The 60,948-nt window shown below is 43.3% G+C and overlaps 1 protein-coding gene and 1 pseudogene across 1 annotated transcript; one reads left to right on the top strand and one right to left on the bottom strand.

Annotated features, from left to right (window-relative positions):
- Positions 1-607: 607 nt before the first annotated feature.
- On the top strand, positions 608-26,523 carry CLEC19A (C-type lectin domain containing 19A). Its single transcript, XM_077140263.1, is given in 6 exon segments — positions 608-1,388; positions 12,291-12,456; positions 18,175-18,268; positions 25,574-25,601; positions 25,604-25,705; positions 26,348-26,523. Coding segments are annotated over 6 exon segments (582 nt in total). The 5' UTR covers positions 608-1,300; the 3' UTR covers positions 26,452-26,523.
- Positions 26,524-44,587: 18,064 nt separating this feature from the next.
- On the bottom strand, positions 44,588-46,915 carry LOC143667447 (E3 ubiquitin-protein ligase makorin-1 pseudogene; annotated as a pseudogene).
- Positions 46,916-60,948: the final 14,033 nt, after the last annotated feature.

Raw genomic sequence — 60,948 nt, 5'->3', positions numbered from 1 at the left:
TTTCCTCCTAAGTGTGGCAGTGGGGTGCTCCGGAGAGAAAACGAGTGACTTGGAAGCCATATCAACACGACACGCTCAAGTTCTCCTTGTAAATGCCAGCGACACAAACTGCCAGGAGACCTGGCTGAGTGTTTTTGGAGAGGAGGGGGGCAGTGCACGGTGGGGAGGGTGGGTGATGCTAGGATAAGGCTTGCATTGGATTAATAATGATCAGATAGTGGTAATAATAGCAGCAGAGCTGGCTACTATTTACTGATGCTGAGCATGTAATACATGTTATTTCATTTCATCTCTGTGAGGAAGGTGCTATAGTTAGCCCCCATTTTATGAAGAAGGAAACTGAGGCTTGGAGAGGAAAAGTAACTTGCATAAGGACACAGGAAGTGGGGAAGAGAAAGGACTCTGGTTTTTAAAGATATGAATTCTCCATAATTGTGATGAGATTCCGATAAAAATGTCAAAAAACAGGTTTTTTTTTAACATTTTCTTGAAGTCTGAGCAATCCACGCAAGAAAGCGGAGTACTAATGGCATTTTCTACTTCGTGTCAAGACCTTCTACTTCCTTCGGCCCTCTAAGGGACCCTGGAAGAGAGGGAATGAGTCCCACCGAGGTCTTCTGAGACCTGGGTTGGTGCTTCCTGCAGCCCTGGGGTCTCCAACCCCTGCAGAGGCCGCCCCTTCTCAGCCCTGTGCAATTGCTCCCATGCAGGACTGAGGCCTGGTCTCACCAGATCTTCGAACATCCACAGAAGGCAGACATCTGGATGTGTCCCTAAAACGTCCTGGTTGTATATCCTGGCAACAAAGGCTAAACAACATTTTAAAACACTGCTTGGACCCAGCAAATCACATCCCTAGAGGCCACCAGTTTGCAACTTCCACACCCCAGGCTGAATTTTATTTTCACCTCCTGAGACATATTTGCTCCGAGGGGGTCGAGATGCGTTCTCTCCTGTGGCACCACAACAGGCTGGGCTGTGAGATCCTTCACTGTCCCAATTTACAGAGGAGGAAGCCAAGCCTCAGAGAAGCCAGGGTGCCGGAGGTCCTCAGAAGCAGGATGAACCAGACCTCTGAGAGGGGCTGGCTCAGGGACTGTCACTCTGAGCTGTCTCCGTGGAGGTACAAAGAGGAAGGAGGGGAGAAAGGATCAGAAGAGGAGGGGGAGGAGGGGACTGGGCCCACCCGATCTGTCCCGAGCTCCTGGAAAGCTGAACTTGTCCCCCGGAGAGCAATCCTGGAGTCCAGCTTCCTGCCGAAGGGCTTCTCTCTACTTCTCGGGCTTTCTTGGGGCTCAGCATGCAGAGGTGGGGGCCATGGGCCATGGCCTCCTTTACCCTCCTCTCTGCACAGGCCTTTCCACAAACGGACATCAGCATCAGCCCAGGTGAGTGTGAGAGCCAGGTCCGGGTGCAACTGTACAGGGATCACTGCACAGGGACTTGAAATTCTATCCCTGAGGCCTGCCTTGGCCGAGAGAAGTGGGGTTGCCTAGCTGAGCCCCCTGAAGGCCCCTTCCTGGGCACTCTCCTAGGGCCAGACTAGATTGCTATTGGAATCCTGGATTTAAATCCCAGCTTTGCAGGTTACAAGCTGTGTGACCTGAGACAAGTTTCTTAACCTCTCTGAGCCTTAGCATCCTCGGAAAATGGGGATTCTAATGGCACCTCTCTGGGCTGCCCTGTAAGGGAGATGAGATAACATGGGGAAAGTGCTGGCATGTGGTGACTGGCAGCATGGGGAGCCCTGAAAATGGAATTTTTGTTACGGACTTGGCACCTGAGCACCCGGGTCCCTTGAATTGTGACAGTTGTTCCTAGGGAGTTTTCAAACCCCTCTGCTGTGCCATCAGAGGTTGGGCATGCAGGAGGGGAGCAGTTGTCCCTCTGGTGACCTCCCTGGAGGCCTGGCCCAATGACACCCAGCCCTGAGGGTTTGGGGACCCATCAGCCACTGAGGGGAAACAGGGCATCAAATGAACGTGATTTCTTCTTTGTTGCCTGGGGGACTGTGTGCATGGGGGTCGCTTCCTTGGAAAGAGTCCTGATTCTAATAGTAGTATCATCATGACAGTTAAGACTCCCATCACCCTACTGTGTGACAGGTGCTGTTCTAAGCATTCTTCATATGTAGATTCATTTAATCCTCACAATAATTTTCTCAATAATTCCCACAATAACACTTTGGCAGAGTTACTATTTTTATTCCCATCAAAATAAAACTAATAACGAAATACCTAGGTGGAGATTCTCATAAGGGCAAGTTATTGGACTGTTCTGGTATTGGGGTGGACCGAAATGGTGGGGTGATAGAGTTGTCAGCTCAAATATTGGATGACCAGATAAATTTGAATTTCCTAAAGATTATAAACAATATTGAGTTTGTGCATGGATCAGATTTTGCATGGGAGGTACTAAAAATTACCTGATGGTTATCTGAAATTCTAATTTAACTGTGCATCCTGGTTTTTTTTTTTTTACTTTGCCCCTGAATCGGGCAACTCTTGTGGTAGGTAGGTAGAGGATTATCTTAGTTTATTCAGGCAACTGCCAGGAGCTCCAGGTCTGTCATAAACTCTCGGAGTCTTTAGATCCCTGCTTTTTTTTTGAACGCTTGTTAATCCGTAATGATTTATTAGTGTTACAGAAAATCCTCTTCCCTTCCAACTCCATTGCATATTTTATTACAGGTCTCATGTTGGAGTCCTAAAATAATGGAAAATATCACACAGTATAGCTAAGTGCAAAATGCATCAGCCTAGCCTGATAGCTCTCTTCAAAGCAATATATAGAAAAGACAGAGTTTGAAATCAGCAAGACTAGGGCTCTCTAGAAAACACATTTTAAACATGTGACAGCTCACGTGCAAGAATCGTCTTTTGGCTGGTTTTGCTTCACATCATTATTCTTTTTGATGATCCAAAATTTAAATTACTGATCACATGAAGTTTTCTAGCCCAACTTTTAAGAGTTGCTGTGACCCACTCATTATCGCCCTTCTGCTTTAACTGAGGATATTTATAAAACAACAAACTTTGGCTACCAACATGGCAAAGGAAATGTAGACAGGAAATCATAACAGAACAGTAATTGTGCAAGGTTCAAATGCAGGCTCCAGCATCTTCCACAGGGGCGTCTGTTCCTTGTGGACAGCAGTTTGGGGGCACTTCTGCATGACTGTGGTCCTAGTTCTTTGACAACATTTACACCCTACAGAGTCAGTGCGATGGATGAGCAGGAGAGAAGTTGAACCATCTCCTCTTGTACATTCTGAGCTTGCCTGTGTATCCAGCAGGGAAGGGTTTCTGAAGGTGAACTTGGGAGCAGAAGCCACTGGAACAGTTTTTTCCTCTCTCACTAGCTATGGCCAGGGGACCTCTTTGAGCTTTGAGCTTCCTCTTCTGGAAAGTGGGGATAAATCTGGCATGTACCAAGGCTTTGGGGCACTTCGATGAGATCATGCAGGTGACGTGCTTAGCTAAGTGGGGGGCACATGGTAAGTGCTTAAAAAATGACTCACTGCTCTTGACACTTCTGCGCCTGGGGTTGGTGGTATGATAGAATTAGCCAGGAGACCCTTTTCTGGCATGACCAAAGAACCTCCATTGCAGAAAGAAACTTCCAGACATCTTTCCCCACCCCTCCCCCCCCTCCCCCGCTCCAACAAATGAGGAGACTGAGAGCGTTTCAAATGCAGCGACCTTGGCCAGTGCAGCATTCGGAGTTGGCAGGAAGGGACTTGGGAATCCGCCAGCCCAGCCCTGCCAGGTTTCAACTATGGAAACTGAGTCCCACAGAGGCCAAACTACCGGCCAAGGAAATCATCAGTCCTGGAGCAGACAGAGCCTCGAGAGGAAGATTATTTCAACCCCGAAGAGAACGTGGGAATGTGAGTATGAGAGGAGGTGTTTACGTGGGCGTGTGTATCTGGGGAGCTGAGTGTTGCATATTGTGGGGTGGCTAGGGAAGGCTTCCCAAGGGTCTCAGGGGGTCCTTGCAAACTGTAGAAGTCCTCCCTATTGAGGGTGGGCCTGAGTTTTCTTCCCGTTCCGGATACCCCCAGCCACTGCTCAGGACCCCTCGCTCCCTCCCCAGCATGCAAACAGATGCACACAGCGCCGTTTAGCTGCAGGCCTAGGTTTGCACTGAGGAAAAAAAAAAAAGAAAGAAAAGAAACCTTTAGATACCTCTGAGAGACTTGGGAGGATTTAGCCCTACTAGATAGATCCCCCTCCCCTAACATTTACTCTGAACCTGGTTGTGATCACATTGCTTACATGGATTAACGAATGTAGAGTGCTTAGAACTGTGCCTGGCACCTAGGAATAATCACTCCTGGGTGCTATGATGGTTCTCAAACCATCCCAAAGTCTCCTTTCCCTGGCTCCTGAGCCCAAGAACTCTCTGCAGCGAAGGAAGTTACACCAAAATGTTTTGAAGCTGAAAGCCTGCTCAGCTTTGGGATTTGCGAGATGCAAATGGGGGATCAGTCGAGACTAGAGCCTCTTCTGCTCCCCTCCAAGAAGCTGGCATTGCCCTCTCCGTCCAGCCCGTGGCAAGGTCCCAGAGTTTAGGCCTCTTCTGCTGTGTTAATATCTAACTTCCTAGAACCCCTCCTATGAGCCAGTCACGGGCTTCCCTCTGGATTAGGCACTATCATGGTATCCATTTTACAGATGAGGAAACTGAGGCACAAGAACTGGGGCCATCTGATCCCAGAGTCCAAGCTCCTAAGCCAGAGCACCGTGTGTCGTCACCTCCTAGTGCAGGGCAGGGAGCTCAGACCCTAGAGCACCCCTGGGACACCCTGGTCCATTCCCACCCCTCCTGTGATCTCTGTAGATTCTTCTAGAATATCTCAAAAAACATGCGTTTTTCTCCGTCTAAACCGTAAACAGCTTCAGGGCACAGATCTGAAGCAAAACGAGCCCTCAGGAACCGCTGGATTATTTGCTTAATTAACTAATTGTTAATTTAACAGATTGCTAAATTCATTATAAACAATAAACAATAAAATAATAGATTTATCATTGATAATAATTACATTATAAGTTATAATATATGGTTATATATAATAAATAATAAAGTAATTGTTCTTTAGCGAATGAGAAAAACAAGGCCAGAAAAAAATGTTTTCCGGAGTGTTCGAGTCCATCAGACTGGGTCCCCATAGGGGCAAGTGACTTAGCCACTCTGAGCCTCAGTTTCCTCATCTGTAAAACGGGGGCGATAGTGGCACCCCACCCTTGGTTGGATCCAAGGAGTCACGCAGTGAGCACCCAGCGAACAGCAGTGTCGCTAGCGAAACGAGGACCTGGCCCGAGGTCGCACAGTGCCGCCCTCCCCGTCCAGCTGTCGTCCCTCTGCCGCTTGTGGCCACAGGGACAGCGCAGAGAAGGGAAAGCAGGAGAGGCCAGGCCGGCGTTTCTGTTCCCAGAACTGGGGCTCTCTGGGGAGAGGAGGACCTGGCACTGGGGCCTGTGAATCTGCGGGGCAGCAGGAATTGAGGGTGCCCCCCAGCCACCTTCCTACCACCCTGGGAGCCTGCAGGGACCCAGGCGGGGGTGGGGGTGGGGCACGTGTGGCCAGGGGGCTTCCCGCCACCTCTACTCCTGGCTGGGTCCCAGGGCTGATCTGGCCAGGACCAGGCAGGTGGGGGTGCGTTCGTGGGCACCTGGACTGGGGCCAGGCGAGCCGGCAGCCAGATTGAGTGGGAAGGTGGCAATTTATTCTTTTAAAATGAGAGGGGGGTGGGGGAAAAGAGCCCTGAACTCCAGTCGTGTGTTCTTTTTTCCATAACGAGCTCAGAGCTCCCACAGGCTTTGACTCCCACCCCAGCTGGAAGACCGTGGGGGCTTTGGGTACTGCTAATTGAGGGAAAAGGCCATATTGTCTGGCCTCCTGGTTTCCAGAGCAACAAGCCCCTCTGCACATTCCTTCCCAGCCCACCAACACCCCTAACCCCCTCTGTCCCATTCAGCCTCATCTCTTGCTTCCTCTCCCTCTGGAATTCTCAGCCCAGGCCGAGCCATTTTCAGTCCTCCAAATGCTCCGTTCTCTATCACACCTCCAGGCTTTTGCAAATACCATGCCCTCTGTCTGGAGTCTTTCTCTGACTCTAATTATCCTTCAGGTCTCAGTTGAGACATCACCTCTTCCAAGAAGCCTTCCTCGCTCTCCAACTCTGGACTACATGGCATATGCAGATGCTCCCATAGAAACACCTTGTACTTTCCCCACCTAGGAAGGGGACACATGCCTGGTGATTGCCCGGTTGCAATCACCTGTGAGCTCCTGTTGACACCAGGGAATGGGCAGCAACCAGAGGAACAGAGAGAACAAATAATCAGTTTCCAAGTTAATTTGGGGGCTTCTCTCTCAAGTTTTTGCCTGCATGGCACACTCCATAAATTACCTATTAATTACACCTTTATTTCTGTGCTTATTTTTCTTAATATCAATCTTCAGGGACTGAAAGATCTGTGAGGTCAGTTCTGCATCTGTGTCATTTGCCCCAGGATCTCCAGCACACAGCCAAAACTGCTGATACCTAATGGGTGCAAAACAGTACTTGTTGCGTAAATAAAGGAAGGAGTGAAAGACCGGCCCATAGAGATTGAGGCAAAATGGGCTTATGTGCAGCAGATTCTCTCAATTAGGTCTGGGGCCAGACAATCTGGCTTCAAATCCCAGTTCTGCCACATCGCTGCTGTGTGATCTTAGGCCAAGGGCTCAACCTCTCTGTGCTTTGATTTCTTCAGGCAGTCCCTACCTCGTAGGATGGCTAAGATGAAATGGATTACCAAGTACAGAACACTTAGCACCCAGTGAACACTCAGGAAGGGTTGGTTCTGGCTGTTACATTAATGTCATTATGTGATTGCCAAGCTATAGAATGATAGAAGTTCATTCCTGTGAGAGGTGTGATTTAGAAAAGGCTGATTGGGGTTCAGGTTGTGACCCTTCTGTGCCTAATTTCTAAATTCCCAGAAGTAAAGGAAGGGATGGAGGGAATCTCAGCTAGGTCTGAGTTAACTACTTTCCCAGTGCAAGCCAGCTGCTCCTTTTTGCCTCCAGTCCTCCCAATTAAAGGTGAAAAGGGCAGTGATGAAGCAGGGACCTGTCACAGCCCCCACTTTCTGGTATGTTTCACCCAAGGCATCCAGAACCACCATTTTCTCAGGGGAAAAGATCAAAGGGAACAGAAGAGGGTGGGGAGGAAGGGACCTGAGTAGCTCTGCAGGGTTCAGTTTATTCAAACACCATATTTACATGGAATCTTAAACACGGCATGAGATCTTGTTGATTTATACAGGTCAGTGTGATGCCTCAGAGTAATTTGGGCAAGATAAAAAAGTATTTGCAAAGTCCCCTGGAGGGACTTGGGAGAAAGAAGGAACTATTAAAATTCCCCACCTGGGGAATTCCTGATAATATCACAAGCATTGGAAACAACCAATTTAAGAGGCTGAGCCCTCAATCTTGGGGCTTGCCCCTATGAAGCTTATTCCTGCAAAGGAGAAACTAAATCTACTTATATTTATGCCTAAGAGTCACCCCCAGAGAACCTCTTTTGTTGCTCAGATGAGGCCTCTCTCTCTAAGCCAACTCCACAGGGTGAACTCACTGCCCTCCCCGCTACATGAGACATGACTCCCGGGGTGTAAATTTCCCTGGCAACGTGGGACATGACTCCTAGGGATGAGCTAGGACCTGGCATCATGGGATTGAGAAAGCCTTCTTAACCAAAAGGGGGAAAAAAATGAAACAGAATAAAGTTTTAGAGGCTGAGATATTTCAAACAGGGTCGAGAGGTTATTCTTATGCATTATATAAATAGATACCCCTTTTTAGCTTATGGTGTACTGCAGTGACCAAGGGAAGTATCTGAAACTGTTGTACTATATTTCGGTAGCCTTGATTCTTGAAGGTGATTGTATAACATAGAGCTTTTACAGTGTGACCATGCGATTGTGCAAACCTTGTGTTTGATGCACCTTTTATCCAGAGTATGGATAGATTAGTTAAAAAATAAGGACAAAAAAATACTAATAGTGGGGGGGAAACAAGGGGTAAAAAAACTGGGTAGCTTGCAATACTAGTAGTCAATGAGAGGGAGGAGTAAGAAGTATGGGATAAATGGGTTTGTCTTTTGTCTTTTCATTCCTTTTCTGGAGTGATGTAAATGTTCTAAAAATGATTGTGGTGATGAAGACACAGCTATGTAATGATATTATGAACAATTGTTTATATACTTTGGATGGACTGTATGATATGTGAAGGGATCTCAATAAAAACATTTTTAAAAAATTAGTGAAATACAAGTAGTGTGGACAACCAAAGCTACAGGCTGAGCCCCCAGTCTTGGGATCTGTTCATATGAAACTTAACCCCACAAAGGATAGGTCAAGTCTACTTAAAATTTAGGCCTAAGAGTCACCCCCAAGAGAGCCTCTTTTGTTGCTCAGATGTGGCCTCTTCCTCCAGCCAACATGACTAGCAGTCTCACCACCCTCCCCCTCTCTGCGTGGGACATGACTCCCAGGGGTGTGGACCTTCCTGGCAACGTGGGACAAAGATCCTGGAATGAGCTGAGACTCAGCATCAAGGGACTGAGAAAAACCCTAGAATGAGCTGAGACTTAGCATCAAGCGATTGAGAAAACCTTCTAGACCAAAAGGGGGAAGAGTAAAATGAGACAAAGTGTCAATGGCTGAGAGATTCCAAACAGAGTCGAGAGGTTATCTTGGAGGTTATTCTTACGCATTAAGTAGATATCACCTTGTTGTTCAAGATGTAGTGGAGAGGCTGGAGGGAACTGCCTGAAAATGTGGAGCTGTGTTCCAGTAGCCATGTTTCTTGATGATGATTGAACAATGATACAGCTTTCACAGTGTGACTCTGTGAATGTGAAAACCTTGTGTCTGATGCTCCTTTTATCTACCATATCAACAAAAGAGTAGAATATATGGAATAAAAATAAATAATAGGGGGAACAAATGTTAAAATAAATTTAGTTTGAAATGCTAGTGGTAAATGAAAGCGAGGGGTAAAGGGTATGGTATGTATAACATTTTTTCTCTATTGTTGTTTTATTTCTTTTTCTAAATCGATGCAAATGTTCTAAGAAATGATGAATACGCAACTATGTGATGCTATTAAGAATTACTGATTATATATGTAGAATGGAATGATATCTTATCGTTTTGTTTGTTAATTTTTTTAATTAATAAAAAAAAAAAAAGAAAAAAAATTAGTGAAATAAGGGTGGGCCACAGTGGCTTAGCAGGCTGAGTTCTCGCCTGCCTTGCCAGAGACCTGGGTTCGATTCCCAGTACCTGCCTATGCCAAAAAAAATTAGTGAAATAACCCAAACTCTACTTCTAATCAGTTGTGGGACCTGAGGCTTATATTTTTGTTAAACGAGATATGAATCGGCTGAGGAATGTGGTGATTGGCTGGGATATTTTGTGTTGCCACATTGCGGGGTTGTCTCACATCTTTGAAGTTCTCCCTTCCATCTAGGGCAGGATTTCTCAGCCTTAGTCCTGTTGACATTTGGGACCGGATAATCCTTTGTTGTGGGGTCATCCTGTACTGTGGAATATTCAGCAGTATCTTGGCATCCACCTACTACATGCCAGTAGCATTGTCTTCCCCCAAGAAAGTCTCTAGGCACTGCTGAACATCCCTGGGGCACAGAAGCACCCCCCCTCATTGACAACCCTGCCCAAGGGTGACCAACTGGTCCAGTCTGCCTGGCACTGGAGGGAGTTCCTAGGATGTGGAAGTTTCCGTTTGCAAACTGAGACAGTCTTAGGCAACTGGGATGAGTTGGTCACCCTGCTTTCATCTCTGATACGGGTATATGTGATGCCAAGTAAAGTTAGGATGGGGTAGGAATGGGAAATGTGGTTTAACACCAGCAAATACCACACTCCTGGTATATTCCAGCTCCTGCTGGGCAAACTGGGTCAGGTTCTCATAAATGACAGTCCTTTGGTGACAAGCGATGGGTAGAAAGCAGAGGGGGATGAATTGCTTTTTCTCATCTCTGCTAAAGGGGAAACCACTCCAAAAGGAGGGGGTGATTCAGCTGAGTCTTCCTGTGTAGAGTCAGTGCCAAAAAGTCCCCACAAAGAGGCCAGCAACACCTGTTGTTACAAGGGATCCCCTCAACCCTCTCAACCATTGAAAGGTAATGAAGCAATGTCCTCCTAGACCAGTGCTCTCTAGTGACAGAGGAGAAGACTGAGGCCCAGGAAGTGGCAGGGACGGGACTAGGATACTGGACACTCCCCAAGCACAGCTTTCGTTCTGCCACACAGAGGAGGTTTACATGAGGAGAGTCCAACTCAGCTGGCTCCAGCTCAGATACTGGCATGCACCGCAAGACAGGTGGTAAGCATTGTCTAGGAGGCCGGGATTACCCAGGAGTGCTCAACACAGCTGCCAGGGTCAGGGAGAGGCTGATTCCCATCAAATTGTGAAGCCAAATGGCCCTAACCCGCGATGGGAAGCATGGCCTGGAACATGCCTGCTTAGCATACTTTCTTGATTGCAGACGCTGTCCTTTCCTTTTTTTAAAAAAAATGCATGGATGGGTGGCCATGGTGACTCAGCAGGCAGAGTTCTCACCTTCCATGGAGGAGGCCCGGGTTCGATTCCCAGTGTCTGCCCATGCGAAAAAAAAAAAAAAAAAAAGTACACACATATGCACCCACAGGCTTTGGTGAATTTGCGTTCAATTTCAGGAAATTCCCTGCACCCCTGAACCCCATCACCCCATTTATGAGACCCTGAACTGATCGCAACAATGCTGCTGTTAAAAGAGCCGTCAACATATGCCAAGCGCTGGGTTGATTTAGTTGACCCAGCACCCTATGAGGTAGGTGCTGTAATTTTACTTCCCTATTGATCTCCCATGATGAAGCATTACACGGACTTGTAAGATCAAAGACTTTGGAACCAGGAAACCTGGGCTCTAATACCCACTCTGCCACTTATTAGCAGAATTATTAGTCGAGTTCCTTATGCTAAGCCTCTGTTTCCCTATATGTACTTGACGCTTCATAAATGCTCAATGCCTGTTGGCCACCACTGTAACACTCCATGAGCTCAGCCAGCCATGATAGTGGCTTAGAAGGCAAAGACTTCACATCTCTGGGTGATGGACCACAAAAGGGACCCCAGAGGTCAGCTAGTTTGACAGCTGAGAAGGGAAGGATGGGCCAGAGTCAGATGATGGATCAAGAGTAGAGTGCCACAGGCTTCCTGACCCCAGCCTAGCTCATCTCACTGCAGCCCACCACCTGCCCTCACTGATGAACCAAGCAACCCGGTGTAAGCAAGGTTCTCTGCACACCTGGCACACCTGGTTGTGGCTTACAAAAAAGGCATCTCTTAAAAGGCCTTCGGAGGAACTGAGATTTCGGAGGAATTTTCATTTATTCCTTTTCAGAATTAAGGGCAAATCTTGAACCCCAGGAGCTCTAATCGGCAAAAGATAGAAATAGCGTTGGCCATAGCTAGTTATTAAATGCATGAAAAAAAATGCATGCCCTTGCCAGGTTGCCCAGAGCTGCACAGTGAAACCAGACACCAGTTTTTGCTTGTAGCATTTGCAAAGATTTCCAGTGAAGTGATAACACTCAACCCTGACAAGGGCACATTGAGATATGGACTCTCAGACATTACCGTGGGAGTATAAACTGCTTTCAGGAGGCAATTTAGCAAATTGTATCAAAGCCTCAGAAAATCACTGGAAATGCCGGAAAAGCTTTCTGCACAAATCCATTCATCTCAGCATTATTTGTAGTAGTTAAAATAAAAAGAAACACTCTAATTATCCCAAAATAGGGAAATGATTAAATGAAGTCTAATACGTCCACTCAATGGAGTATTAGAGAGCTATTTAAAACAATGTTTACAAAAACATGTATAATAGCATGGGGGAAATGCTTCCACTCTAACGTTACTTTTTAGAAATCAGAATACTGACAGGTGTAGATAGTACCGTATGATCACATTGGCATTAAAAAATTCACTGCATTCATGCGTGGCATGGGGAAAAATACACCAAAGTATTAACAGTTTCCAAATGTTCTCTAAGGGGCCAATCTTATTACCTTGGCAAGTTCAGGTATGCATGTACTTTTTGCCCCTTGAGTGTAGAATTGTATTAATCACTACGGGACGTATTGGACTTTCATTCTATAACACATATAAGCTGTGAAGGCAATCTCAGCACTGCCAGCCTCCCTCCTGGTTCATTTTCTCTCTGCCCCCAGCCATGCCAGCCTTGCTGCAGACTTCCCTGTGACCCCTGTTCTGGAAGTAGTTCAAAGGCCACTGCTATAGGTTCTTCCCTCTCAATAAGACCTGGGCTGAGGCAGACCTCCATTGTTCCGAGTTCTCCACTGGCAGGAAGTCCACCCAATTGGTCTCCATCCACGGGTGAGTGGGCTCCCATGTTCTCCCTAAAACAACCAAGCAAACCCTTGTGGGAGAAGAGTGGGAGGATGGTGCTCTCCTCTGGTGTTTCTCTTTGATAATTGAATCTAATTTTTACCCAGCCCAATTTCTCGTGGCAGCTGTCCTTGGCAGTAGAAGGAAAAGCATTTAGCAGGGATAGCAAAGATTATGATGGAGGACTCACCTTTATACGTGTCAGTCTTGTGGGGTACTCTGTTCTTTGTATCACAGGAGGTTCATTTTAGATACCAAAGGAATGTAAGGGTAGTAGAAGGAACGATAACTAACTGCCACTGACTTGCTAAGTGTTTCAGGTACATCATCACCTAAACCATCTTAGATAGGTATCCTCATTTTATAAATGAGGAAACTGAGTCTCTGTGAAAGTAAGAAGTTTGCTCAGTTGGTCCCTAAGTGTTGAAGATGGGCTTCGAACCTGAGCTGTCTGATGCCATAGCCCCTCTCCAAGGCCTCCTTCAACATTCCTTGTGTCTCCTAAGCCCCAGCCACAATGACTATCTCACAGATCTCCAATCTTTCCAGCCCTTTCATTCTTCCATGCCTTTGACCATTCTGTTCCATCTGATGGGGATTCCTGTCCATGCCTTCTCCACCAACCATAAAGTCTCTTATCTGACAATACCTCTGCCTCACATCAGGTTGACTTCCTCGTACCCTGATTATACCCATCGCCCACCTCTCCTTGAGCACTTGCCTCATCACAATTCAATTACTCTGTTTTTGCATCTGACTTTCCTACTGATTTGTGAGTTCTTTGAAGCCAGGCGTGATATGTCTCATGACACCCAAATTTCAAATTTATCATCTTGCCTCGCTTCTTCAAGAATCTCAATGACTAGAAAAAGGGTCAGTTCTTTGTGTTTTAGAGTCATCGAATGTTGTTGTTTTTTAGAGACCTTGTGGGTTCACAGAACAATCATGCATAAAATGCAGGATTCCCATATACCACACATTGTCAACACCTTGCAATCATGTGGGACATTTGTTACAACTGATAAAAGCACATTTTTATGATTGTGCTATTATCTATAGCCCATGGTTTAACTTAGGGTTCACTGTTCGTATAGTGCAGTTCCATGGATTTTTTCTTTTAATTTTTTATTCTATTACTATAAAGAGTCACTGAATTTTGTTAAAAATAGAAAAGGGCTCCACTCTCTTAGTTCACAAACAAGTCTTCATCCACCCATCTATTCATCCGATAGCTAATTTGAGTACCTACTCCATTCCCAATGGCACCGAAAAATACACTGATTCAGTTAAGGTCCACCCAGGAAAATAAGAACTACGACACATATTTAAAACAGGGAGCAGCAGGTTCACCTTTGATGGAAGCTGAGACTTTAAAGAGGAGATTGCAAGGCAGACTAGGAATTTGCAATAGCAGGAAGCCAATTCCACCCGTAAACCGGAAGGTAGGCCAGTACTGCAGAACTGGAGCCCCTAAGGAGGGGTGGCCCCTGCCAGAGACTCCCCAGGCACAGAAGGGTTTCTCTCTTTCTCCCATCCTCCAATCACTCATCAATACCTCCCATTGGTAAAAAGTCAGTGGACATGGAAGCCTGGAAAATGTTGCCTTTGGGGACAAACTCTTGGTGATACAGAGTAGAGCATGGAACAAGATTGACACTTATACAGATGAATGAAATAAATTCTCAAAGAACTCCCAACCTAGCCAATGTACCAATGAGGCATGTGTAATGAAGAGTGAATGTAAAAGTGATTCCAAATGAAGATTTTACTTTAGCCAGCCAACAGGGAAGATAGCTTAGCCTGCCTGATGGTGGCTGTGACCTAAACCTTTAACAGAGCATCACAAGGAGTTCCAGACAGAGTCAGGGTCTGGCCAGCAATCAGCTGGCCTGTTCCTCTGCAATCTCTGTTCTTTCCTGCCTCAACTTACCTTCTTCCTCTCTTCGCAACTCCAGTGTCCCTTTTCGTCATACTTCATTTTCTCTTTTAAATGCCCCCCTTCCTTCTCTCATAAGGGTAGTTCCGCACTTTGGCATATGCTACTTTCCTGAAAACATAGAGAAAAGTTGAATTTGAACAAAATATTCACCTGTTATAAATGGGGCTCAGTCTCTGTAAAGCGAAACAGTTTTGTAGAAATCCCTAATTGCATCTTGTCTTGGAGACACGACTCTATGCTTCTAGCATTTTCTTCAGGGTTTTAAATTTTGTTCTTTTCCTTCGTAATTACATATTCAATCAGCCTGTGTCCATGGAGCATCGATTGAGGTTTAAGATTCTCAGACTTTCAGCTTACCTAATAATTTCTGTCTTTTTTTTTCAGTTGACACTTGAATTAAGTTCATTTGATCTCTGCTTCTAATTACTTGCACCTTCATTTTTTTTTATTTTCCAGTAATTTTGATCAGATATGGGGTAAATGTGATTAAATATTCAAATAGTTGCTCAAGCAGGTGCTGTTGAACGAAGATGGTGATTGTACTAAAATGACTGGGCGGCCATTCAAAATGTATGTTCCGTGGTTGATGTTGGAGAGACTGAATTGTGCCTGAGAGAGGCAGTACTTACAATTCTTACCTACTTAGGTAGGACTAAGTTCAAAGACCTCTTGGACTGAACAATGTTTTTGTTCCCCAGGAATCTCACCACTTATTTTATTTTATTTTTATTATTTTTTAATTTTACATGGGCAGGCACCGGGAATCGAACACGGGTCCTCTGGCATGGCAGGCGAGCATTCTTGCCTGCTGAGCCACCGTGGCCCGCCCCTCACCACTTATTTTAGACAGAACACACATTCCTGGAGGGCTAACATGGAATAGAGCCTGGCAAGGGTGAGGAAGATGGCATATAGAAATGAGATTTTGTCTGTCTATAGTCCTTGCTGCCCAGCAAACCTTAGGAAGTAGAGAACAGTATCTACTAGACAACCCCTGGTGGACCGAAACTTTGGGCTATAGGCATTCAAGGATTTGATAGCGTGCTCAGAGACTTCCTGGAAGAACTGAGCTTGGACCAAGTTCTTGAAGGATTGGGAAACTTCAGGAATTGGGGGCAGCAGAAGCTGCAAATGAAGAAACCCATGGGAGATCAGTATGCAATGAGTTAAAAGCAGTAGAGTCAGGCTGTCCTAGACTCTAATTCTAGCTCCATCACTTCCTATCTGAGCACACGTAACCAAGTCACATAATCTCTTCAAGCCAAGGAGTCCTCACTGGGAAATAGCAACAATCACACTGACCTTTTAGAGTTGTGGGCTTAAAGGGTATAATGTATGTAAAGTTCTTAACACAGTGCCTGGCTAACTCAATGCTCATTAAGTGGAAGCTGTTATTATTTTTATTCATTACAATTCTAGGCATCTTAAAGAAGTCAGGTCTAGCTGAGCATTCCTATGTCAAGTCATCTTTCTGAGGGTGAACAAGCCTGGCCTCACCCTTTCCTTCTCCTCACCATTGCCTGCAATAGTGTTTTTTAAGCAACTCCCTGCATGTGACTCTAGGAACCAGAATTCTGAGTGCCGCTAATCTGGAATGGATTAGCAATGCCTTCCCCAAACACAGAGATAAAGAGACTGAGTATGAGTGCCATGTTTTGCTACCAAGGCCTTCACTGAAAGGAAATATTCTAATAGTGGGAATTTTAGACAAAGTGGCAGCCTTCAGAGAGAGGTCATGTGGAAGTGGCTACTGGAAGCCAATATAACTTATTGCGACACGAGGGATACCTCAACAGAGTCGTATTTTGAAATGAGTTATTGTTCGGTGTTAGGTCTGGGGCCGATTACTATTACCTTATAATTACTTTTTCAACATATTAAAATTTACCCTTTACTAGTATATGGTAACCTATGATGAGAGTCTCTCTGCCAGAGTGGAGTGTCTGTGAATTACCTGAGTGAAGTGGAAAGAGAAAATCCGCTTTCTCTCACAACCTTTTCCTGCCCGTCTGACCTCTACAAATGCCATTTTCCAGGCTCACTGATGTCATGAACAGTTATCTTGGCCTTGCTCCAGGGACTGCAAATGCAGCAGCTCCACGTTTATATCTATACATAGCTACAACCGAGGAGGAAGGACAGTAGTGGAAAATGGGCTTTCTACATACATCTCCTTTCTTTATCAGGGTGAAAAATACTTCTCAGAAGCGCCACCCACCTAAAGACTTTCCCTTATATGTAACTGGCCAAACTGGATCATAGGACCAGCGTTTGCTGCAAAGGAGGCTGGAAGAGTGACAATTTGGCTTTCCTAGGTTTCACTGTAGGCGATAGACAAAAGGATTAGGAATGACCATTAGATAAACAACCAGCAGTGTCAGCCCATGTGCCTGTTTGGTGTGAAGATGAAATGAGTTCATGCATGTAAATCGTTCAGGACAGTACTAGCAAGAAACATTTCAATGGCATAAAGAAAAGCTCTGTGTGTCTCTCTGCGGAGCTATGTTTGCATACGTTTTGGTTTTCTAAAGCTGCCAGAAGACAATATACCAGAAATGGGACGAGTTTTAAAAAGGGAATTTATCAAGTTGCAAGTTTACATTTTAACGCCATTGAAATGCCCAAACTAAGGCACCAGAGAAAGATAGCTTAACTCCCAAGAAAGGGTCGATGACATTCAGGCTTTCTCTCTCAGCTGGGAAGGCACATGGTGACATCTGCAAGTTTCTCTCCCAGCTCTTCAAATGGCTTCCCCAGAGACATTTTCTTTCTGCATCTGCAAAGATCTCTGGCTGTGTGGGCTCTGAAGCTTTTTCCAAAATTGTTCCCTCTTAAAGAACTCCAATAAGCACCCCACCCACCTTGAATGGGTGAAGACACATCTGCATGGAAACCACCTTATCAAAAGGTCCCAACGACAATCGGGTGGGTCACATCTCCATGGAAACAACTTAATCAAAAAGATCCCACACAACAATATTGAGTGAGAATTAAAAACTGGCTTTTCTGGGGTACACAGCAGTTTCAAACCAGAACATCATGGCTGCTGTCTGTCTGTCTGTCTATCATCTATTCATCCATTCATCCATCTCTCTTTCTGTTATTGGCAGCAGAAGCTTTCCAGGGCCTTCCATGATTTCTTTCGGTGGGTGAATTATTTGATAAACTCTTTGAAATAGGGGTAAGTCTCCCTCAAGGAGACAAATCTCTCTAGGGAGGGTGGGCTGTTAACTACAGAGCTTTGATTTTGCTGACTGGGGAGTGTTTTGCTGAGTTGGCTATGCAAATCCAAGCCTAGAGCTGCATTTCCCAGGAAAAGAGAAGATTTTGGAGATGGTAGGGGAGAGGATGATATGTAAGGACTGATGGTGTAAGGCGGGCTTTTGAGAGAGAATAAAAATATCTACTGGAGATTTTCATTAAGTGATTTGATGTATGCTATGCAAAGCACCCCTTTTTTGTCTCTTTATGATATCGTCAATAAAATCCACCTTGTTTTCTAGTGTTTTTAAGATGGATTTAAATTTTTAGGATAAAGAACAGTGCTGGGTCCTGCTTGGAACTGGTATGGGTCAAATGCAGAGATGACCATGGGAGTCATCTAAATTAGTGGGCGACCTTCTAATTTAGAAAAAAGAAACAGCAGCAGGATTGCGTCATGTCCTCTACTTTGGTGCAGGAAGGTTAACAAGGATTGATTTCAATTTTCAACTATATCCTCTAAAAGAAGTAATGAGTAATTGCTACTGTGTTTCTTATATTTTCAGCTGGAAGGAGAATATCTTTGTGTATGACATTGTAAACAGCTGTGTTCCTGGGATCCCAGCTGACATCTGGACAGGGCTTCATGATCATAGAGAGGTGAAGAAGCAATGACCATCACCTTCCTTGGAAGCCCCACCCCAGATTCTATTTTAACTTAACCCATTTTCACATAGAACCTAGATGTCAGGTATGGCTATGCACCCAGAAAACAGGGAGAACTCAGACCCTAAGATGCCACAGTTAGAATGTGATAAACATTGTGAAAGAGGATATTATGAGAACCTACAGTATGGAGGTTTCAGGGAAGGCCTCTGTGCAGGTTTAGGTTCTCTAAAAACAAACACCAAGTTGAAATTAGATATGCAAAAGATTGGGGGGGGCAACATGTGTGAAAGACAAAAAATAGGGGCAGAAGTAAGCAGAGAAATCCTTCAGGCCATCATGTGCGGCTGAAACCTATGAAAAGGGAAGGGGCAGGAAGGATTAGGTAGGAAGAGCTTCAGATGATAGCACAGTCCTGGGAAAGTCTTGGCCCGACTAATGGGGACTCTTCAAGCAAAGGATGCTATATTAGTTGGGATTCTCCAGAAAAAATAGAGGGTTACTGTAGGAATTGGTTCACCCAACCACAGGGATTATCATGTTCAAACTCTGTAGGGCAAGCTACAAGCTAGAAACTCTGAAGAAAGTACAGTTTAATTCCCTAGGAGACACTGGATGACTAAAGTAGAGGTAGAAATTCTTCTTTTGGACTTCTGAAATCACTGGTTGTGGTTTTAAGACCTCCAACTGATTGGATGAGGAGATCCCCAACATTGCTGGAAATCGCCTTTGTTGTTTGTAGATGTTAGCTGTAGATGCAGTCAGCTGATATGGATATAAACCCATCTATAAAATATACTCACAGTAACCATCAGGCCAGGGCTTGCTTGGCTAAACAACTGGACCTCATAACCTAGACAAGCTGACACATGAACTTGACCATCACAGATGTCCACTGCAGAAACCCCACATTGGGCAGGAATGGGCCAGCCTTAGTACCCCTGACTTTTTCAATCATTGACTAAGAACAGGCTGGAGGAAGTGGAGTCTCACCATGAACCCAGTAGTGGACCCAAAGGGAAAAAAGCATGTTCCCAGCATAAACAAGGTGATGGAACCAAAGAAGCTGGAGCTGAGGCCGTCAGTCAACTATGCTTCCTGCAGCTGGTCCTCTTGAGTAGTGCACTTCCATGGCTGACACAGCTCCTAAATTCATCCAGTGTCTAATGAATAAATAGGAGGAAACCAGAGTGTAGTTGGTGGAATTATGTATCCCAGAAAAAGCTATTCATAATCTTAACCCATTCCTATGGGTATGAACCCAACATAAATAAGATCTTTTAAAGATGTTATTTTTAGTCAAACTGTGGCCAATGAATGAGAATGGGTCTTAATCCTATTACTGGAAGCCTTATAGAGAAGGCCACAGAGAGAGAGCCCCCAGGGACAAGTAAATGTAAAAGTCAACAGAACCAGGGGGAAAGAAGTGTAACTAATAAAGTGTCAGTGGCTGAGTGAGTTCAAATAGAGTCGAGAGGCTACTCTGGAAGTTGCTCTTACATAAGCTGCAGTTAGATATTGCTGCCTATCATAACCTGCCAAACCCCAACCGGGACCATTACAGCAATCCTAAAGAACACCTAGGGCAATATGTAAGGTTCCACAAGGGTTCCATGCACTAGGGTAACTTTCCAGAAACCTACAACCTCCCTGGATGGGTCCCTGGACCAGACAAGTCCTGAAATGCAGAGGGCCCAGCCTCTCCAGAACATCAGATAGTTCCATCTCCCTACCCCATATTAATGACAGCCCCTTCCAACACAAAAAAAGTTAGAATGGCCATATCCCAAACACCCCTAAAGAGAGGATGGAAAGATTAAAGGTAATGGTGGAGTTATACAGAGAAGATAGGATTTAACAAACGAATGTGATTGCTGAATCATTAAATTGATATCTCTTTTAGTCTCCAGTACCTTAGAGCAGCTAGAAGTAAAAACCTAAAATTGTGGAATTGTAACCCATGTCAAAGTCTGAAATATGTTCTACAACTAATTGTGGTGCTATGCTTTGAAATTTGTAGCTTTTCTGTGTGTATATTATTTTTCACACAAAAAAAGAAAGCAAAAAAGTCAATTGTGATAATAAAAAATATTTAAGCCTTCTAGCTTCCTATATCCTGGAGCAGCTAGAAGGAAAAATCTGAGAGGATTGTATGGTAGCCAATGACAAACTCTGTCCTGTAACCACTTTTTTTTTTTTTTGCTTTGTATATATGTTATATTATAAAATAACAAAAAGTTAAAAAAAAAAATCAACAGAACTCAGAAGAGAAATAAGAAGACACCACCATGTGCACTGCTATGCAATTGAAAAGCCACGGATGCAAGCATTGCCAGCAGCCAGCTCCAGCATGCCACCATCTTTAGGGAGAAAGCATTGCCTTGCTGATGCCTCAATTTTGGACTTCTGTCCTCAAAACCATGCACCAATAAATTCTTGCTGTTTAAGCCAACCCATCATATGCTGTTTGCTGTGGCACATGGGAAACTAAGACACCAAGGAAGAGGCTCCCAGTTAGAAAGAGTAGTATAAGCAAAGGCCCTGAGGTGGGAGAAATCATGACACATTTAAGAAGCTAAAGACCAGAGTGGCTGGGATACATGTGGGGCAGGGGTTGATGAAAAAATGGTTGGGGGATAATGCTGCAGAGGGTGGCTTGGGCCAAAGCTCATACCTAGCAATATCACAGCAAGCTCCACCTGGAGATTTTTCCCCAAATGTTCTCGGGCAAGCTGCATACTGAGTCTCTATTTTGCATGTGTACTGGTTTGAAAGGATGTATCGACCCTAGAAAAACCATGTTTTAATCAAAATCCCATTTCATAAAGGCAGAATAATCCCTATTAAATACTGTATGTTTGAAACTGGAATTAGATCATCTCCCTGGAGATGTGATCTAATCAAGAGTGATTGTTAAGCTGGATTAGGTGACGACATGTTTCCATCCATTGGGGTGGGGCTTAATTGGTTTACTGGAGGAGTCCTATAAAAGAAGAAACATTTTGGAGAATGACAGCAATTCAGAGAGAGCAGAGCACAATGAACCACGAGAAGTAGAGTCCACCAGCCAGTGACCTTTGGAAATGAAGAAGCTCACCTCCCGGGGAGCTTCGTGAAGAGAAGCCAGGAGAGAAAGCTAGCAGACCATGCTGTGTTCACCACATGCCTTTCCAAATGAGAGAGAAACCCTGAAATTCATCGTCCTTCTTGAACCAAGTTATCTTTCCCTGGTTGCTTTAGATTAGACATTAAACTATAAACTAGCAACTGATGAAATTTCTCTTCCTTTTTTTTTTCAACATGGGCAGGCAGCGGGAATCGAACCCGGGTCCTCTGGCATGGCAGGCGAGAACTCTGCCTGCTGAGACATCGTGGCCCGCCCAAAATTCCTCTTTTTAAAAGCCATTCCATTTCTTGTATATTGCATTCTGGCAGCTAGCAAACTAGAGCAGCATGTATGCTTCTAATCCTACTTTAGAGCACTACTATTCTTCCACTTACTGACTGGTGGGTGATTTGAAGCAATTTTTTACCTCTCTAAGCATCAGTCGCTTCATCTGTAAAACGAGGAAAATAATAGTGCCTTGCAAAAATTAAATGGGTTAATGAACGTAAAGGGCTCAGCATGGCCTTTGGCACACTGAAAGAGCCTGTTAAGCATGGTGGAAGTTACTGTTATAGCAGCAGAAGCAACAATACAGCCAAATTCAATATAAATGTCATCAAAAGTCAATAGAATTTATCTGGAAAGAACCCATATGGAAACTGTAATGAAAATTCCCATATATTCCATTCATAATGGCAACTTTAAATGTTGGATTATGAATATATTAATGAGAGTTTATGGAACTTGTATTACAAGACCTAGTAATAAAAATAATAAATGACACAGTAAAAGGGCTTGGTTTTGTTTTACTTTCAGGGCTCACCATGTGCCAGGTACCGTGCCAGGTCTCTTGCATGCTTTAATTCACTCAACCCTCACAACAAGTCTCTGAGGGAGATATTAGTTCCATTGTATAAGTGAGAAACTGAGGTTCAGAGAGGTTAGATAATTTATCCAGGTTGCAGGTGGAGCTGGGATCTCAGGCTCTCATCTCTCAGGACGAACATGCTATTCTTGGTCCATCCATAGTCATTAGTGCTTTGGAAGAGACTTTTCTAAAACTTGAATAGATGGAGAAATAGATCTTTTTCCTGGGCTTTACAAATATGTAGTTCTTCCAACAGTCAATTTGTGCATTTATGGCAGTATCAAATTCCTAACAGGACAATTGAACAAAGTAATTCCACATCAGACAAGAAAAACACAGGCTGTTTGGGTAAAAGAAAAGTGATGAAGGATGGCTCCCATCTGCCAGGAAAGTGTGGTACTCATGGTTTTGGTTACTGAAGTCAGAGACACCTGGGTTCAAACTCCAGTACTAACGCTTAAGGGGCTTTATGATTGAGTAGACCAGTCTAAGCCTCAGTTTTTTCACTTGTAAATGGGGATGATCATGATGCTACTTTGCAGGATGATGAGTATAAAATGACATGACACATATCTCACACCTTATACAAAAATTCATTGAAAATGGATCAAAGACCTAAACATTAGACCTAAGACCGTAAAGCTGTTAGAAGAAAATGTAGGGAAATATCTTACAAATCTAATACTAGGAGGCAGTTTCCTAGACCTTACACCCAAAGCAAGAGCATGGAAGAAAGAAATTTAAAAAATGGGAACTCCTCAAAATTAAACACTTTTGGGCATCAAAGAACTTTGTCAAGAAAGTAAAAGGACAGCCTACACAATGGGAGACAATATTTGGAAACGATATATTGGATAAAGGTCTAATATCCAGAATTTATAAAGAGATTGTTCAACTCGAAAACAAAAAGACAGACAAACCAATTACAAAATGGGCAAAAGACTTGAACAGACACTTCTCAGAAGAGGAAATACAAATGGCCAAAAGGCACATGAAGAGATGCTCAATTTCCCTGGCTATTAGAGAAATGCAAATCAAAACCACAATGAGATACCATCTCACACCCACCAGAATGGCCATTATCAATAAAACAGAAAATGACAAGTGCTGGAGAGGATGTGGAGAAAGAGGCACACCTATCCACTATTGGTGGGAATGTCAAATGGTGCAACCACTGTGGAAGGCAGTTTCTCAAAAAGCTAAATATAGAATCGCCATATGACCCAGCAATACCATTGCTAGGTATCTACTCAATGGACATGAGGGCAAAGACACAAAAGGACATTTGCACACCAATGTTTATAGCAGCATTATTTACAATTGCAAAGAGATGGAAACAGCCAAAATGTCCATCAACACACGAATGATTAAACAAACTATGGTATATATACACAATGGAATATTATGCAGCTGTAAGACAGAATAAAGTTATGAAGTATGTAACAACATGAATGGACCTTAAGGACATTACGCTGAGTGAGATTAGCCAGAAACAAAAGGACAGATACTTTATGGTCTCACTGATATGAACTGACATTAGTGAATAAACTTGGAGAATATCATTGGTAACAGAGACCTTCAGGAGATAGAAATAGGGTAAGATATTGGGTAATTAGAGCTGAAGGGATACAGATTGTGCAACAGGACTGACTGTAAAAACTCAGAAATGGATAGCACAATACTACCTAACTGTAATACAATTATGTTTAAACACTGAGTGAAGCTGAATGTGAGAATGATAGAGGGAGGAGGGCTGGGGGCACAAATGAAATCAGAAAGAAAGATAGATGATAAAGACTGAGATGGTATAACCTAGGAATGCCTAGAGTGTACAATGATAGTGACTAAATGTACAAATTAAAAAAAATATTTTTGCATGAGGAAGAACAAAGGAATGTCATTACCGCAGGGTTGAAAATAAATGGTAATTAATATTTTAAAATTTTAACTTATGTGTGAGACTAAAGCAAAAAATGTTTATTTGGTACAAAATTTATATTTTTGATGAGTGCATTTCCTAATATAACTTATGTAGACAACTTAATTGAACACCATAAGTACATGGAACCTTGAGTAGGGCATGAGGTTTTGTTGGTTTGTCCAGAGCGATGCCCCGATAAATCCCAGAGTGATTTGAACAGTGAATAAAAAAGTATTTGCAAAGTCCCCTTCAGGGAATGGTGAAAAAGGGGGAAAATTCAGCATCCCCAAGTTGAATTCTTGATATTCTCACAGGTAGTGCAGACAACCAAAGCTATAGGCTGAGCCTCCAATCTTGAGGTTTGTTCATATGAAACTTACCCCCACAAAAGATAGGTCAAGCTTACTTAGAATTAGGCCTAAGAGTCACCCCCAAGAGAACCTCTTTTGTTGCTCAGATGTGGTCTCTCTCTCCAGCCAACACAACAAGCAAACTCACCACTCTCCCCCTGTCTATGTGGGATATGACTCCCAGGGATGTGGACCTTCCTGGCAACGTGGGACAGAAATCCTAGGATGAGCTGAAACTCAGCATCAAGAGATTGAGAAAACCCCTAGAATGAGCTGAGACTCAGCATCAAGGGATCAAGAAAACCTTCTCAACCCAAAGGGGGAAGAATGAAATGAGACAAAATGAAGTGTCAATGGCTGAGAAATTCCAGAGTCGAGAGGTTATCCTGGAGGTTACTCTTACACATTAAATAGATGTCACCTTGTTAGTCAAGATGTAATGGAGAGGCTGGAGGGAACTGCCTGAAAATAGAGAGCTGTGTTCCAGTAGCCATGTTTCTTGAAGATGATTGTATAATGATATAGCTTTCACAATGTGACTGTGTGAATGTGAAAACCTTGTGTCTGATGCTCCTTTTGTCTACCTTATCAACAGATGAGTAAAACATATGGAATAAAAATAAAGAATACGGGGAACAAATGTTAAAATGAATTTAGATTGAAATGCTAGTGATCAATGAAAGTCATCAGTGTAAGTGGTATGGTATGTATGAACTTTTTTCTGTTGTCTTTTTATTTCTTTTTCTGAATTGATGCAAATGTTCTAAGAAATGATCATGATGATGAATATGCTACTATGTGATGATATTGTGAATTACTGATTATATATGTAGAATGAAATGATCAAAAGTTAAGAATGTTTGCATTTGTTTGTTGTTATATTTTTTAAAAAATTAAAAAATTAATAAAATAAAAACAGTGGCATCAGATTAAAAGTAAGGAGTTCTGCACAGATATGAAAGTGTTAGAATGTTATCCCTGAGCTGGGGCTGGCTCAAGTGCCTGATCTTCCTCTCGCTGGCTTGATTCCTTGTCATTGGGTGAAACCCACCAGGAAGGGCAGTTTGAATGGACCGACGGCTCCTCTATGAGTACAGCTACTGGGACGGGGACCAGCCGGATGACAGCATCCATGCAGACCCAGAGCAGGAGGACTGTGTGCAACTCTGGTACCAGCCCACCAGCGGTGGGTACCCCAGATTACAGGGCTCTTGTAGGGGGGTGCTGGGGAGGCGCCATGGGTGCCCAGGCAACTAGTGAGACGTTCAGCACCTTGGAGAGCAACCAGAGGGGTCTCGAGCAGTGATGTTTTTAAAAATATTTAATGGTGAGTTGTGGTCAAGTGGACTATGATTCCGATGAAAAGAATTCGAGCTAGGAACATGGAAAAAAAAAAAAGATTGTACAGTGTTTAGTAAAAGAGTCATGCTTTTATGTCAGAAACTCATGTACGAAAATACAAGTACCCACCAGGCTCTGAGAAGTTGAGAGACCTCTTCAGGGTCACACAGCAAGCAAGTAACAGAGCTGGCTCTCAAACCTAGTTACAACAGAACTCCAGCAGAGACTTAATTTCCTGGAGATTATGATCCAGAGCTGGGCTAAACCTCTGAGTGAAATTGGTCCTGCCTATCCGTAGTGATAAGCCAAGACTAATTTTATAAGCCAGGAAGACTGGACAGCAACCTCAGCAAGCATCAGCAAGGAAAGGCCACCAGTGTAGATCTGAGGCCTACTGGAGAAGGCTTTTACCCCAATAGGTTAGTGAAGTTACCTTTATTGTGGTCGTGGACCTTCACCCAGGTTCTCTGCTTTCTTTCCACTGCAGCTCTCAGGTCGTGGAATGATAATGCCTGCAGTAAGAAGTTCCCTTTTGTCTGCACGATCCCATCTCTGACCACTCAATCACCCCATCTTGTCCTCCTGGAGTGAGACCAAAGTCCAGCATCGTCTTGTAGCTGTACCTAGGATAGAGTTGACATTCAATAAATGTTAACCACACAGATAAGGTAAATCTCCTAGACAAATATTTTAACCAAAGCAAGCCTTGAATTTACAGGATGCTCTCTTGGCACAAGTGACAGGAAACTCAACTCAAACTGGCTTAATAAATGCAAAAGGGGAGGATGGGTTCATTGGTTCAAGTAACAGAAGCCCAGGGGTTGTTCTGGATTCAGAATCGAATCTCACTGGCCTGGCTCAAGTCACAGGTCCATTCCTAAAGCAGTCTCTTCGGCATGTGTTCACTGGCCAGGCCCATTTAGATGCACCTTCCAGGGGTGAAGGGATGGGAGTCACTATCATCTGAACCATGTGGCCAGAAGAAAGAAGGGAGGCCATACAGGCGGGTTTATGGACCTTACACCTAAAGCAAGAGCACTGAAGAAAGAAATAAATAAATGGGAGCTCCTCAAAATTAAACACTTTTGTGCATCAAACAACTTCATCAAGAAAGTAAAAAGACAGCCTACACAATGGGAGACAATATTTGGAAATGACATATTAGATAAAGTTCTAGTTTCCAGAATTTATAAAGAGATTGTTCAACTCAACAACAAAAAGACAGCCAATCCAATTACAAAATGGGAAAAAGACTTGAACAGACAACTCTCAGAAGAGGAAATACAAATGGCCAAAAGGCACATGAAGAGATGCTCAATGTCCCTGGCCATTAGAGAAATGCAAATCAAAACCACAATGAGATATCATCTCACACCCACCAGAATGGCCATTATCAACAAAACAGAAAATGACAAGTGCTGGAGAGGATGTGGAGAAAGAGGCACACTTATTCACTGTTGGTGGGAATGTCAAAGGGTGCAACCACTGTGGAAGGCAGTTTGGCGGTTCCTCAAAAAGCTAAATATAGAATTGCCATATGACCCAGCAATGCCATTGCTAGGTATCTACTCAGAAGACGTAAGGGCAAAGACACAAACGGACACTTGCACACCAATATTTATAGCAGCATTATTTACAATTGCAAAGAGATGGAAACAGCCAAAATCTCCATCAACAGAAGAGTGGCTAAACAAACTGTGGTATATACATATGATGGACTATTACGCAGCTTTAAGACAGAATAAACTTTTGAAGTATGTAACAACATGGATGGACCTTGAGAACATTATGCTGAGTGAGACTAGCCAAAAACTAAAGGACAAATACTGTATGGTCTCACGGATATGAACTGACATTAGTGAATAAACTTGGAATATGTTGTTGGTAACAGAGACCATCAGGAGATAGAAATAGGGTAAGATATTGGGTAATTGGAGCTGAAGGGATACAGACTGTGCCACAGGACTGGATACAAAAAACTCAGAAATGAACAGCACAATACTACCTAACTGTAATGTAATTATGTTAAAACACTGAATGAAGCTGCATGTGAGAATGATAGAAGGAGGAGGGCTGGGGACATAAATGAAAGCAGAAAGAAAGATAGATGGTAAAGATCGAGATGATATAATCTAGGAATGCCTAGAGTGTATAATAATAGTGAAAGGTACAATGTACAAATTTTAACAATGTTTTTGCATGATGAAGAACAAAGGAATGTCATTATTGCAGGGTGCTGAAAATAGATGATAATTAATACTTTAAAATGTCACCTTATGTGTGAGACTAAAGCAAAAAATGTTTATTTGTTACAAAATTTATATTTTGACTAGAGCATTTCCTAATATAACTCATGTAGATAGTTTGATTGAATGTCATAAGCACTTGGAATCCCAGGTAGCACATGAGATTTTGTTGGTTTGTCCAGAGTGATGCCCCGATGAATTCCAGAGTGATTTGATCAGTGACTGGAGAAGTAGTTGCAAAGCCCGCTTCGGGGAATGGTGGGAGTGGGGGAGAAATTCAACTTCCCCAAGTTGAATTCTTGATATTCTCACAAGCAGTGTGGACAACCAAAGCTATAGGCTGAGACCCCAGTCTTGGGGTTGGTTCATATGAAACTTAACCCCACAAAGGATAGGTCAAGTCTACTTAAAATTTAGGCCTAAGAGTCACCCCCAAGAGAGCCTCTTTTGTTGCTCAGATGTGGCCTCTCTCTCCAGCCAACATGATGAGCAGTCTCACCACCCTCCCCCTCTCTGCGTGAGACATGACTCCCAGGGGTGTGGGCCTTCCTGGCAATGTGGAACAGAAATCCTGGAATGAGCTGAGACTCAGCATCAAGGGACTGAGAAAAACCCTAGAATGAGCTGAGAATTAACATCAAGGGATTGAGAGAACCTTCTTGACCAAAGGGGGAAGAGTGAAATGAGACTAAATGTCAATGGCTGAGAGATTCCAAACAGAGTCAAGAGGTTATCCTGGAGGTTATTCTTATGCATTAAGTAGATATCACCTTGTTGTTCAAGATGTAGCGGAGAGGTTGGAGGGAACTGCCTGAAAATGTAGAGCTGTGTTCCAGTAGCCATGTTTCTTGATGATGATTGAACAACGATAAAGCTTTCACAATGAGACTCTGTGAATGTGAAAACCTTGCGTCTGATGCTCCTTTTAGCTACTATATCAACAGAAGAGTAGAACATATGGAATAAAAATAAAAAATAGGGGGGAACAAATGTTAAAATAAATTTAGTTTGAAATGCTAGTGGTAAATGAAAGCAAGGGGTAAGGGGTATGGTATGCATAATCTTTTTTTTCTCTATTATCGTTTTATTTCTTTTTCTGTTGTCTTTTTATTTCTTTTTCTAAATTGATGCAAATGTTCTAAGAAATGATGAATATGTAACTATGTGATGATATTAAGAATTACTGATTGTATATGTAGAATGGAATGATATCTTAATGTTTTGTTTGTTAAATTTTTTTAATTAATAAAAAAAGTTTTAAAAAAATAAATAAATAATAGGGGGAACAAGGGTTAAAATTAATTGAGTAGATTGAAATACTAGTGGTTAATGAAGGGGAGGGACAAGGGGTATATATGAGTTTTTTCTTTTTTTCATTTCTTTTGCTGGATTGATGCAAATGTTCAATAAAAGATCATAGTGATGAATACACAACCATGCAATGAAACTGTGAGCCATGGATTGTATACCATGTATGGAAAGTCTGTATGCTAAGAATGTTTGTATGTTTAAATTTTCTCAATAAAAATATTTTTTAAAAAAGAAAGAGCATTGGTCTGAGAGTCAGGGGGCCTGGATTCTATGATCCTCTCAGCTTTGTTTCTTCTTTGGTATGGCTTGGGAGAGGGAAAAATATATATATAAAATCTGACCCCTTAGGCATCAGTGAAAAGGCAGAGGGAGAATAAAACATGTAAAAATATGCTGACAGACACCTGCTAAATTATTCTGCATCTCAGAATTTTCAAGAAGATCCTTCTAAAAAAGAATATTAAAATGGAACTGTGTTGTTGCTTCAGAACTGGTCCTGGGGCCCACAATTGAAACCAATAGGTTTTAATTACCAACAGGTATGAATTACCCCTCATTCTAAAGAGAGAAATAAATAAATGGGGCCAGTTGCCTTGCCCCAGAGCTTACACAAGGGTCTGCAGAACTGGCCTTACCACAATCAGCATCCCCACTCCACTGCCCACTGAATGTAAAGACATTTGAATTGGTAGAGCCAAAGACTTTGGTCTTGTGAGGACCCTGGCATTCACAGTGAAGGGGGTTCACTTTCCCTTCCCACGACAGGAAGAAAGAAATGTCTCCTCCCCACACCCACAGTCGAGTGAGCAGAGCTCCACGGAATGGCTTTTGGAAACTGGCATGCTTTCAAAAAAGAGAAACTGGTCTCTCATTTCCCAGTGGGATGCTGATTATGCTTTTAAAACTGCTATCCTCTCTGCTGCTTGGAGAGGAACTGGGTCAGGGACTGCTTGAGGAAGTTTGGGAGCAGGTTCTGACATGTACTGGGACCCGCAGGTAGGAAGGTTTGTGCAGTTGCCCAAAGCAGAGAGGAGAAACGGGACAGTGGTGGGTGGACCTGGGAAGAAAGGTATGTGAGCAAAAGCCTGGGATGGTTCCAAAAAGGACTGTAGTGGTTCCCCTGGCTCCACATGGAGAAGCGCTGAGTTAGAGTAGCCAGAGTGCCTCGGTTACCTCATCTATAAGATGAGGACAGTGATAATGTGTACCCCAGAGTATTAAGGTAAGAATTCAATGGGCCTGCATATGGTTAATGTTATGCAAGTTAGGTGTCATTGTTATTGTATTGGTTGGATATTGCCACAAAACTTCTGGTAACAAGTCACTCCAAAATTCAGTGGCTTAAAGCAACCGTTATTTATTATGGCTCATGCATCTGTGGGTCAGCTGGGGTTGGTTGATCTAGGCTGGACTCACTTGGACAGTGAAGATGTCTGCTTCTCACTGCAGACATCTGGGGCAACTAGGAATGTGTCTGCTTCACATTCTTTGAAGAATAAGCCAGCTCGTGGAAGCAGAAATGGGCGAGACCTCTTAAATCCTAGACCCAGAACAAGCACATGGTCTGTTCTGTCCACACGCCATTGGTCAAAACTAGTCACATGGCCAGATCTGAAGTCAAGAGGAGATGATGAACACTCATGAAGGCATATAAATATTGAGGGTACAGATGCACAGCGGGGTGAAGAATTGAAGCCAGTCATAGTTATTGTTAGAGAAAGAGGCAGGAGCTATAGGGTTGCTTGGATGGCCATTGTCATGGTCAGGTTCATGTGTCAACCTGGCCAGGTGGTGGTACCTGTTTGTCTGGTTAGGCAAGTGCTGGCCTGTCTATTGCTATGAGGACACTTCATAGAATTAAATCATGATCACGTTGGCTATACCCACAGCTGATTCCATTTGTAATCAGCTAAGGGACGTGTCTTCTGCAATGAATGATTATTAATCTAATCACTGGAAGCCTTTTAAGGAGGATTCAGAAGAGACAGGCTCTCTTCCTGCTTCAGTTGGCAAGCCTCTCCTGTGAAGTTTGTCCAGACCCTCCATTGGAATCGTTGGCTTCACAGCCTGCCCTACAGATTTTGAACTCTACGTTCCCACGGTTATGTGAGACACTTTTATGAATTTTATATTCATGACTATTTCCTGTTGATTCTGTTTCTCAAGAGAACCCTAACTAATACAACTTGGCACCAGGAGTGGTTCTTAACAAACAGAATCTTAAAAATGTTTTTTTTTATGAATGGTTTTCTACTCTGACTGGACTCAAAGGCACTAAGGACTCTGATTCCCATAATCAGAATGACACTCCCAATCCATGGAGTGAGTTGGCAAAAGAGATAGTCAAAATATCACCATTCGATTCTTCTAAAGCTTCACTTGTATGAAGCCAGTCAACCCTATAGCTCCTGCCTCTTTCTCTGATAATAACTATGCTATAATGACTGGCTTCAGTTCTTCATCCTGCCATGCATCTACACCCTCAATATCTATACGCCTCTATGAGGGCAGAGTGTTCATCATCTCCTCTTGACTTTTTTGTTTTTGACACCTTTATGGAGTTTTGTGGAAATAGGACATATAGAGATGTTGGCTGGTTGTTGTTAGATACACTGGCTACATTAATGAGTCAAAGGGATGGGCTTAAGGTGTCAAACAAGAAGCTTCAAGTGCCGTCTGACAGATGTAAACGTTTCTATGAGTGTCCTGAAGGAAAATCTTATTTCCTGTAGTCATAGACTTGAGATCTCCGAAAATCAGACTCAGAGTCATATTGTTAGAGTAGCAACTTTACAATGTAAACTGAAATCCCAATCTTGTATGGTGTCTGCCATTAAAGTGAAGGCATTGATTGGAAAGGAGTGGGACCCCGAGAAATGGGATGGTGACATATGGATTGATAACGATGTCGGGGGTGAGGTTGAAACCCTAGGTCATGCTGAGTCTTCTCTAGATAACCCTGTAATAGTCTGCCCTGAGGACATAGCTGCCCCACCTCCAGCCTGCCTTGAGGAGTTGGCCACCCAACCTCCTCCTGAAGGGATTAGCTCTAGAGTTATTAATCTTGTTTTACCAGATGAAACGGCAAATGAATGCCCTGAAGCAAATGGTTTGGAAAATACTTCTAATTCTTTTCATGACCCACCCCCACCACCCCTCATTTCTTACAGACCTATAACTAGACTAAAGTCCCAACAGGCCCCTAAAGATGAGGTACAAAGTATCACACATGAGGAGGTACATTACACTCCAAAAAGCTGTGTGAGTTTTCCAATTTATATAGAGAGAAATCAGGGGAATATGTGTGGCAAAAGATTTTAAGGGTGTGGGATGATGGTGGGAGGAATATAAGGCTGAATCAGGATGAATTTATTGATATCGGCCCAGTAAGCAGAGATTCTGCATTCAATGTTATAGCTCAAGGGGTTAGAAAAGGTTTTAACAGTTTGTTTGGATGGTTGCTTGAAACATGGATTAAAAGGTGGCCAACATTACCTGAGGCTGAAATGCCAGAATTGCCCTGGTATACTGTAGATGAGGGGATCCAGAGGTGTAGAGAGATTGGAGTGTTAGAGTGGATTTATCATGCAAAGCCTGCTCTTACACCCCAGGAATGTCCGGAGGATGCACCTTTTACCAGCACAGTGAGAAATAAATTTGTGAGATTAGCGCCATCATCCCTGAAGAGCTCTGGAGTTACACTTTTCTGTAAGTAAGATATTACTGTGGAAGCCACTGTCACTGAGCTGGAATCCTTAAACACAATGGGGATGATGGGATCCCAAGTTGGCAGAAGCCAAGTGGCAGCACTTAATCACCAAAGACAGGGTGGACATGGCAATTATAATAGCAAACTCAAAGCAGGAGTCAAAATAATCTAACTCACAGAGATTTGTGGCATTGGCTAGTAAATCATGGGGTACCTAGAAATACAATAGATGGGCAGTCTACTAAATTCTTGTTTGAGCTGTATAAACAAAAGAGTTCTAAGTCAAGTGAACAGAAGTCTAACCTGAATTACAAAAACACAGAGTCATGGCCCCTTAATCAATTTCCAGACTTGAGACAGTTTACAGACCCAGAATCCCTTGAATGAAAGGGAGGCCAGGTCCCTTTGGGGGAGAACCCTGTTACACTGCCACAACTTTATACTGTTAATCTTCCTCCAAATCTTTCCCAGGGAGACTGACGGCTTTTTACCAGGGTAACTGTGCATTGGGGAAAAGGAAATGATCAGATATTTGGAGGATTTTAGACACTGGTTCAGAAGCGACATTTATTCCAGGGGACCCAAAACATTACTCTGGTCCACCAGAGTAATGGAATTTTAGCTCAGGTCCATCTCACAGTGGGTCCAGTGGGCCTCCAGACTCCTTCTGTAGCTATTCCCCCAGTTCCAGAATGCATAATTGGAATAGACATACTAAGCACCTGGCAGAATCTCCCACATTGGCTCTCTAACTCATTCAGTGAGGGCTATTTTGGTGGGAAATGCCAGGTGGAAGCCACTAGAACTGCCCCATACCTAGCAAAATAGTAAATCGGAAGCAATACTGGATTCCTGGAGGGATTGCAGAGATTACTGCCACTCTTGAGGACTTGAAGGATGCAGGGGTTATGATTCCCACCACATTCCCAATTAACTCTCCTTTTTGGGCTGTGCAGAAAACAGATGGGTCTTGGAGGATGACAGTGGATTATCGTATGCTCAACCAGGTGGTAACTCCAATTGCAGTTGCTGTTCTGGATGTGGTATCATTGCTTGAGCAAATCAATATATTCCCTGGTACCTGGTATGCACCTATTGATCTGGCAAACACTTCTTTCTCAATAGCTGTTAGTAAGGACCAACAGAAACAGTTTGCTTTCAGCTGGCAAGGTCAGCAATATACTTTCACTGTCCTAACTCAGGAGTATATCAACTCTCCAGTCCTATGTCATAATCAGTCAAGTAAGCTAGGAAGTAGCCCACGGTGGGTTTCACAATGTATATCTGATGGGGTCCCAGTCAGGAATAGATGGACTTCTCAAGAGACAAATGGAAGAGATTTTAATAAAGAGGCTGTTCTAGTTTGCTAGCTGCCGGAATGCAATATGCCAGAAACGGAACGGCTTTTAAAAGGAAGAATTTAATGAGTTGCTGGTTTACAGTTCTAAGGCTGAGAAAATGTCCCAATTAAAACAAGTCTATAGAAATGTCCAATGTAAGGCATCCAGGGAAAGATACCTTGGTTCAAGAAGGCCGATGAAGTTCAGTGTTCCTCTCTCATCTGGAAAGGCACATGGTGAACACAGTCACGGTTTCTCTTTTGGCTGGGAGGGCACATGGCAAACAGCATCATCTGCTACTTTCTCTCCTGGCTTCCTGTTTCATGAAGCTCCTCGGGAGGCATTTTCCTTCTTCATCTCCAAAGGTCCCTGGCTTGTGGACTCTGCTTCGTAGTGCTGCAGCATTCTCTGCTCTCTCTGAATCTCTCTGAATCTCTCATTCTCCAAAATGTTTCCTCTTTTATAGGACTTCAGAAACTAATAAAGACCCACTCAAATGGGTGGAGACATGTCATCCCCTAATCCAGTTTAACAACCATTCTTAACTAAATCACATCAACCAGGGAGATGATCTCATTATAGTTTCAAATATACAGTATCGAATAGGGATTATTCTACCTTTAAGAAATGAGATTTATATTAAAAATGGCTTTTCTTAGGGGGCATACTCCCTTTCAAACCAGCACAGAGGCCATATCCAAAAGTATGAGAAGGGTTAAAGGGATCAGTGAAGACTGGTGAAGCACTGCAGGACTAGAAACAGCGAGAAGGTTACCATCCCTCAGCTTGAAGGAGCAAGGGTGATGCTATGGAAAGCTCAGAAACAGCTGTTGCTGTACAGAAGGGCTCTCTGGAACAGCCATTATTGACCCACAGGCCAGTAGAGAGGGGGTGAGAGGAATAAACACCCCGACATCTCCTTCTTATCCCTCAGTCTCCTCTCAGAGTCTCCTGTTGGCTGAACTCAACTGGAATCCAGAGAACAAGGGAACCTGGCAATGTCCTGGCTGTATTTGCAGCCTCAGAAGAGTCTGGGCTGTCAGTATCTTTGTGGGTATCACCAAGTTGACCCTATCCTATGAGTTAGGGTCCCAACCAGGACGCTGGCCTGCCTTGGTTGGAAGTTTAACTGTCTAGGAAGTTCATTTGCTCTAACAAAGTCCTGGGTTTGGTCCCTGGCTTCTTCTGCCCTCTGCACAGATGAGAATGTTTTTGTAGGCAACCAAAGAGGCTTTGGGGCTGTTACTCCTGGGGCAAATGCCTGTAACTTGCCCTCCGTTGCCTATTATCTTCCTGTAGAGCATAAATGCCTTTTAGCAATAGCCATCCAATCTAGTTATCCTTATAGCCAGTGTTTTCTCTTTATATCTCAAATACCTGATACATCACTCCTGCTAGTACATTCCTTCCCCTGGTACGCCCTCCCAACCCATCCCATGAATGTTCTTACAATTGGTCATCTTCTTGGCCTAGGGCTTTCTGCATTCCTCCTGCCAATAGTGATGGGGTCCTCACTACCAGCCTGGTAGTCACTTACCAGCTCCAAGCCTCGTCTTGTCACCTGCCCTCTCAGGTTGTTCCTGGTATCAACAGTTGCAGGTTGGGTTCTCTCGAAGCAGATGCTGAGACAGAGGTAGGAGTGCAAGACATTCATCAGGGATGAATACCTGTGAAGGGAAGGAGAGGAAGGGGGATAGGGTAGAGGAAGCAGTGGAAATGAGATGGAAGCCTGACAAATTCTCAGCCAAGCAGATAGGAAGATATGGGAAAAATACTGGCCGAGAGAATGTACCACATATGGTGGAAGTGACAAAGCCTTTAGATTTTTACTTCACTCAGTCACTGATGAGAGCTTCTCCAGAAAAGATATGACTTTGGTTAAGGTAGCTCTCTGGGGCTAATGCAAACCCTGAAGGAGCTGGAACCTGGAGGCCCTCTGACATCTTCCTTGGGGAGGTGCATCTCTGGAATCAAAAAGGCATGGGTTTCTGATATACAGACTCGGATAATTGAGGTTGAGAGCATGGGTTATCAGGTTGGGGCCTCTTGTAAAGGGTCCTGGATTGTAAGGTCTTAAAGCAGTCACATATATTCAGGAGTTGTTATTTGTTATTTCTAAATTCTGAGATGCTGAGCTATTTGTGTATAACCTGGATATTTATGTGACACTTGAGACTCAGAGTTAGAGCTTTGAAGCTATGAAAGTCAGCACTACCCCATTAAGTAACTGTTTAAAAAGTTGAAAAAGCAATCAGGCTTTGATTAGAGATATGAATGAAGCCAATCTGGCTAGGACCAAGGTAAATCAGAATACAGGGTAAAGGATGATATCGTCCATATTTTAAAATTTCAACCTCTGTGTGAGACCAAAAGGAGAGATGTTTATTTGGTGCAAAATTTATATTTCAGATAGCACATTATCTCATTTAACTTGCATGGTCAGTTTACTTGAATACCATAATTATACCGAATCTTGAATAGGATGTGAGATCTTGTTGGTTTGTACAGGTTGGTGTGATACCCCAATATATGCCAGAGTAATCTGGGAAGAATAATTTGCAAAGTCCCCTTTGCAGACCGAGGAGAAAGGAGGAAACATTCTACTTCCCCACCTGCAGAATTCCTGATATTCTCACAAGCAGTGGGGGCAACAATGTAAGAGGCTAAGCCCTCAATCCTGGGGTTCACCCCTATGAAACTTATTTCTGCAAAAGAGAAGCTAGGCCTATTTATAATTAGGCCTTAGTCACCCCCCAGAAAACTTCTTTTGTTGCTCAAATGTGGCCTCTCTCTAAGTCAGCTCCACAGGTGAACTCACTGCCCTCCACTTGCTACATGGGACATGACTCCCAGGGGCATAAATCTCCCTGGCAACATGGGACAGGACTCCTGGGATGAGCCAGGACCTGTCATTATGGGATTGAAAAGGCTTCTTAACCAAAAGGGGGAAGAGAGAAACGAGAAAAAATAAAGTTTCAGTGGCTGAGAGATTCCAAACAGAGTGGAGAGGTTATCCTGCAGGTTATTCTTATGCATTATATAGATATCCCTTTGGTGGTGTATTGGAGTGGCTAGAGGGAAGTATCTGAAACTGCTGAACTGTATTCCAGGAGCCTTGATTCCTGAAGACAACTGTATAACTATATAGCTTTTACAATGTGGCCATGTGATTGTGAAAACCTTGTGCCTGATGCTCCTTTTATCCAGGGTATGGACAGATGAGTAAATAATAAATAAATAAATAAATGATAGGAGGAGATGGGGTAAAAAAAAAATGGGTAGATCAAAATACTAGTGGTCAGTGAGAGGGAGGGGTAAGGGGTATGGGATGTACGAGATTTTTTTCTTTTTATTTTTTTTCTGGAGTGATGCAAATGTTTTAAAAATGATCATGGTGATGAAAAAAAAGATGGATTCAGATCAAAGCTCTGCCATTTTTTGGCTGACTTCAAGGAAGTGGCTTAACCTCCAGGAGTTTCAGCTTTCTCCTGTACAAAATGAAAGCACAGACCTTTCCAATTCTGTGATTTATCAGGCAGTTATGAGAAATAAGTAGTTCTGCATAGGTTGATGCATTTTCCAGGAAACTAAAAATCCATTCCTCAAGCATCATAACTATTTCTATTTTTCCATTTTAGAAGGAAATCTTTCCAAACCCTGCTTCAGATTTCCCTGCTTTCTTAAACAGAAGATACTCTGGAGAATTAGCCTTTTCTTGATGACTCAAGAGCATATGTGCTGCCTCTACTTCGGATATTTTTATCTCCAGCCATTTTATCTGAGGGTCACTATGCCAGTCTCTAACAGCCCACAGAACCCCTGATCTTCTTCCAGGTTGTTGTTGCTGAGATGCTGTAGACAGGAAAGCTAGGTGATAGGTCAGTCCTGAGAGTGACCCAGTCTAGGTGAGAAAGAGAGATACACAAAAAGGGAGAGAGAATAGGTGATAGGTCAATGATAAATGATCGATAAATGATAGATGAATGGATGAATGGATGGATGGATGGATGGATGGGAGGATGGATGAATAAATGAATGAATGAATGATGGAGATGGTAGATATTTTTAGAGCAAGTTAGATGATGATAACTATAAATGATAGATTGATGGCTGATATATAGATGATCGACTGATGCTCATGACAATAAATATAGCAAGCATTGTAACTAAAGCATGGGATACCGTTGTGTGGATGTACCAAAACTTACTTATCCATTCTCCTATTGTTCGTCTTATAGGTTGTATTTAATTTTTTACTATCACAAATAACATAATGATAAGATCTCTGTATGCATAGTCAATTATCATCTTGGGATATGTTTCTAGAAATGGAATTGCTAGCTCAAATGATATGTGCATTTTTAAAATAGAATTCTTTTTCATTATAAAAGCAACACATGTGGGCTAAATATATATGTACATAAATGTGTGTATGTATGTGTGTATGTATATGCAGACACACTACAGATGTACATATAGATACCATAGCGCTATACATGGCTAGATCACCGGTAATCCCACTGGCCAGAGTTAATCACTACTGACCTTTACACTGTGGGCTCCTTTCTGAGCATGTATACCGTGGCATCCTGAAATCTTCCTACTACCTGGAGCCTTATTGATTGAGAGCTCCAGCTTTTGTGCTTTGAAATCCACCCCTTCGTTTGTGCTGAGACCCTGCCTCCCATAGGCTGCCCCCAGAAAATGACTGAGTGAGCGGGGGAGCTAAGGCGGATCTGTTCCTGGGAGACGTGGGATTCCCTTGTTGGTGAACTCTGGCTGTGGGTCACTTAGCACTCTGCCAGCTCCTCTAGCTTTCCCCTCCCCCATTTCTATTCACACAGGTACTTTCTCTAATAAAACTATTGCCCATTTAATGCTATCTTGATGCCGGTTTGTTTAGAGGAGCTCTCTAAAAAGTCTGTTCTAATTTACTCCTCTACTTGCAGTGTAGAAGAGCTCCTTTTCACCTGATCTTTTGTCAACACATTGGTCCTCACTCTCAAATTGAGCCCCAGTGAGCAGCTGACAATCCTCAGCTCCCTGGTCACCCTCAGGGGCATTCTGTAGACAAATGCATCATTGAGACTGTTTTACTTGCTAGTAACAGAAAGCCCAACCCAAACTGCCTTAAACACAAAAGGACTTTTGTTTTCTCCTGGAGTTTAAAAGTCCAAATGCATGCTAGCTTCAGGCTCAGCTTGATCCAGGGACTTAAATGATATTGCCAAAGACATTTGTTTCCCTACTCTGCCTCCATGGTGTTGGCTTCATCCCCAAGCCCCAGTCTCTCCCCTTAGTAAAGCAAAAATGGCCAGAGTAATTCCAAACCACACACCCTTCAAGAGAAGGAGGGGTGTCTCTTTCCCGGAATCCCTAGCCTTCACTCTCTTCTCACTGGTTGTGTTGGGTTATTTGCCTGAAAAATCACTGTGGCCAGGAGAATAGAAATGTCTGGTTGCTTAAGCCAGTCAGGGTCCATGTCTGGTGCTTGGAAGGTGCTACGTAAATCTCAGGGCTGAAAGCTGGGGAGAGATAGCTCCCCAAGTGAAATTAGAGGTTTTCTTTTACCAGAGGAGAGCTAATGGAAGCCACATTGAAAACAAAACAAGATATCTCTATTACAAGAAGGCAAGACGAACCAACTCTAAATTTCAACCTGGGGCGAGGGTTGAAAACGCAGAGGGCCACCGGCAGCTGAGGGCAGTCTTCCTCAGAGAAGGGACAGACCAAACCTCATCCCTGGATTGGGTATTTTCTCCTGTTTATGACTTATAAGAAGTGGGGGTTCTCTGGGGAGTAGCAAAAGAGAATTGCGATTTGTATTAAGTGTCAGGATAAACACCTGAGGCATGGTGAAGGGGTTCACACAATTGGAAGGCTAATAAAAAAATTAAATAATGATAATAATAATAAAAAGAAGAGCCATACCTCGGTTATCTTTAAGCAAATTCAAGAGCCAATAGCCCAGCCTCTGTCTTTTTAAGGAGGCCCCACTAGCTGGGGAATTCTCCTGAAGAAGCCCTGTCTTCCTTCCCCTGATCCTTACAAATATGTTAACAGAGATTATCAGGGCTTGCTTGCTTTTTTTCTTTAAATTTTTTAATCTGGAAATTCAAACTTATGAAACAGCTACAAAAATAATACAAAACCCACAAAGAGAGCTCCAACATACCCCCCACCGCAGATTTCAAGATCCACGCCACATTTACCATATCGTTCTATCCATCTATCTATCAAGCCATCCGTCTATCCATCTACCTATTTATCTGTCTACTGAACATTCCAAAGTAGTTTGCATACATAATGCTCCTTGAATGCATACCATGTACATTTTCTAAGAACAAGGACAGTCATTAATGTAGGACATTAGGTACAATCATCAAGTTCAAGAAATTTTTAAAATATGGAATGCTGCGCAAGTTTGCATTTCATCCTTGTACGGGGGCCACACCAACCTTCTCCATTTCATTCCAAAGCAGGCAACCAGGTCTTTCCTTTCCAACCCAGGTTTAACTGCAAAGCACCCTCTCTTAGCAGCTACCGAGTGTCAAGGACTTTACCCAGGGGATTTTATTGAATTCTTCAGCAGCATCCCAACATCGAGGGCAGGGATGCGCGCTCTGGAATCAGATTCATGACTCAAATTCTGGCTACACCACTCGGACAAGGTACGCCATCCTTCCAAGCTTCCCTTTGGGAATGCTAAGGTAGTGATAATGAAGTGACGTAATCCATGGAAAACTATTACCATGGGCTGGCACATAATAGACACTCAATAAACATTAGCTCTTATGATAGAAACTGAGGTATCCTGATTTACTCATGAGGACAAGAAAGAAGTGGCAGTTGATGTGGTCTTCAAGCTGGGTGATTTCACCCCTACCCTTGATTTCTTGAGACTATACTTCCAACCAAGAGCCTTCCTTCTGTCACACTCCATGATCCCTGGAGAGTGTCCATTCCAGTAAAGTATCTCCTCAAAGAAAGAAACCTGCCAACTGGTATATACACACAATGGAATATTATTCAGCCATAAAAAGGAATGGAGTTCTGATACATGCTACAACATGGATGAACCTTGAAAGCATTATGTCAAGTAAAATTAGCCAGACATAGAAGGACAAATATTGAATGATTCCACTAATATGAAATATCTGGTATAAACAGGTACATATAAATAGAAAGTAGATGAAAGGAGGGGGAATGGAGAGCTATTGCTTAATGGGTGCAGAATTTCTGTTTGAAGTGACGAAAAATTTTGGCAATGGATGGTGGTGATGGGAGCACAGCATTGCGTACATAATTAATGCCACTGAATGACACACTTCAAAATAGTTAAATTGACAAATTTTGTTATATATATATATATATATAGTCCCTCAATTAAAAAAAATTATTTCCCCAGTAATAGCAAGTTACCCCTCACTTACATTCTAATATGCTTTCCCAAGAGGGAAAAGAAAAACATAATTCAGACATCTCCAAAAGGATGTGTTAGGAATGTGAATATCTTCCATCATCTCTGGCGTGGGAGGGAGGAAACAAAAAAGATTGAGAACTGTTGCCCTAAAATAAATTGGCAGCTGAGTAAACCATGGCAAATTTGTTCAATGGAATGCTATGCAGTCTCTGTGTACAGATACAATACAAATCTAATGCATATTGTTGAGTTATAAAAACAACTTGAAGAAAAATTTCACAGACTCATATCATTAATGTACAAAGAAAACCCAGAAAATGATACTTCACATTTCTATAGACTCATATATCTGTAAATAAAGAGCAAAAGGTCTGGAAAGATATACTTCAAACTGGTAACAGTGGAGACCTCAGGGACAGGGGTGATGGTCAAGGGGCAAATTTTTTATTTTATCTGTCATGTTTGGTTTTTTTTTTACAATAATCACATATTCATGTATTATTTGTATAGTTAAAAATACGCGGCTACGAGATGCCTACTTATAATTATGCCTAAAAGTCATCCCCAGAGAACCTGTTTTGTGGCTGAGATGTGACCACTCTCTCTTTAATCCAAACTCTGCAAATAAACTCTCCACCCTCCCTCTACATGGAACATGACTCCCAGGGATGAGCTTGGCCCCAGGATTGTGGGATTGACAATGCCTTCTTGACTAAAAGGGGGGAAAGAAATGAAACAAAATAAGGTTTCAGTGGCTAAGAGATTTCAAATAGAGTTGAGACATCATTTGGAGCTTTTTGCAAGCTTCAGCCAGATATTGCAAATTGCCACAGTATGCCAAGCCCCAGTCACCAGTGTTCCCGAAAACCCTAAAGCATACCCTGGGCTTTATCTAAGACTATAAAAGTTTTACCTATTGAGTTTATTTTTTCAGAAATGTAAAGCCTCCAGATTTCTTCTATGCCAGATAAGCCTGAAACCCTGAGGTACCAGTCTTTCCAAGAACATCAATCAGTTTCATTCCTCTACCCCATAAGTTAGATACCCCCTTTTTGGTACAAAAAAAAAAATTAGAGTAGTAATTGCCAGATATCCCTCAAGATTGAGAGGATAATCAAATGAGAGGGAGGAAGTATAACAGAGAAGTTCAGATTTAACAAATGATTATCACTATTGAATCATTATATAGATATTTCTCTTAGTCTCCAGGGTATTAGAATAGCCAGAAGGAAGTACCCAAAGTTGTTAAACTGAAATCCAATAGCCTTGATCTTTGATAATGATTGTATAACTATATACTTTCATTTTGCGATCATATATTTGTAAAAACCTGTGGCTGGCATCCCTTTATCCAGGTAGATGAATAACAAAAATAAGGACATGTATGAAAAAAACAGATAACTACTTGGCAGTTGTGCTGGTTTGAAAGGATGTATGTCCCCTAGAAAAGCCATGTTTTAATTTAAATCCCATTTCGTAAGGGCAGAATAATTCCTATTCAATACTGTATGTAATTAGATATTCTCCCTGGAGATGTAATCCAATCAAGAAGGGTTGTTAAGATAGATTAGGGGAGATGTGTCTCCACCCATTTGGGTGGGTCTTGATTGGTTTTCTGAAGTCCTATAAAAGAGGAAACATTTTGGAGAATGAGAGATTCAGAGAGAGCAGAGCAGAACAACATAGCCACGAGAAGCAGAGTCCACCAGCCAGCGACCTTTGGAGATGAAGAAAGAACACGCCTCCCGGGGAGCTTCATGAAACAGGAAGCCAGGAGAGGAAGCTAGCAGATGACGCCATGTTCACCATGTGCCCTTCCAGGGGAGAGAGAAGCCCTGACCATGTTCTCCATGTATCTTCTCACTTGAGAGAGAAACCCTGAACTTCAGTGGCCTTCTTGAATCAAGGTATCTTTCCCTGGATGCCTGTGATTGGACATTTCTATAGGCTTGTTTAATTGGGACATTTCTCAGCCTTAGAACCGTTAACTAGCAACATATTAAATTCCCCCCCCCTTTTTTTAATTGTTTTATTTGAGAAAAGTGCTTCTTACAAAAGGGCAGCTGCAAAATACAGAGACCTCTGCAACAATTACTTGTTTTCTCTTAGAGTGAAAGAATGAGTGGGATCCAAGGAATCAAAGCAGTAGATGGATAAATCAGGAGTATCTCCAAGCTATTTTCAGGAAATAGAGCAACAAAATGCAAAGCTAAAATTTCCAATTAAAGAATTCTTCTAAAGACTTAACATCAGCTTGTCTAGTAGATGACCACCCCCTCTCCCATTAGTGGAAAAGTATAACTGATTATTGCAAATCAATGACTCCACTACAATGAACACCTTAGAAACATAGTTTTGAATCACATCTGTCTCCTGCAAAGCTCAGAGAAGGAAAGAGGAAAATACCCACAAAAACAAACACAAAAACCCGACCAAACCCCTCAAACGGAGGACAAAGATTTTTCAAAAACTGCCTGGACTGGAAAGGCTAGGAGATTAGAAAACATTAAATACAACTGTATATCCAAGACCCAACTTGTGTTAATATATGGGATAACCAGGAAGTTTAAACCTCTATGGCTAACCCCATCTCTATATTTATAGAGACAGAACAAGCTAGCACTGCTATATTAACTACCACCAGTATCAGTATACTGCTTTGTCCTTTAAGATCTATCTTCCACACTATGCTGAAATCACTAAACCAAGTTTCCTATTAAGGCTAAGAATACGGCATCTATGTAGGGATGAAAAGCTTATCACACACTCAGGCTCACACATGCCAAGTCTATCAGCCCTTGGAGTTAACTTTCAATTTAGCATTTATTTTATGCCACTATATCTTTTAATCTGTTCTTTCACAATTTTCCTATCATGCTAAACACAGTAAAAATCTCAACACATTCGCACCTGGTTCTGGTTACCCAGTAGTATTACACATGTGCAATTAAACAAGAGACCAAAACCACAGAACCAGTGCATGTGGTGGGGATTACAGGGTATGGAACAGATATAAAAACAAAAATATGCAGATTTCACCAGGAACCTTAAATATCCACCTCCGAAGTCTGTAGCCGAAGTCTACTTGCCAGTTCAGTTCCCTTCACTCATCACCCCTATTTTCAGACCCCAAAGCACAACCAATGCTTTTTTTGAACCTGGGGTCCTCAAAATGAGTGTGGAAAGTCCATTAATACTATCCTAGAACTGTGTGAATCTGGTTGAAAACAGATGGCGCAATAAACCTACACTAACTGTCTGACAGTTAAATTCATATTACAAAAAAAACTAACTTTAAGATTTATTTTTTGTAACTTTTTAAACAGAGAAAACAACACACTCCTTGGGGAAAGGTGAGGGATTGAGAAGACAAACCCTGGGTAAAAATTATTACAACAGCACCTGGAATTGATAGGCCTGCCTAGGAGAGAAACACAGGCACTGCCACACCACCACAGGTAATAACTACTGTCTGAGGCTCAGCAGACCAGTTTATAATCCACTGAAAGTTGCTATAGATCCAAGTCATAAAAATCTTCCAGCTCATCATGAAACAAGTCCCATTCACCTTCAGAGTCTGTCAGATCATCATCCCCACCTGCAGCCAAAAGCATAAGCAACATCTCGCCCAGCTCAAAGGTGACAACCTCTTCTTCATCGTTGTTAAAGGGACTGCTGTTCTCTCTTTCCTCAGTGAGCTCCCAGAAGTGGTTCCTTCGTTGGGCCCGGTATCTGCTTGATGTTCCCACTTTCTGTCTCTGTGGCTCCTCTCCACGGCCATCAGGGTACGCATGCTTGTAAAAACAGTTCCCTCCAAATGGACAGCTCCCACGTCCTTCATCAAAATACCTGCACGCCTTGTTGCTCATTGCCTCCTTGTATTTCTGAATGAGTTTCTGCTTCTCTTCTTTCTCCTCCACCCAGTACTCACTTGGAATGACAAAGTTAGATGTGATCCGGCATTCTGGGCAGGACTTTATGATCTTGCTCTCAAATTGCTTAGCGCTCCTCCACTTGCGAATACACTTGAGACAGTAGGTGTGGTTGCAGTTGGAGAGAATTCCAAAGCGGCGCTCACTGGGGTTGGCTTTCTCATAGACAACCTCCATGCAGAATCCACAAACCATGTCTTTACTGCGCTGGACAGCAAATGAGAGCTCCATGTCCTTCTCATGGGCCTCAATGCAAGATTTTATATGTTGGGATCTCTGGGCAGCATCCATTGGATGTAGGACCTGCAGCCCACACATATCACATGAATCTCCATGGAGATACACACAGTTCTCCCCATATCGGCACTCTCCCACTGCAGCATAGGGGCAAAGCTGCTTCTTTGTTTCCACAGCGGTTTGCTCTTTCTCTGATTCTTCCTTGGTCACTGAGCCCTGCGGGGGTGCTTCAGTGCAGGAAGGGGCAGTACGGCCACAGTAGGGTTGCCCAGGAACAAACTCAATGGCATTCACCCAGTCTTCTGTTCCTGCTCCTATGGTTGCAAAGTTTGAATTTCTTGACTCAGCTTCACCCCCACTCATTTCAACAAGAGGTCCGACTACCGGTGACAGACTTGAGGAAGCAGCAAGGGATAACTTTGCAGTTAGATCTGCAGCAGCTGCTTCTTCCTGTTTCAATGGCTTGCTATGTTCATATCTGCAGTGGTCTCCGTAAATACAGTACCCTCGCTGAAAATACTTGCAAACTACACCGTATGGACTGTCAGAGAGGTCATGTGAGTAGCGACAGTTATCTCCTTCCTTACAAACCCCATGCATAAAATACCTGCAGGTGACCTGTTTAGTCCAGCCACCGCTACTACCGTCGCTGCCGCCTCCCCCTCCTCCCGCCCCCAGGGACGGGGAGGTGACTGTGGGGATAGGGATGGGGGAGGCCGCTGCCACCGCCGCCGCCGCCGCTGCCGCTACCGCTCCCGCTCCTGATGTTGTGGCTGTTGTTCCGGGAGCTGCAGCCTCCGCCATTACTGTTTATCCCACACAGCAATGGCACCGGAACTTCCGGGATCACAGAGTTCCGGTCCGGCTTCGGGGAGAGCGCGGCCAGGGGAGGGGAAGGGGACTGAGGCGGCCGCGAGCTCCCCGTCGGTCTCCGCCTAAATTCCCCTTTTTAAAAGCCATTCCGTTTCTGGTATATTGCATCCCGGCAGCCAGCAAACTAGAACAACAGTGATTGAGGCACAACTTTGTGAAAATAATTAATACCACTGAATTGTATATTTGAAAGGGGATAAAAAGGGAAATTTGATGTTGTCCATAAGTTACCACACAAAAAAAATCCATAGAACGGTACAACATAATGAGTGAACTTAATGTAAACAGTGGGCTAGAGTTAATCACATAATTATAATAACATTGCTTCATCATTTGAAACAAAAATGCTATACTAATGAAACATTAATAGAGAAAAAACTGTGTGCGAGAGGCGATACATGGGAGCGCTATATTTTCTGCATGATTTTTCCATAAACCTACAACTGATCTAATAAAAAAAATGCATGGCTAGTTTTAAAATATAATAAATTTCAGTCCGATTCTTTCTTATAGCTCCCAGGACTAGGTTTGACTTGGACAAGGACCCAGGACTGGCTGGCAGTAATGAGACAAAACACTGACATATTTAATATATTTATTGCCTAAATGCCTTCAGGAAGGTAATCCAATTCACACCCCAATCTATGCAAAGATAGTTTGGCAGAAATAACAAAGCTATTAAAAAAAATAACAGTGACATTTATTGCTGATACTGCTTAAATCAACATTTCTTTGATTACACTGAAGATAAGCATTTTGTCATAGCTTTTTGGCCATCTTCTTGAATGGAAGAAGGGAAGCTTTTCCACTCCCCCACTCAGGCTGGGAAATGCCACCTCCCACGGTCCAGGGACCATTTAATTAACACCTGCCCCCATGGAACCAAACAACAACCAGGCATCTAGCAAACTACCCCTCTATAGGAACATATACTTTTTCCCCATGCTCCCTGGTCATTACTATTTCCTTACGATAGAAAGATTCCACCCGTAATACAGGCCTGTCAAAACCATGCCTTCTGGGGTGCATTGGTCTGTAATAATGATACCATATACCAAGAGGGATGCATCCACAGCTGTGCAGCAAGCAAGGATGTGGAAAGAGATGGGCGGAAGCCCTGCGGGAGTTCTCGAGGGTTCCACGTGCCCTGCTGTCCTCTACATGGGCCATGACAGCCTGATGTCTGCTGGTAGCTCCTAGCTAAACCCCACTATGCATCACTGCGCTGGTTTGAAAGGATGTATGTACCCTAGAAAAGCCATGCTTTAATCCTAATCCCATTTCGTAAAGGTAATTGTTTCTTCTAATCCCTATTCAGTACTGTATATTTGAAACTGAAATTAGATCATCTTCCTGGACATGTGACTCAATCAAGAGTGGTTGTTAAACTGGATTAGGTGGAGACATGTCTCCACCCATTCGGGTGGGTCTTGATTAGTTTACTGGAATCCTATAAAAGAGGAAACATTTTGGAGAAAGGAGGAGAATCTGAGAGAGCAGAGAATGCCACAGCACCATGAAGAGGGTGCTTTGTTCACCACGTGACCTTCCAGCCAGGAGAGAAACCCTGATCGTATTGGCCATGCGCCTTAAGAAACCCTGAACGTCATCAGTCTTTTTGCATCAAGGTATCTTTCCCTGAACGTCTCCAGGGAAAATCTCTATGACCTGTTTTACTTGGGACATTTTCTCAGCCTTAGAACTATAAACCAGCAACTTAGTAAATTCCCCTTTTCAAAAGCCATTCCGTTTCTGGTATATTGCATTCTGGCAGCTAGCAAACTAGAACAATCACCTGCAACCAGTGTCATTGACTCATTACCTGTCATCCATTGCCAATCTAGCCCCTGGCCTGCACCCTCACCCCTAAAGGCCGCCCTCATGGAGGAATAAGAAGCTCGTGATAATAATAATAGAGTGGTAGAGGGAAATTCTTAGGCATCAAGATTCCTTTTAAGAACAGACTTGCTTTTATTTGGGGGACCATCTTGATAAAACACTTGGTGTGTGGGGAACCAAGTTACCAGAAGAGATACCTGTAATGTCACACATAAAGGGAGAAGCAGCTCTGAAAGACCTGTGTTCTATATATCAATGTATAATCTCCAAAGGGTTAAAAACATAACTATCTTAGTTTTCCAGGCTGCTGTGACAAATACCAGAGAGTGGGTTGGTTTGATAATGAGCATCGATTGGCTCATGGCTTTGAAGCTAGAGGTTGGAAATCAAGATATCAGCAAGGTTTGCTTTTTCCCACAGTGTATCATTCTGGTGCTGGCTGCCAGCAGCCCTTCGAATTCCTTGTCTTGAATGTTGCCTTCTACCACATGGCAATGTCCTCTCCTTTCTGGCTCCTGTGACTTCCAGGTTCTCTTTGTAAGGTCCCCAGTACTACAGACTAAGATCCAACCTGTTTTGATTGGCTGCACCTTAACTAAAAATGACATCTTCAAAAGGTCCTATTGACAATGGGTTCACATCCACAGGGTCACAGATTAAGATCAAGAATATGTATTTGCTAGGGCGCCTAATGCAAACTACCACAACAAAGGTCATACAAATATATGGCATGTGTCAAAGATTTATTTAACTCATTAATGAAGGGACCAGCAGGGTCATAAAGATAGTTCAAAGAGGCTAGGAGGATACACACACCACCAACCACATACAAACATGCACACACACATTAGGTGGAAAAGAGAAATTACTACATTAAATACAAAACTAGTCAACGGCATAAAGCAATAAAACCTTTAGGGTAAGGAAACAGCAAACTCTGGCCTGTAGGTCAGTATGCTGCCTACTTTTGTACAGCCCACGGACTAACAATATTTCATGACATGAAAATTATATGCAATTCAAATTTCAATGTCTGCAAATAAAGTTTCATTGCGCACAGGCCCACTCATCCATTTATGAACTATCTGTGGCTGCTTTCATGCTGCAAGGGCAGAGTTGAGTGGTTGCAACAGAGAGCATCTAGCCTGCAAAGCCTAAAATATTTGTTATCTAGACTTTTACAGAAAAAAATTTGCCAACCCCTGCTCAGAAAATGATAACATGGCAATGATCTTTGAGGTTATCTTCTCTATTGAACAGAAATCGGTTGCATCTCTGCAGGATAAAAATCATTTCCAAATTAACAGCTTTCTAACATCTAACTTTATAGAATCCGAGGCCTGCCTAATCAATAACAAAATCAAATAAAGTCATTTGCTCTAAAACATCAGGTAGCCCTGAAGCAGATAGTATTCAAATTTGAAAAGTTACATGGCAATATTTTCACATTATTTCAAGTAGTGGCTAATTGCTCTTAACATTTATTCTAAATATTTTGACATATTGAAGCTCAAAGAAATACAGACCCAGTGATCTATGATAATCTACAATCCTTGGTCCATGAGGTCCCTGCCTTCTTGGGAGTTCTCTGCATTGAAATTCTAGAAAGCCCATTCAGGAAACTCAGGGAATGAGTACTCAGCAGGCAGAAGACAATCAGGCCTGGTTGAAAATAGCTGCTGAAAGAAAATAGTTTGCTGGTCTACCTTGAAGGTAGAACTTTATCAGCCTAGACAGATGAGGAGGGGAGACAAAGCCCCAAGTGGCAACCCAGTTAGCTTTGAATCACATTGAGAAGTGGGTGGCATTTTGATTATATTGGGACTGTGTACTTCCCAAGACTCAGGAGCAGCTCCCCATGGATTGGAAAGAGCTAGCACTATCTACCTTTAACTCCCAGCCACTGACCACACCGCTTCCAGTTACCCACCACTAGATACCAGGGCTGCTGCTGCCCTCAGAGTGTGCCAGAAATAAATCCAGGTGGGATTTTTAACAGCAGGTTCATTGATATATAATTCACATACTATACAATTCACCTGTCTAAAGTGTGCAATCCAGTGACTTTTAGAATATTCACGAATTAGTGCAATTCATCCCCATAATCAGCTAGAAAATATTTTCATTACTCCAGAAAGGAACCTTGCACCACTTAGCTGTCACTCCCCAATCTCCCCAACCTGCATGAGTAAATCAGGGAGCTTAAATATATCAATATATCACAGAGGCACTGCCTAACCAGGAGTCTCGCAGTTTGCGCCCAGCACACTGGACCCAAAAAGTTCAAGTCCTAACATTGGAACTTCCTCCCATTGGAATGTTCATGCCCAGTCCATAATATTTCTCCTACTTCAAGCCCCAGCTCCCTAGACTCATACTCTTGGTCACATATTTCTGAGGTGGGGACAGGGGGGCGAGCAGGAAAATGAAGTCCGCATGTAGTTCCATAACATTTTCCCCTGTATTTCCCTTTTTCCCTGTATCTCATCCATTTAGAAATGTCTAAGGGACATGGAGACACTTGGGATTTGTGAAACAGACTAGTTGAAATTCTGTAGCATTTTGGGAAACACACATATTCAAGGAGGGATGAGTGAGAGCTAAACTTTAAAATCTATTCAAGACTCTCAGACCTGCATTTAGGAAGTACAAATTCCAGGCATCCAGGGATTTCTGCTCTCTTAGGTCACAGTACCCCCAAAGCAGGACGTAGGATGAAGATTTGTGTGCAAGTGATTTACTTAGAGAATTCTCACAGGAGAAACTTGTAGGGGGAAAGAAACAAAATAGGGCTGGAGAAGAAATTAAACAAGAATGTGGTTCTTGCCTCAGTCTTATTCCATGCAGAGCTCTAGAGCATGACTTGCACTCCAGAGTTTGTTCTGCTTTGAGGCAAGACATCTGGGCTGTTGTACGTCCACGGCAGTCAGTCATTGGTTACTAACCATCATTGAGGGGGAACCTAACCTCCAGGTGGCCAAGGCAGCTCCGGTCTTCCAATTGCAATCCTTGGAGAAGGTGGTTGGTGTGAGTCATTAGCAGCAACAACTGCAGAACCTGAGGGATGATGTTTGGGTTTGCTCAAGCTGCTGGAATGCAAATACCAGAAATGGGATAGCTTTTATAAAGAGAATTTATTACAGGTTCACAGTTGTAGGTTATAAAAATACCCAAACAAAGAAAGTCATCCAGAGAAAGATAACCTTGACTCAAGAAAGGGTGGTATCTGTCACATGGGAAGGCATGTCACTGACATCTACTGGTCCTTGTTCCCAGTTCCATTGCTTCCAGCTTCTAATGCTAGTGATTTCTTAGAATTTGTGGGCCTTCACTTAGCTCCTCTGGGACACAACTCTGGGGTCTGGCTTACTCAGCATCTCATGGGAAGGCACCTGGCAACATCTCCCTCTCTCTGCCCATGTCCAGGCATCTGCTTTTTCTGTCGGCATTCCAAGCTTCTCCAAACATCCGTGTCTCTGTCAGCTTTGAAGCAACTGTTTTCCAAGCATCTGCATCTGAGGTTTCTCAAAAATGTTTCCCCTTTTGAAGGACTCCAGTAAACGAATCAAGACCCACCTTGAATAGGTGGAGTCACATCTCCATCTAATCAAAAGGTCATACTCAGGGGGAGGGGCCAAGATGGCAGCTTAGCAATGTGTGCATTTTAGTTCATCCTCCAGAACAACTACTAAATAACCAGAAACAGTACAGAACAGCTCCTGGAGCCACGACAGTGACCGGACACACAGCGTACCCCAGTCTGGACCAGCTAGACCGGCTGCAAGCCTCCCCAAAACCGTGAGTTCCCCAAGCTACGGCGGCCAGCGCCCAGTGCCCCTCCCCCACAGGTGGCTTCCCAGAGGGAAAGGAAAGAGACTCTAAACCTGGTCAAGGCGGAGTTCACTCATTAGGCTCATGGAAAAAGAGGAAAGGGGAGGAAACAGAGGTTTTAGTGGCTGTGTTTCTACAGAGACTTGGCAGCCTCTGGACTCAGCAGTGGGACTTCTCGGGCTGCAGTTGTCCCAAGCATAGGCAGAAACGGGCTGCTTTCAGGGCTGTCTCCCACCTGTGCCTTCCCCAGGGGAGGGGTGAAGCCCAACTCAGGTGGAATCCCTCTCTCAAGGAATTCAGACACCAGGGCTTGGCAATTTGAAGCCATTAAAACCAGCCTACAACCTCTCCTCCATCTCCACCATGCCCCCAGCAGGGAGAGTCTTCCAAAGTTAAAAGTGCCGCAACATCTTTTGTTGGTGCGACCAGCAGGCAGACGCACCACATACTGGGCAGGATAAGAAACAGAGAGCCCAGAGACTTCACAGGAAAGTCTTTTAACCTGCTGGGTCTCACCCTCAGGGAAAACTGAGGGTGAGAAGCAGGTGACTCCTTCCCCCTGATAGGGGGCCAGTTTAGTCCAGGAAAACCCGGCTGGAATCTATAATACCTACATAGACCCTCCTAAGGGTGGGGAGGGGAAAGGAACCATACAAGCAGGACAAGAAACAAGAAAACAAGAACTGAAAAATTATCCTCTCTTAAACAAAACCTAAGCTAGAGGTCTGGAAAAAGCTGAACTGAAGGTCAAAGAACAGATAGACAACAAATTCATCTAGCAAGAAAACCCTAGGTAAGAGAAGTGAAAGCAATCTCCAGAATAAACTAATTAAGGTAATTAAATGTCTAGATGCCAGCAAAAAATAACAAATCACACCAGGAAAATTGAAGATATGGCCCAGTCAAAGGAACAAACCAATAGTTCAAATGAGATACAAGAGCTGAAACAACTAATTCAGAATGTACGAAGAGACATGGAAAACCTCATCAAAAACCAAATCAATGAATTGAGGGAGGACATGAAGGAGGTAAGGAATGAACAAAAAGAAGAAATGGAAAGTCTGGAAAAACAAATCACAGAACTTATGGGGATGAAAGGTACAGTAGAAGAGATGAAAAAACAATGGAAACCTACAATGGTAGATTTCAAGAGACAGAGGTTAGGATTACTGAACTGGAGGATGGGACATCTGAAATCCGACAAGATACAGAAACTATAGGGAAAAAAATGGAAAAATATGAGCAGGGACTCAGGGAACTAAATGATAATATGAAGTGCACAAATATATGTGTTGTGGGTGTCCCTGAAGGAGAAGAGAAGGGAAAAGGAGGAGAAAAACTAATGGAAGAAATTATCACTGAAAATTTCCCAACTCTTATGAAAGACCTAAAATTACAGATTCAAGAAATGCAGCATACCCCAAAGAGAATAGATCCAAATAGATGTTCTCCAAGACACTTATAGTCAGAATGTCAGAGGTCAAAGAGAAAGAGAGGGTCTTGAAAGAAGCAAGAGAAAAGCAATCCATCACATTCAAGGGAAACCCAATAAGACTATGTGTAGATTTCTCAGCAGAAACCATGGAGGTGAGAAGACAGTGGGATGATATATTTAAATTACTAAAAGAGAAAAACTGCCAACCAAGAATTCTATACCCAGCAAAACTGTCCTTCAAAAATGAGGGAGAAATTAAACATTTTCAGACAAAAAATCACTGAGAGAATTTGTGACCAAGAGACCAGCTCTGCAAGAAATACTAAAGGGAGCACTAGAGACAGATACAAAAAGACAGAAGAGAGAGGTGTGGAGAAGAGTGTAGAAAGAAGGAAAATTAAATATGACATATAAAATACAAAAGGCAAAATGGTAGAGGAAAGTACTACCCAAACAGTAATAACACTAAATGTTAATGGACTGAACTCCCCAATCAAAAGACATAGACTGGCAGAATGGATTGAAAAACAGGATCCTTTTATATGCTATCTACAGGAAACACGTTTGTTTTGCTCATATACGGACTATTTGAGCAAGCTCAGTGGGCATACATCTCTGTTCCACATGGCATTGGTTGGGGTGGTTTGACTGGGAGCTCGAGGATTTGCTTCTAAGGTGGTTCACTCATATGACTGCCACATTGGTGCAGCTGGGAGTTCAGCCTGGCCTGTGGACCTGGGGTCTCAGTTCCTTGATATGAGGAGCATCTCCATAGGCTGCTTGGGCTTCCCCTTGGCATGGTGATTTGGGTGCAAGAGCCAGTCTCTCAAGAGTTAGAAAGTGAAAACTATGAGTTTCTTAAGGCATAAGCCTGGAAAACTGGCAGAGCTGCTCTTCTGTAGTCTCTAGGTCAGGGAGTCAAAGAACCCAGATTCAAAAGGAAGGGACATAGACCCTCAAGTCTTCATAGGAGGAGTGTCAAACAATTTTTGGACCATATTTTAAAACTGCCACATCAGATTAGCATGCATAGGGAGAGATGTGAGGTCCAATCTTTGAGCCCCAAGAGAGGCCCTGATTCCATTTACCGATTATATATAAATTGGAGAGAACACATGGACATGCTCTTTCAATGAACAGTGGCTGTGCCCATTAGTAATCACAGCCCAATCAGAGTAACAGCTCCTCTTTAAGAAACAGAAATAGAAAGGGGCAAGCAAGGGGCAGGCTGAGGAGTTAAATGTCCAACCCCCTCCACCCCACCCCTCCTTAAAGGAGAGCATTTCAGAGGATAAAGGATATGGAAGTGAGACCCTTCAAACTGTCCTTTGGCTGAAGGTCATCACTGACTTCTCTTTCTTTCCCTGCTCTGTTCTCTGATACTCAGGCATGGAAGGTCATTTAGAGTAGGGCACAGATTCACAGGAAGTAGACAGGTTGGGTTCCTTCACCTCATCGTTGGGGCTATTGACCTGTCAAGGTGAGAGAAGCCCAGGTTCTCAGCCAGATTCCACCATTAACCAGTTCTGAGCTGGTTGCTCAAGTTGAGCCTGTGGCTCAACCTCTGTTTCTTCAGTAAAATGGGGGTAATAATGTCTCCCCCACATACATGAGACCATGAGTGTGAATGGAGGTATGGGAATTTGCTCAATTAGAGAAGCAAAACCATTAGTAGATACATATCATAAGAGACTTATATAGGGATCTAACCCTACACAATAGTGGAAACTGGATGCCCAGTCTACATGAGACTACTGCTTCTGTGACTTGTCCTGGAACCTGACATCTACAGGGCAGACAGGCAGGAAAGGAACATGGACGTGAGATGTAGAAGGTCAAGGACAATCCTGCGACACTGACCTGGAACCTTCCAGGGCAGACTGGAACCCACATAGGTCTCTCACTGCCTCCAACCCTTCAATTTCAGTGATGTGAGTTTCCAACAGAAGATGGTCTTCTTTACCATGCTGATGAGCACACATCTGCCCCAGGAGTAAGAGTTCTGAAAAGGTTCCAGAAGGAGCTGTAGGAACTGCTGATCTGGCTGCTATCCAACACCAACCAGGTGAGCCAGCAGGTAAGCAACCCTATGGGTGAGCTGTAAGAGCACTCTGCGTGCCCCCGCCTCCACCCACAGGCAGCAAGATGGTGGCTGCCCCACTTCCACCTCCAAATCTTGGGCGAGGTGTCTCCGTGGCTCACTGAAACGCTGCAGGGAAGGTAAAAGGCAGCTCCATCTTAGCTAAGCTAACACAACACAAATCCACCACAGTTTGTCAGCTCCAAATTATTGAACCAATGAAAGGAAAACTCAAAATTTAAAAAGCTTCTTTCCAGCAGAGCTAATTTAAGCCGAAGCCGTATAAGGACCATGGAAACAACTTGCTTAGGAACAGTTTTTGAAGGGTGGAGTTGGTATGACCGTCATGAAAATTATACATAAGCGACTTCTTTTTTATCCTGAAGTTGTCTAAGCACCCAGGACCCAGTTGTTGACATCTAGGACTGAGTCCCTCTTTCGTTCATTTCTTCTGCTAAAAACGATTGAGTGCCTAATAGTAGCATAGTGCCTGGCAAAGCTCCTTTCCATTCCAAAGCTCCTTAGTTAAAAGACTTTCAGAGTGGAAATCCAGAGGATTTGCACTGAAGAAAAGGAACTCATTGGGAATGCCTGCTGTGTTTCCCAACCCTGCCTCCTCCACAGGATGCAAATAAACCAGCTGGGAAGATGGGCGGCCATTTTTACCCTGATCCCAGCAGCACTTTCTCACTAAATAAAAATAGCCCTGACCAGACACCCTCCTCTCAACTGGAAAGGTTTATTCCCAGCCACAGAGAGAAGAATCTCTGCTGAGTGTGATACTTATCAATTCCCGGGAGCCAAAATTAGGCACGTTCCTCTGAGACCCTTCTCTGCAGTCCTCTGCTTAGAGCCCTGCTGGCTTCCAAAAAGGGCCTGCAGCATCTCATCCACCCTTCTACATCTTATCTAGTCTTCAAAGGACAGTACAAACCTCACCTCTTCCAGGAAGCCTTTCTGATTGCCAAAGCCTGGGGTCTTCCAAGGACAGAAGGAAGTTTCTCCTGTCTCTTGCAGGCCAAATATACCTCCAGTTTGCCCATATTTTTTCCTTGTCTCCCTAACCGGACAGAAAATTCGTTGCTTATGGTGATGCCATTCATTGAACATTTACAATATACCAGGTATTATGCCACCCAATTTATGTGAAACCCCTCATTTATTATGCAGAACAATCCTATAAAATAAGCCCTATACTTATCTTCATTTTTAAAATGAGGGAAAACTGAGGCTCAGAGAGGTTAAGTAACTTTCCCAACTTACACAGTCAATAAATTTTAGAACTGGGATTTGAGTCTTGCTCTATTACTCCAGAACCTATACTCAGGACCACTAACCCAAGGCTTTCAAACTTTCTAAAAGTCTTCAGCAGTTAAAAATTTACCGAACACCTACTATGAACAGAAGATCTTAAGAGAAATGAGACATGGCTTCTCGCTTCAGAGATTTTACATTCTCAGACTGAAATGTGGCAGAGACGGAAAAGGACATGACACTTTACTGAGCATCTATAATATACCAACCTCTTTGCCAGTCACTTATATAGCTGATGTCATTAATTTTCACAATTCTATGAATTAAGTCAGTGGTTCTCAAACTCTAGTGTGGATATGAATTGCCTGGGGCTCTTGTTTAAATAACAGATTTTAGATCTGTATTTTAGGAGTGGGGTGGAGCCTAAGGTTCTGTAATTCTAACACTCCCAGGTGACGACTATGCTGCTAGTTCTAGGGACAACACCTTGTGTGGCAAGGACTCATTTATTTTAAAACTATTGAGTTCTTCCTATGTGCCCCGCAACCAGCTTTGCACTCAGGGTGTGATGGTGAAGCCAGTACTTGAATCCAGAGCTCTCTGATTTCAAACTTTCTGCTCATAGCCAAGGAAATGGGATCAATCATGCTCAAGATGCGGGAACAGAAACAAGAGGAGATGGGGCTGGAAGGGTGGGTGGGAGCCAGCCCATGGGCAAATCATAACCAAGGCCAGACTGGACAACTTGTGGGTAATTTTAGGGGTGATGTAGTTGTCATGGAGGGCACGGTTTGGGTGGAGACTGGCTGGTGGACAGAGTAGGCCAATGTTGGCCTCTTGGGTCAGAGCTAAGAAGGCTCTGACTCACACAGCACTCACACACAACTGTGTAAGTTGGGAAAGTTACTTAACCTCTCTGAGCCTCAGTTTTCCCTCATTTTAAAAATGAAGATAAGTATAGGGCTTATTTTATAGGATTGTTCTGCATAATAAATGAGGGGGTTCACATAAATTGGGTGGCATAATACCTGGTATATTGTAAATGTTCAATGAATGGCATCACCATAAGCAACGAATTTTCTGTCCGGTTAGGGAGACAAGGAAAAAATATGGGCATCCGACACATCCAACACAATCCCTGCAGTACTTCCCACAGTTGCCGTGAACTATTCACTTTGTAGCTTCCAATTGAGTCTCTGGGGACAGAATCGCCAAATAACAAGCAAGTCCAACCAACCAAAGACCAACCTCAGACACTTGCCTCTCAGCAAGACAGTCAGCTTAATAAAGTCACCATGGCTCTGGATGCTCAAATATTCATTGCGTTCACTTCCTGCAATCTGTTTTGCATGCTTCCTAAAGCGGCAGGGACTTGGCAAGGCCATTTCTGACTGCAGAGGGACTCGGTGTCACAACTCCTGGAGGCACTGATGAACACCAGCCTTGCCCCATGCACTGTGGCAGGCACTGGGAGCACAGAGATTTGAAAACATGAAACAGGGGTTCCAATGTGGCCATCTGAGCTGTGTGCCCCCCCCCCCCCCACCACCACTCAAAGTTGTCTAAGAGAAAACCAAATGGCCAGTAAACATATGCAAAGAGGCTCAGATTCCAAAATAAAGGGGAAAAAAGCTTCAGTTTTTGTCTTTTTTTCATCCATCATAAAGGCAAGAAAGTAAAATAAAACATTCATTCTTGACAATGTTATGGTGAAATGGACACCCTCATACACTCTCACTGGGAAGGTTAATTTATGAAGCTTTTCTTTTGGGAGAGGTGCAGTGCATGGTCTGGGAATTGAACCCAGGTCTCCCACATGGAAGGCGAGCATTCTGCCAATGAACCACCAATGCACCCTGATGAAGATTTTTAGGATATCAAGAATTTGAATGCTTCAAATTCAAATTCTCAAAATTCGAATTTTGAGCTGGCCATTTTACTTCCTGCTAAAGAAAGAGGCAAATGAAGGACTTAATATCTGAGAGACCTTTGTTCACGAACATATATGCCTTGGGACTCTACGATTTGATAGCTTGGAAGTTCTGTAATAGAAGATGGGACAGATCTAAAGAAACTTCGTTTACCTACTCTTCTATGATCCTTTGTGCTTGCCAGGGTGGTATGACTCTAAATATGTGATTTACATCCAGTTTCCACTCTTGAGGGGCTCATAGTACAGTACAAAAGAAATGTGCTTACAAAAAATAGTAAACTCAAGGCCAAGTGCAATGAGTGCTGTAATGGAGGAACAATACAAGTTGCTGGTCTTTATCGAGTGCCCCCTATGTGTTGGGCACTTCATTTGGATGGCCTCAGTTACACCCCCCAGCAATTCAGTAGGGTAAGTATTGTCATCCCCATTTTACAGATATGAAAACTGAACTACAGAAAACTGAAGTTACTTGCCCAGAGTCTCATGGCTAGTAACTGGCAAACTCAAGATTCTAGCTTGAGGATGGCTGACTCCAAAACCAGTGCTGTCTCTATTGTAACAGTACTGCCATTTCACTGAGGTACCCAAATTCTGATAATTCCCTGAAAGCAGTGAAGAGAATCTGCTCCCTCAAAGGCAGGGCCATCTCTCTTTTATATGTTTAGCAAGTTCATTTAATTGGATGCCTGACCTAATTTGTCCATAGCTCAAAATGCAAATCCCTCCTAAGACAGAGCAGACCAGACTGCCAGTTGTGTGAATCCTAGCTCTATCATTTACTAGCTGTGTGACCATGGGAAAGTTACTTAATCTTTCTGTGCCTCAGTTTCCTACAAAGAGGTTGTTAGGAGACTTGAATAAGCTAATATTTGTAAAGCACTTTAAACAGCATTGGCAAACAGAGAGTGCTATTGGTAAAGTCTCAGCAGCTGATTGGAGAATTCATCTCGGGTAGAGCACTGTATTTACTTAGATGAAATACATGATGGTTTGGGATGAGACTACCCTATGCCCTTCCCCAAGAGACATAAACAACAAAAGAAGGTCCGAACGGTGCCTTCTGAAGTGAGGCACACGGTCTAAGCGACGGAGGAGCCTCTATTTCGTTGAGTATCATCACGGATGTTTGGGTGTGGATTTGGGTAGGGAAGCTGAATTGCTCCTCATACTTATGGGATGAGGTTGGGAGCCATTCATGGAAAATATGGAGAAAGTGAGCATCAGAGGCTTCCCAGGAATGCCCACTACGGACATCTTGTCCAGCTTACTCTGACTCCACACATTCTCAGTGAGGTCTGTAATTTTCTCCACATTCTCGGTGTCAACAGATCTCTTGTGTAAACTGGTGCAAGGGGTGAAATTTGACTCAGGATCTCGATGGTGTGGGCAGGGGGTGGCTGAGGGGGGGCGGAGCTGCCAACATCTGGGTCCCAGCTGTGCAGCCTATGTGCGCGGTGCCAGGCAATGTGAGAAGGCTCCGGAGCAGGGAGACGTGGTCCCAGCACCCAAGAGGCTCACAGTCCTGCGGAGACTGAAACAGGTGCCTTATAACAACCGTGCCCCCCTTGGTTGTAGAGTGCTCTGCTGTACCGGCCCCTGTGGTTGGTTCAAGGGAAAGCACATGACACTTCCTCGGGCCAATCAG

The sequence above is a fragment of the Tamandua tetradactyla genome, chromosome 23, assembly GCF_023851605.1.
Source record: "Tamandua tetradactyla isolate mTamTet1 chromosome 23, mTamTet1.pri, whole genome shotgun sequence".
NCBI classification, from domain to species: domain Eukaryota; kingdom Metazoa; phylum Chordata; class Mammalia; order Pilosa; family Myrmecophagidae; genus Tamandua; species Tamandua tetradactyla.
This window is presented reverse-complemented; position numbering and strand designations above follow the sequence as displayed.